A 69,308-nucleotide genomic window follows, 5' to 3' on the forward strand; every position below is an offset into this window, starting at 1 on the left:
TTCCCCCACAGAATCGCAAAACTTCCACCTCCACCTCCACCTTCACCAACATCCTATCCAACACCGGGGTGCTCAGAGTTCTGCGATTCTTCAAAGGTCTGACTGCAGGGGTTGCAAGTGCAGGTGCTGCAGGTGCTGCAGCTCTAGGTGCTGCAGTTGCTGGAGCTGCAGGTGCTGCATGATGTGTTCATGCTGGGAATTAATCACTTTAAGGCTTAATGCAAATGAAAACATTAAAGAACCTTTCAAATGTAATTCCTTTGGTCATGGTCTTGATTTTCTGAGGGTCTCTACACTCTAAAAATAACAGTTTTTAGAGTGTACTTGTTTTCATTGCTGTTGGATAGATTGTCAGTAGATGTATGTATTCTTCTATGACCACAGCATCATCAAGGAACTGTTCAGATAGTTGGCACCACACAGAGTTCAGGCCCAGAAGACAATTGCCATAGCAACCCCACAGCAGGAAAAAATAGAAATGACAAATGTGCCACATCACAGGAATAACTCAGGTGTGTTTCTGACCTGAGACTCTACCTGGAAACTCAGAGAGGAGAACAACATGAAAATGCTCAAAGGAACAAGTGGTTTTGTTGAATTTGTCGTCCTCCAGATATTTCTTTTTGATTTCTCGGATAACATATGCTTTGTTTATAAATGTTAATTTATTTTGCTTTACAATTTAGGGGTTGAATGAGAAAACTGAATGCAAATCATCACACCAACATTAAACGTCTCTCTTGCAATTTGACACAGTATAAAATTGATTGGGGAGTCCTCCAGTGATGCATCTTCATCTTGATCTTCATCACACCAGGGGAGAAAACATCTTATATAAAAACAATGCATGGGTTGTTTTATTCTTTGATTTCATTGTATTTATTTGCTGCTTCTGCTTAGTTTTTAGATTCTAGTGTTCTGTTTCATTGCTGCGTGCCGGGACTTCAATACTTATTTTTTTCTGCTTGACCTACTAGTATAAAAGCCCAGATCTCTAATAGCAATAGAAGGAAGCTAATAGAATGAGAGTAGTAGTGGTAGTAATAGTAGTAATAGTAATAGTAATAGTATTTGTAGGGTCTGTTTCACACCCCAGGGTTAGGGTCAATATTATCTGTATGCTTGATATCCAATCTGTTTGTGCATCATTCAGTCACTTGAGTGTTATGGAAGTTTTCTGGAAGCTGGTGAAAGGAGAACTCAGGCAGCAGCTGATGTCTTATGCAGAAGATTTTAATGTTGACCTGATGCATCAAGGAGACGAGAAGGTGGAACAATAGTTGAAGTTGGAGCCTCTCTGTGTGGGACGTCTGAGTTAGATATAAAGGTCCCTCAGCCTAAACACTACAATGTACTGTTGATTGGCCCTTTATCTATAACCTGACCTTGGTGCTGCTTAGAGAGAGAAGGGAGTATCTGTGGAACTAGACAGACCTTACTCTCCAAATGGTTTACAGATATAATGTGTAATATACATCATATACATATATATAGTGGCATATACAGTAATGTGTGAGGATGGTCAAGTACTGGTCCTGGAAACAGTTGATCACCTTTTGTTGCAGATGTTTGAATGATTCACCAGTTGTTGTATGTCACCAGAAGAGCAGGCAAACACACAGTAATTCTTTAAATCATTTTGAAATCATGACACACAAGGAATTGTTACAACACTTTTTTGTTTGTCTGCTTCATCATATTGCAAAACGTATGGCCTGCTGTCACATCCTCTGTGATTAGCTGACGGACACTATATAAGCCACTCGGAATATTGTTTCTGCACGTTAGCAAACTTCGCAGCACTGCTTGTTCACAACGACTGAAAGAACCCAGCATTCAGAAACGTAAGGATAATTAGAATGATTGATAATATATAAGATCTTTGCATTTCAAATGCAAAACTGATTTTGATCTTTTTAGATGCAGGCATTCGGAATGAAGGTTGTCGCTCTTGCTGTCATCATGATGCTGGTCTCCAGCTCTTTGGTAAGACACACTCTTTGTCTTTTAGGTGTTTAACTCTTTGATCGCAGCATTAATTCACCAAAATGTTTTTCTCTTGCTTTTAAAGGCCAAACCTGCCCATGTGATTGAAAAGCGCTCAAGTGAAGAGGTCAGTATTTAGTTTCTATACAATCATACAAAGGCAAGAACTTTATTTACTTGAACAGAGTAATAAATACAAATATATATTTGAATAAAATGTTTAATAGCTTCCTTTTTTCTTCTTTTTCATTTTTCCCCCACAGAATCGCAGAACTTCCACCTCCACCAACAACAACCTATCTATCGCTCAGCTTACTGAGCTGCTCAGACTTGTGCAGCTCCTCCGAAGTCTGGCTGCAGCTGCAGCACGATGATGTGTTCATGCTGGGAATGAATAACTTAATGGTTTAATACAAAAACATTAAAGAACATTTCAAATGTAATTCCTTTGGTCATGGTCTTGATTTTCTGAGGGTCTCTACACTCTAAAAATAACAGTTTTTAGAGTGTACTTGTTTTCATTGCTGTTGGATAGATTGTCAGTAGATGTATGTATTCTTCTATGACCACAGCGTCATCAAGGAACTGTTCAGATAGTTGGCACCACACAGAGTTCAGGCCCAGAAGACAATTGCCATAGCAACCCCACAGCAGGAAAAAATAGAAATAACAATGTGCCACATCACAGGAATAACTCAGGTGTGTTTCTGACCTGAGACTCTACCTGGAAACTCAGAGAGGAGAACAACATGAAAATGCTCAAAGGAACAAGTGGTTTTGTTGAATTTGTCGTCATCCAGACATTTCTTTTTGATTTCTCAGATCACATATGCTTTGTTTATAAATGTTAATTTATTTTGCTTTACAATTTAGGGGTTGAATGAGAAAACTGAATGCAAATCATTACACCAACATTAAACATCTCTCTTGCAATTTGACACAGTATAAAATTGATGATTTATTCCATCTTTCACTTTATGGATACTTTTGCAAAGTTGTTCTCTTGCTCTCTTTTTTTACATGTTGCTTTTTTCTTGCAACAACACTTTTTGGGGAGTCCTCCAGTGATGCATCTTCATCTTGATCTTCATCACGCCAGGGGAGAAAACATCTCAAAGGTCCAGTGTGTGAGATTTAGGTGAAAGGAAACTATTGGCAGTAATTTAATCTAGAATAATCCTCATGATGTTTTCACCAATTCATTTCATCTAAATTGTATGAATTGTAGGTTTCTTTACCACACAAAAGACCCTTTATATTTAAATTCTGTGTATTTACATCAAGGGGACCCTCTCTACTGAGGCCTCCATGTTTTTTACATTAGTCCAGACTGGACAAACTAAACACCTTTTGAGTTTTTATGACAACTGAAGGTTTCCACAGTTTCTTTTTCATGTTTGGAAGGAGAGGGTGAGGTGAGGAGTCTCAGCTGCAACATGCAATTTCAACACTAGATATCTCAAAATTCTACACACTGTACCTTTAAATTAAAAAAATGCATGGGTTGTTTTATTCTTTGATTTCATTGTATTTATTTGCTGCTTCTGCTTAGTTTTTAGATTCTAGTGTTCTGTTTCATTGCTGCGTGCCGGGAACTCAATACTTATTTTTTCCCACTTGACCTCCTTGTATAAAAGTAATAGAAACTGTGGAGCATCTCACTCAGACATTTGTGTTTACACATGCTTCACCTCCAGGAAAATACGAAGGCACTGCAGAGTCCAGTGCATGTCTGAAAGCAGCTATACAAACGTCTTTGGGTATCTCCCTTTATTACAATGTGAACCCAATCAAACATAAACAATTAACAAAGACATGAACCCTGGTTTGGACCATGGCTCTGTCTTTCTAATGAGAAAACACCCAGAAGAAACTGGTAGCCCAGATCTCTAATAGCAATAGAAGGAAGCCAATAGAATGAGAGTCATAGTGGTAGTTTTAGTAGTAATAGTATCATTATTATTATCATTATTAGTAGTAGTAGTAGTAGTAGTAGGGTCTGTTTCACACCCCAGGGTTAGGGTCAATATAATCTGTATGATTGATGTCCAATCTGTTTGTGCATCATTCAGTCACTTGAGTACTGGAAACAGTTGATCACCTTTTGTTGCAGATGTTTGAATGATTCACTAGTTGTTGTGTGTCACCAGAAGAGCAGGCAAACACAGTAATTCTTTAAATCATTTTGAAATCATGACACACAAGGATTTTTTTTATTTGTCTGTTTAATCACATTGCAAAACACATGTCCTGCTGTCACATCCTCTGTGATTGGCTGACGGACACTATATAAGCCACTCAGAATATTACTTCTGCACCGTCAGCAAACTTCGCAGCACTGCTTGTTCACAACGACTGAAAGAACCCAGCATTCAGAAATGTAAGGATAATTAGAATGATTGATAATAGATAAGATCTTTGCATTTCAAATGTCAAACTGATTTTGATCTTTTTAGATGAAGGTATTCGGAATGAAGGTTGTCGCTCTTGCTGTCATCATGATGCTGGTCTCCAGCTCTTTGGTAAGACACACTCTTTGTCTTTTAGGTGTTTAACTCTTTGATCGCAGCATTAATTCACCAAAATGTTTTTCTCTTGCTTTTAAAGGCCAAACCTGCCCATGTGATTGAAAAGCGCTCAAGCTCAAGCTCAAGTGAAGAGGTCAGTATTTAGTTTCTATACAATCATACAATGGCAAGAACTTTATTCACTTGAACAGAGTAATAAATACAAATTCATATTAGAATAAAATGTTTAAATAGCTTCCTTTTTTCTTCTTTTTATTTTTCCCCTGCAGAATTGCAAAACTTCCAGCTCCAGCTCCACCTCCACCTCCACCTCCACCAACAAAAACAACCTATCTAGCGCTGGGCTGCTCAAACTTCTGCAGGTCTTCAAAGGTGTGGCTACAGATGTTGCAAATGCAGGTGCTGCAGCTCTAGGTGCTGCAGTTGCTGGAGCTGCAGGTGCTGCATGATGTGTTCATGCCTGGAATGAATAACTTAATGGTTTAATACAAAAACATTAAAGAACATTTCAAATGTAATTCCTTTGGTCATGGTCTTGATTTTCTGAGGGTCTCTACACTCTAAAAATAACAGTTTTTAGAGTGTACTTGTTTTCATTGCTGTTGGATAGATTGTCAGTAGATGTATGTATTCTTCTATGACCACAGCATCATCAAGGAACTGTTCAGATAGTTGGCACCACACAGAGTTCAGGCCCAGAAGACAATTGCCATAGCAACCCCACAGCAGGAAAAAATAGAAATGACAAATGTGCCACATCACAGGAATAACTCAGGTGTGTTTCTGACCTGAGACTCTACCTGGAAACTCAGAGAGGAGAACAACATGAAAATGCTCAAAGGAACAAGTGGTTTTGTTGAATTTGTCGTCCTCCAGACATTTCTTTTTGATTTCTCAGATAACATATGCTTTGTTTATAATTGTTAATTTATTTTGCTTTACAATTTAGGGGTTGAATGAGAAAACTGAATGCAAATCATCACACAAACATTAAACATCTCTCTTGCAATTTGACACGGTATAACATACTTATTTTTTCCCACTTGACCTACTAGTATAAAAGTAATAAAAACTGTGGAGCATCTCACTCAGACATTTGTGTTTACACATGCTTCACCCCCAGGAAAATACGAAGGAACTGCAGAGTCCAGTGCATGTCTGAAAGCAGCTATACAAACGTCTTTGGGTATCTCCCTTTATTACAATGTGAACCCAATCAAATGTGAACAATTAACAAAGACATGAACCCTGCAGGACCATGGCTCTGTCTTTCTAATGAGAAAACACCCAGAACAAACTGGTAGCCCAGATCTCTAATAGCAATAGAAGGAAGCCAATAGAATGAGAGTCATAGTGGTAGTATCAGCAGTGACAGCGATAGATGTCAGAACAGCGGAATCGCTTTCCATCTTCCGCAAAAGACTCAAGACTCATTTGTTCAGACTTCACCTCAACCCTCAAAAAAATGTATGCACTTGTATGTTTTCGTATGATTAGCACTTCAGTCATAGCACTTATGAACTGTGGTGTCTGAAATGCCTTGTGTTGTTCTCGCTTTAAAGGAAGCTGATCTCTGGGTTTGAGGCCCATAGGTCCTGAGGAATTTGGAGAAAGCCTGAATGTATATGTTAGGGCATTAGATCACGGCTCAAACTGTTCCCTACATGTTACCAGGCAGATGAGGAGGTTTGGAGGAAAGCCAGATGTGTTTTCTTTAGGTTTACGACAACTCTCATATATAAACAGTGAGTTGAATCTGTTTGGCAGAAGAGATTCACATTGGCCCCAAATCTCTCTCCAGGCAGACTGCAGTGCTTGTATTGATGCTTAACTTTTTGTAATAAAGTTTTTATACAATCAAGACGGTGACAACAGAGATTTCTTCATCATCTTCACATCATCGCTACCCCAATATACAACAAGACTTGGCGTCACGAACTTAGGACGTGCTGTGACCTGCGGCGTTGCCGACAACTTCGGCACACCTACTCCCGCACCGAGCCGTTAAAGAATCTTTCACAAATAGCAGTTACGATCCTCAGATGAGGGCTTGACAATTGTTTCTATATTTTGTTTTACCCCATCGATGGTGATATGTTGTGGTTTCTCTCTTGTGACAGATGTACTTATTGTAAGTGGCCTCAGACAAAAGCGTCTGCTAAATGCCCTAAATGTAAATGTAAATGTAAAATGTAGTAGTAGTATTTGTAGGGTCTGTTTCATACCCCAGGGTTAGGGTCAATATCATCTGTATGCTGGATATCCAATCTGTGTCATGTCTCCTGTGTTTTTAGACATCTTTTATGAAAGAGAGTTTTCATTTCTATTATGGACTATGTTTTCTTATGTTTGGAATTGTGTTTTAAGTTTTGCTCTCCTGTGTCCCACTCTGTTTCTTTCTGTGTCCCTCTCTGTGTCCCTCTCTGTGTCCCTCTCCTGTGTCCCACTCTGTTTCTTTCTGTGTCCCTCGCTGTGTCCCTATCCTGTGTCCCTCTCTGTGTCCCTCTCCTGTGTACCTCTCTGTGTCCTTCTCCTGTGCTCCACTCTGTGTCCCTCACCTGTGTCCCACTCTGTGTCCCTCTCCTGTGTCCCACTCTGTGTCCCTCTCTCTCCTGTGTCCCTCTCCTGTGTTCCTCTGTGTTCATCTGTTTCCTGTTTTATTTTGTAGTCTCTGCTCCTTGTGTGTTTTCCCCCTGGACTTCCTGCCCTCGTCTGGCTCACCTGTCTGTCCTGTGCCACCTGTCTCTAGTTCCTCATTAGTTCAGTGTGTATTTAAGTCTTTGTGCTTCCCTGTGTCTTGGTCAGTTTGTTGTTGTGAGATGTCGTTTCCATGTCTATTTGTTGTTTCACCACTTGTCGCCGTTTCTACTCCCCCCAGTAAGTCTCTAGTGTTTTCTTGTGTCTCCCCTGTTTTTGCCTGAAAGCATTTTCAGTTCTTTGTTGATTTTTGGATTTTGTTATCGTACCCTGCGTTCCTCATTAAAGGACAGTCAGTTGAAACCTTTTGTTCTGCCTTTTTGGGTCCACCCACTCCCTTACCCGCTCCCCACAAAACGTAACAATCTGTTGGTGCATCATTCAGTCACTTGAGTGTTATGGAAGTTTTCTGGAAGCTGATGAAAGAGAACTCAGGCAGCAGCTGATGTCTTATGCAGAAGATTTTAATGTTGACTTGATGCATCAAGGAGACGAGAAGGTGGAACAAAATAAAAGCAGTAACAGAAAAACCAGAGCAGTTTCCCCCCCCAATTCTGAAGATGTCTCCCACAGCATCCCAATATATATCTTCCTCTACTTTCGTCACCCATTTAAACAGCACATCCATGAAAGGATAGAATTGCTGTCACTCTCTATGTTACATGCAGGTGTTTGCATCATATTGAGCAGTTAAGCCTAAAATATACATAACTAAATCACATTGTGTCCTAATGTCTTGCCACTGGTGTAATGCACAAACGAGTTGAAGTTGGAGCCTCTCTGTGTGGGGTGTCTGAGTTAGATATAAAGGTCCCTCAGCCTAAACACTACAATGTACTGTTGGTTGGCCCTTTATCTATAACCTGGCCTTGGTGCTGCTTAGAGAGAGAAGGGAGTATCTGTGGAACTAGACAGACCTTACTCTCCAAATGGTTTACAGATATAATGTGTAATATACATCATATACATATATATAGTGGCATATACAGTAATGTGTGAGGATGGTCAAGTACTGGTCCTGGAAAAAGTTGATCACCTTTTGTTGCAGCTGTTTGAATGATTCACTAGTTGTTGTGTGTCACCAGAAGAGCAGGCAAACACACAGTAATTCTTTAAATCATTTTCAAATGATGACACACGAGGAATTTTTTTTGTTTGTCTGCGTCATCACATTGCAAAACACATGTCCTGCTGTTGTATCATCTGTGATTGGCTATAAGCCGCTTAGAATATTGTTTGCATGTAAGCAAACTTCGCAGCATGTAAGCAAACTTCGCAGCATTCAGAAATGTAAGAATAATTATAATGAATGATAATAGATAAGATCTTTGCATTTCAAATGCAAAACTGATTTTGATCTTTTTAGATGCAGGCATTCGGAATGAAGGTTGTCGCTCTTGCTGTCATCATGATGCTGGTCTCCAGCTCTTTGGTAAGACACACTCTTTGTCTTTTAGGTGTTTAACTCTTTGATCGCAGCATTAATTCACCAAAATGTTTTTCTCTTGCTTTTAAAGGCCAAACCTGCCCATGTGATTGAAAAGCGCTCAAGTGAAGAGGTCAGTATTTAGTTTCTATACAATCATACAAAGGCAAGAACTTTATTTACTTGAACAGAGTAATAAATACATATATATATTAGAGTATAATGCTTAATAGCTTCCTTTTTTCTTCTTTTTTATTTTTCCCCCACAGAATCGCAGAACTTCCACCTCCACCAACAACAACCTATCTATCGCTCAGCTAACTGAGCTGCTCAGACTTGTGCAGCTCCTCCGAAGTCTGGCTGCAGCTGCAGCACGATGATGTGTTCATGCTGGGAATGAATAACTTAATGGTTTAATACAAAAACATTAAAGAACATTTCAAATGTAATTCCTTTGGTCATGGTCTTGATTTTCTGAGGGTCTCTACACTCTAAAAATAACAGTTTTTAGAGTGTACTTGTTTTCATTGCTGTTGGATAGATTGTCAGTAGATGTATGTATTCTTCTATGACCACAGCATCATCAAGGAACTGTTCAGATAGTTGGCACCACACAGAGTTCAGGCCCAGAAGACAATTGCCATAGCAACCCCACAGCAGGAAAAAATAGAAATGACAAATGTGCCACATCACAGGAATAACTCAGGTGTGTTTCTGACCTGAGACTCTACCTGGAAACTCAGAGAGGAGAACAACATGAAAATGCTCAAAGGAACAAGTGGTTTTGTTGAATTTGTCGTCCTCCAGACATTTCTTTTTGATTTCTCAGATCACATATGCTTTGTTTATAAATGTTAATTTATTTTGCTTTACAATTTAGGGGTTGAATTAGAAAACTGAATGCAAATCATCACACCAACATTAAACATCTCTCTTGCAATTTGACACAGTATAACATTGATTGGGGAGTCCTCCATTGATGCATCTTCATCTTAAATAAAAAAATGTTTGGGTTGTTTTATTGTTTGATTTCATCATATTTATTTGCTGCTTCTGCTTACTTTTTAGATTCTAGTGTTCTGTTTCATTGCTGCGTGCCGGGACTTCAATACTTATTTTTTCCCACTTGACCTACTTGTATAAAAGTCATAAAAACTGTGGAGCATCTCACTCAGACATTTGTGTTTACACATGCTTCACCCCCAGGAAAATACGGAGGAACTGCAGAGTCCAGTGCATGTCTGAAAGCAGCTATACAAACGTCTTTGGGTATCTCCCTTTATTACAATGTGAACCCAATCAAACATAAACAATTAACAAAGACATGAACCCTGGTTTGGACCATGGCTCTGTCTTTCTAATGAGAAAACACCCAGAAGAAACTGGTAGCCCAGATCTCTAATAGCAATAGAAGGAAGCCAATAGAATGAGAGTAGTAGTGGTAGTAATAGTAGTAATAGTAATAGTGATAGTAATAGTATTTGTAGGGTCTGTTTCATACCCCAGGGTTTGGGTCAATATTGTCTGTATGCTTGATATCCAATCTGTTTGTGCATCATTCAGTCACTTGAGTGTTATGGAAGTTTTCTGGAAGCTGGTGAAAGGAGAACTCAGGCAGCAGCTGATGTCTTATGCAGAAGATTTTAATATTGACCTGATGCAACAAGGAGACGAGAAGGTGGAACAATAGTTGAAGTTAGAGCCTCTCTGTGTGGGGCGTCTGAGTTAGATATAAAGGTCCCTCAGCCTAAACACTACAATGTACTGTTGATTGGCCCTTTATCTATAACCTGACCTTGGTGCTGCTTAGAGAGAGAAGGGAGTATCTGTGGAACTAGACAGACCTTACTCTCCAAATGGTTTACAGATATAATGTGTAATATACATCATATACATATATATAGTGGCATATACAGTAATGTGTGAGGATGGTCAAGTACTGGTCCTGGAAACAGTCGATCACCTTTTGTTGCAGCTGTTTGAATGATTCATTAGTTGTTGTATGTCACCGAAACAGCAGGCAAACACACAGTAATTCTTTAAATCATTTTCAAATGATGACACACGAGGAATTTTTTTGTCTGTTTAATCACATTGCAAAACACATGTCCTGCTGTAGCATCATCTGTGATTAGCTGACGGACACTATATAAGCCACTCAGAATATTACTTCTGCACCGTCAGCAAACTTCGCAGCACTGCTTGTTCACAACGACTGAAAGAACCCAGCATTCAGAAACGTAAGGATAATTAGAATGATTGATAATAGATAAGATCTTTGCATTTCAAATGCAAAACTGATTTTGATCTTTTTAGATGCAGGCATTCGGAATGAAGGTTGTCGCTCTTGCTGTCATCATGATGCTGGTCTCCAGCTCTTTGGTAAGACACACTCTTTGTCTTTTAGGTGTTTAACTCTTTGATCGCAGCATTAATTCACCAAAATGTTTTTCTCTTGCTTTAAAAGGCCAAACCTGCCCATGTGATTGAAAAGCGCTCAAGCTCAAGCTCAAGCTCAAGTGAAGAGGTCAGTATTTAGTTTCTATACAATCATACAAAGGCAAGAACTTTATTCACTTGAACAGAGTAATAAATACAAATACATATTAGAATAAAATGCTTAAATAGCTTTCTTTTTCCTTCTTTTTCATTTTTCCCCCACAGCATCGCAGAACTTCCATCTCCACCTCCACCAACAACAACTTATCTATCACTCAGCTTACTGAGCTGCTCAGACTTGTGCATGCTTACAGAGGTCTGGGTGCTGCAGGTGGTGCAGGTGGTGCAGGTGCTGCAGGTGCAGGTGGTGCATTTGGAGCTTTAGGTGGTGCACTCGGTGCCGGAGCTGGAGGTATTGCAGGTGCTCTAGGTGCTATAGGTGGTGCACTTGGTGCTGGAGCTGCAGGTGCTGCAGCTGCTTTAGGACGTTGATGTGTTCCAACTTAATGGTTGAATACAAATGAAAACAATAAAGAACATTTCAAATGTAATTCCTTTGGTCATGATCTTGATTTTCTGATTTTCATTGTTGCTTCTGCTTAGTTTTTAGATTATAGTGTTCTACATCATTTCTGCTTACTGGGACCTAAGTAGTAGTTTTGTTTCCTCTCATGTACCTCATGTTTTTGAATGACAAAAATTCTTCTTGAATCTTAAAACAATGACATCTTAATTCTGCGCGATCACTCCAAATAAAAAACACTATATATCATAAATATGATTTTATAGAGGTTACCCATCAATGACATGTCATCTTTCCACAGTTAAAATCACGTTTTGTGAGTCTCTGCTGAGCTTGGCTGTGCATCATGATTCATATGTCAAACATGTTGGGCCTCCTGCATTATTGAGGGCATGTCAGGGAAAGACACATCATAAAAGGTATTTCTAAGAACTGCTCGTCAGAGCTGTGCGGATCATATTTTCCTCTGATTCCTTTCTTCAGTCCCTGAGGGCACGGCTTTCATGTTTTATGTACAGTCTTTAGAGTCGCAGTGTAGTTGTTAGATACCGTGGTTTGGTTGCAGTTTTGTTCCAACAGAAAATCAAAAGTTGTTATAAATTTTTTCTATGGGACATTTTGCTTGTCGTACTTTATCTTGCACACAAATCTTCTTTGGTATGATTTTGACATAAATAATGGAAAGAAAGGGAAAGAACCACTCAGCACATTTAAGATGTAAACCAAAGTTTGTGTCCTCAGTCCTGTTAGTGGTCAGGTTCAAGGAACAAGAATGGCTTGGGTAAAGGAATAACTTTGACATTTTACTTTCTTTCTGAGAGATAATTGAGAAGATTGGAGAACAGATAACCTCGTCTAGTTCCTGCGAAGTGCAATCATATGTCAGTTTACAACACATTGACACTGGCGTCAGCCTTTAGCAACAAAATCTTGCGAATCTCATTGACTTTTCAAGTTGACATCTTCATTAGCCTCTAATTTGTTTTGCCTGTTGTGTGTTCAAAATCATCATCAACTTGCCCACTTGCTAATGGTGAATCATTCAATCTCCTACTGTGAGTTCAGTGCTTATCTGAAAGCAGCTCAAGAGATCTCACAAACCCTTCAAAAAAAACAAATGGTTGTTTTGCACATCTACGTTAATTTAAAGAAACAAAAGAACAATGAACATGACAACTATTGAACTTAGTAAGACCTTTGGACAGAGGTAGCTGCTTTCTATTTCTAGTCTTTGTGCTAATTTGCTTCATAAGGTGTGAGAGCATTCAGTATTATATATATATATATATATATATATATATATATATATATATATATATATATATATATATATATTTTTTTTTTTTTAAGAAGTGTGAACCCTCAAAACACAAAAAATACTTTAAGATAACATTGGCTTTGTTCTCTAAAATAACTGAACTGTCCCTCCTGCTTCCCCAGTGGTTGTCACACTTCACACCCATCAGTGGGAAGTAAAAAGCTTTTTAAATCTGTACATCAACAGATGAAAAAAATCTCAGGATGACACTTGCATCAGGTAATAAAATGTAATGACTGATGCCGTTGAGGACATAAATGAGGTCATTAGCATTAATTCACCAAAATGTTTTTCTCTTGCTTTAAAAGGCCAAACCTGCCCATGTGATTGAAAAGCGCTCAAGCTCAAGCTCAAGCTCAAGTGAAGAGGTCAGTATTTAGTTTCTATACAATCATACAAAGGCAAGAACTTTATTCACTTGAACAGAGTAATAAATACAAATACATATTAGAATAAAATGCTTAAATAGCTTTCTTTTTCCTTCTTTTTCATTTTTCCCCCACAGCATCGCAGAACTTCCATCTCCACCTCCACCAACAACAACTTATCTATCACTCAGCTTACTGAGCTGCTCAGACTTGTGCATGCTTACAGAGGTCTGGGTGCTGCAGGTGGTGCAGGTGGTGCAGGTGCTGCAGGTGCAGGTGGTGCATTTGGAGCTTTAGGTGGTGCACTCGGTGCCGGAGCTGGAGGTATTGCAGGTGCTCTAGGTGCTATAGGTGGTGCACTTGGTGCTGGAGCTGCAGGTGCTGCAGCTGCTTTAGGACGTTGATGTGTTCCAACTTAATGGTTGAATACAAATGAAAACAATAAAGAACATTTCAAATGTAATTCCTTTGGTCATGATCTTGATTTTCTGATTTTCATTGTTGCTTCTGCTTAGTTTTTAGATTATAGTGTTCTACATCATTTCTGCTTACTGGGACCTAAGTAGTAGTTTTGTTTCCTCTCATGTACCTCATGTTTTTGAATGACAAAAATTCTTCTTGAATCTTAAAACAATGACATCTTAATTCTGCGCGATCACTCCAAATAAAAAACACTATATATCATAAATATGATTTTATAGAGGTTACCCATCAATGACATGTCATCTTTCCACAGTTAAAATCACGTTTTGTGAGTCTCTGCTGAGCTTGGCTGTGCATCATGATTCATATGTCAAACATGTTGGGCCTCCTGCATTATTGAGGGCATGTCAGGGAAAGACACATCATAAAAGGTATTTCTAAGAACTGCTCGTCAGAGCTGTGCGGATCATATTTTCCTCTGATTCCTTTCTTCAGTCCCTGAGGGCACGGCTTTCATGTTTTATGTACAGTCTTTAGAGTCGCAGTGTAGTTGTTAGATACCGTGGTTTGGTTGCAGTTTTGTTCCAACAGAAAATCAAAAGTTGTTATAAATTTTTTCTATGGGACATTTTGCTTGTCGTACTTTATCTTGCACACAAATCTTCTTTGGTATGATTTTGACATAAATAATGGAAAGAAAGGGAAAGAACCACTCAGCACATTTAAGATGTAAACCAAAGTTTGTGTCCTCAGTCCTGTTAGTGGTCAGGTTCAAGGAACAAGAATGGCTTGGGTAAAGGAATAACTTTGACATTTTACTTTCTTTCTGAGAGATAATTGAGAAGATTGGAGAACAGATAACCTCGTCTAGTTCCTGCGAAGTGCAATCATATGTCAGTTTACAACACATTGACACTGGCGTCAGCCTTTAGCAACAAAATCTTGCGAATCTCATTGACTTTTCAAGTTGACATCTTCATTAGCCTCTAATTTGTTTTGCCTGTTGTGTGTTCAAAATCATCATCAACTTGCCCACTTGCTAATGGTGAATCATTCAATCTCCTACTGTGAGTTCAGTGCTTATCTGAAAGCAGCTCAAGAGATCTCACAAACCCTTCAAAAAAAACAAATGGTTGTTTTGCACATCTACGTTAATTTAAAGAAACAAAAGAACAATGAACATGACAACTATTGAACTTAGTAAGACCTTTGGACAGAGGTAGCTGCTTTCTATTTCTAGTCTTTGTGCTAATTTGCTTCATAAGGTGTGAGAGCATTCAGTATTATATATATATATATATATATATATATATATATATATATATATATATATATATATATATATATTTTTTTTTTTTTAAGAAGTGTGAACCCTCAAAACACAAAAAATACTTTAAGATAACATTGGCTTTGTTCTCTAAAATAACTGAACTGTCCCTCCTGCTTCCCCAGTGGTTGTCACACTTCACACCCATCAGTGGGAAGTAAAAAGCTTTTTAAATCTGTACATCAACAGATGAAAAAAATCTCAGGATGACACTTGCATCAGGTAATAAAATGTAATGACTGATGCCGTTGAGGACATAAATGAGGTCCACCTTGAGCAAACAAGATGATTACAGTATTTCGTAAAAAGATTGAGCAAGTATTGTTTTGCAGGTGGAAATACAGCCCCAGGGCGACTTATCACTGTTTCGCAACTATTGAGAACTAAATGACAACATTAGTGTTCCCAAACTTTTACAGGAAATATTTGAAATTCTCTTTTAAACATCTTCGTATCGTATCATGTCGAGGACTCAAATACAGACAAGTGTGAGTGGGCTGTGTTTTTCATTGAGCTCAGCATGTGTCCGAAAATACTTTAAGTCTGTCAGGATTACAAACAGGATGCAGACTTCAGTGTTACACAAACACAGTCAACTTTGGTAATGAAACTGTGTTCACGCCTATTTTGCTTTTGTCTGCAGAGGCTGCCATGAGACCGACCACATGTGAGGTGAAGTTACACACCTCTGCAGCGCCAGACCAGCGTGGGTACATGGAGGCTGTTTAAAAAGGCTGTTTAAAAGCTAATGGAGGGTGTGAAGGGAGAGTACACAGGCTCGATACCTAATTCATTAATAAGCTGTTGCTCGACAGCAGTGCAAAGGCGGCGCTAATTTTCATGGGATTTGAATTGCAGTTTGAAGTGCGAGATGCTTTTTCTGTTGATGATTTTCTACTTGATCAATTCCCCTGTTGCTGTAAGTACAAAACAATCAATACTCTTTTCAAGCTGGATAATTTATGAATGATCTTTTAAAAGATATTTGTATTTTTTGCAGAATTGTAGCAGTGAGTCTGATAGTGATGAGTTTAGAATGAATTCTCATCACTATAGCAGTGAGTCTGACAGTGATGAGGTAAGCATTGATATCATCTTATCATCTATAAACAGCTAATGAAATTATTACAAGCTTTTTTAGCAAGACCTTGTTTTCTCAATGATTTCTAAAAGTATTTTAACATATTTGTTTTGTCTTGCTACAGAGGGGAAATCACTTTCAGCTCATTCCACTTCCTCCCTGGCCTTCCTTACCTTTCTGGACTCTGTTTCCTGGTCTGTGGCCAAAGCCACCACCCACTCCCGTCCCACCTCCACCCCCAACCAAGACCACAACAACCCCCCAGACCACTGTTGTTGTTACCACTGAGAGTCCACGAGGAGACAATGGTTAAAAGTCATTATGGAATATAAAAATATATCATCATCATATCTTTGTTTGTTTTTGCATTTTCATACGATTTTGATTATTTGTGATTTCAAAGCCATGGTTGAATCAGATTTTATTGGCTTATACAGATATATACATTTACTTGTTGCATATTTTTACATTTCAGTATTTCCTCAGTAACTTCTCCACATTCTTATGTATCACTCTGTTAACTGGCTTCATGTTTATCACTTTTCACATTTTATAATCAGCACAATATCCTGTCGTGTAACATTTTCAACATATCATTCACGCTGCATATTCAAATATAAAGAATGCAGTGATATTTTGTGATTTGGAGGATATGTACACGAAGTAGAGACGTGTATTAAGTCAGGGTGTAATTATGAGTTTTGCAGGAGGTTGGCGTTGGAGACCTGTGGGCAGATGCTGACGACATGTTGCTGTAATATGCATTCAGTGGCTCACTCATCAGCATCCTTGGATCAAGAAAGATTAAGACAGGGATGAGTGCTGAGCCCATAATACCCAACTCTCAGCTTCATCATGGAGTCTGCCACACAGTGTTTTTCATCATGACTCAGCCTCTTGACCAATAGTTTCATTCACTGCACTCGACTCTTTGCCGCATTTATCCACCAAAACTTATGAACCACAACATTTGCATTCTCACTAAAATACACCTGTTTCTTAATATACAACTCAATCACAGTTTTTTCATGGGTTATGTTTTTGTTTTTGCATAACTAGCCTTTATGAATGTAATTTCATTTCTATGTTCTATGTTTGTAATGTCATTGCTATTGTATCACAAGAAAGAATGTATATATATATATATATATATTGTGTATTCCAATATATTCTGTATAAATACTGTACTGGTATGGGTCAGTCCTTTTTCTGAGTTATTTTAACATGTGTACACAGCTGTTACATTTGAATCTTTAATTGACTTCTGAGTAAAAATATCATTTAATAGGAAAAACCACAAATATTGTTATCTAATGCATTGTGGCCATGCAGCTCTGGACATATTTTAAGGGTCAGTGACTTGTTCTTTTCTATCCACCATATTTAAGCCTCCAGTTTTTACAGAGATTTAGATCCTTGACTCAAAAACAAAAGAAAACTAAAATATTTTTACATTATATAACGTTGGCCTGCCCATTTCTGCAATTTTGCTGACTTGCAGTCTCCTACTCATTGTGCAGCAGGAGAGAAATTCAAACATGCAGCGTTGTGACGAGGCCATAGGTTTGCCCCATTTTCTATGTTTCTACAAGTATAACATAAAACTAATATATAAAACAGAATAATGATGATAAACATGTAAATCACAAGCAAGTTTAATTGATTACTTTGTGTAATTCATCTTTTTCTGATAAGACAGATGCAATATTGTGATACTTTGGCTTCATTTCCAGATGGTGGGAGTGTCTCAACCATCTTTATATACAGTATACATTCACAGTAAGTCTGTGAATATGATACCTGACGAAGGTACTTGCTTTTCTTTAGTTTTCCTATTCCTCTTTTTTCTCAGTTAGGTTGCACATTACATACATTTGCTGTGACCATAATTACAACAGTGAGACTCCTGACACATCAGTCGCACCCACAGGTGATCTGAGCAACAGGAAAACCTCACGGCCTTGGTTTCTGTTTATTCACCCGTGTAGACGTTACAGCATTATAATTGGAGGAAAATAGACAGTTCAGGGCAGTCGGTGGCTTTTCTTTGGTTTCTCACTGCTTCATTCACACGAAAGGATTAAGTTGAATTTGTCTGTTATTTTTTCTGACGTGTGATTGGTTGTTTCGCTCGGTGAGAAGGGCATAAGTCGGTGTTCCCTCTGCCGCAGTTTCATTGATTTTACTATAAGTGCTCTCAGAGGACGTTTTCCTTATCTACTTTCATTGATCTTGTAAAATCAATTTCAAACCACATTGATTTTGTTTTGTTTGTGGAAATGACTGTGGAAAATACTGTGATGTTACTGTCATGTTTCACCATAATTGTGTCTGCAGTACCAGTGAGTGCACTCTGTACTTTAAACACAGTATTTGAGATGTTTTTTCTTTTCCATATTTTTGTTATCTGACTTTCTATAATATCTGCTGTGAAAATGTTTCTTCTGAGATTTTTCTTTTTGTATTTCCAGGTCTACTCTAATGTCCTTCCGTCGATACAGTCACGAGGAGGAGCTCGGCGACTTCAGCCTGTTGAAGTCACAAACCAGAAACCAGTGGCTCAGACCCAACCCCTCAGCGTGGAGCAACCGCAGCCTGGGGTTCCCCAGCAGCTGGTTCCTCAGGGTGGCCCCCAGCCCCTTCCCTCAATGCCTTATTACACCTGGTCTCCACAAGGGAACAGACTGATGATGATCCCCCTGCAGCTCAGCCTCCATGGGCCTCAGCTTGCCAACCAGCCCGCATTCCCGCAGGGGGTAGGACATTTTTTACAGCAAAATATATATGATTATTACATATAATATACTATTATTATAAATATTTAACATAACTATTTTAAACTTTATCATAATTTTCTTAAATAACTTATTCTGTTTTCTTGCTGTTTTCAGATTTTCCCCTCTTACGGATACTTCCCTATGTTTCAGCCACTGTACGGGAATCAGCTGGTAATGTATTATTAGGAAACACACCGTCTGCGCTGTGCCGTGCTATAGACCGTAAAACCAAAACAATATTTTTCAACCACAGCCCAGCCTGAAAGCTTTCAAGATGAGGTCGAGGTGGTGGTGATGACAGGGTTTTCTCCCCCCCCCCCCCCCCCCCCCCCCCCCCTTACATGTACTGTCAACATATAGGAAAACAGACACATCCTGAAACTCTTTCATAACAGACCATGATGTGGGAATGAAGACTTACAGACTGATTTATGACTCTGCGATGGGAACTTCTGATCCTGTTTTGTCTTGCATGTGATTTTCTTCCACAGTTGTTATTGCAGTTGGGCTCCTTTGTGTTTTAATGACTGGTGTTTAAAACACTCAAGACTTAATTTCAGTCTTTTCCTGATGCAGAAATATTGACAAAAACTGAAATAGGAGTAGAATGTTGTGTTTTTCTCCTTCAGCCGTCCTCCCCATATGGAGTCCCCGTCATTCCTCCACCACAAACTCCAGCAAATCCACCTCCGAGCGGTCAGGTCTTACCGGCACAGACTCCCTCTGAAGCTGCTCTTCCAGGAGAGGCACCTCAGCCAGTGCAGCAGCTGCAACAACAGGTGTCTACCATTGCTTCATAAACTGAATCTAACAGCACAGCTCATATGAAAATAGAGTTTCTTCTTGAAAATATGGTCAAACTTAAAGGAAAGGAGAAGTTGCATGATACTCAGGCTACTTTTCATCCACAGAATCCTCACATTGTCTACATGCTCCAACAACCCATGGTAAATACAAAATGATCTTTTTAAACTTGCATGTTAAAATAATTTATGATCTTATGTATTTCCCCAGTTTTCTTGCTGATGTTTTATTTGACGTGTTCTACCGTTCTTTATAGACCTCTCTACTTGGCACTCTCAGCTCAGAGGAGCTTGAGGTAGGGTAACACAGCCAAGATTTTTTATCATCGCTTCGGCTTGTTCAAACAATCTCGGTCGAACTCAATGATCCTATTGACGATCCAACTGTATCCTTCCCCTCTCCTCTGTTTCAGGTGGCAGCTAAAATGAGTCAGCTGGGTGTTTACATGCCCACCATGATCGCAAACCTGCCTGCAGGAGCTGTGCAGAGCCAGGCCGCTGCCGGGCTTTCAAACCTGGGACAGGCAGGTGTCCCACCAGCTGTGGTTACTGCCTCAGCCGGAGCCCCGCAAACACAGGGGCTGGTCGGCACTGGACCGCAGCCGAATGCCGAAGGTGGCCCTGTGGGTTTGCAGAGAGAAGCGAAGGAGGTGGCCACTGCCCCGACATCTGTTCAACCTGAAGTTCAGCCGACACTGGGAAACCAAGTCTGAATAACTCATAAAGATCAAAAACATTACTAATGAAAACTAACAGGGACGTTTCTCATCTTTAACCTCTGCATTGCACTAACTGTGATCCTTTTATTTTTTACTGTCATTGTTTGTTTGCTTTATAGTAAATATTATTTAATAAAAATGAACACAAATAGATTAAAGCTGAATGCGTTCCCCTTTTAAATCATGTGTATTCTTTCTTTTATTCCATGGCTCAGCAACAGAAACAATCAGCGAGTAACACTGACAATACATCAAGCGTATATGATGAACATGCTGAACACCGAGTCATAACATTAGAACAAGTGCAGAGCCCATTTTAATGATGCCTGTTTGGAATGGGCTGTTTGTTTGGCCTGTGGTGACGCTGGTTGCAGTGTTTCTTTCTGAAACTGTGCAGTGACCTGCAGTAATCGAGCGGTGACAAGTAAAGACCGACTGCTGCTGTTTATTCAGTAAAGCTCACATGAACCCTGCACTGGGGAATCAGTTGTTGTTGCCATTGTTGTGAATGCACTTGTTGTTCAGATTAAGATTCCTCTTTATGGTCCCACACACAGCATGCAACATGCAAACATGGGGAAATTTGACCTCTGTATTTAGCCCATCCGTGTGAACGGAGCACACACGGAACACAATCCACACAGTGACCACACACGGAATAGTGGGCAGCCATGAAGGCGCCCGGGGAGCAATTGGGGGATTCGGTGCCTTGCTCAAGGGCACCTCGGCAGTGCCCAGGAGGTGAACCAGTACCTCTCCAACTTCCGTCCCTGCTGGACTTGAACCGGCCACCCTCCGGTTCCCAAGCCAAGTCGCTATGGACTGTGCTCCCCAGTATGCATTGTTGTGATTGAAGGGCTCTGGTTTCCCTTTTATACAAAGTTTGTTAATATTGAACATATCCTGTGTCCAAATCCCACCAAAGTCAACTCTGCAATTCATTAGGTTCTTTAAAATACTCATGAAAAGTGTGAGGCTGACAAGTTGAATGCTACTCGAGATATGCCAGACATACAGACAGACAGGCGGACATTTCCAGTTATATTTGGAATACGTAGATTGATTGGGAGTCATGTTTTCTGGCCACCTGATGGATGTACTAATATTTACTGTCTTTTTCTTTGCTCTGTTTTGGTCTCTATCATCTCCTGAGGAAAGAGACTGGTTCCGTTAACTGCTCTTCTGCTATTTAATTGAAACAAGTAAACAGGTTGGGACATAAAACCAAGATAAAAGTGGAGAAAAGGCTCCACAGTGGTGGGTGGAACTTTTTAGTTGCTTCTTTGACTTGCACACGATTTTCTCGACAACATCCCGATTGTGTTTGTACAATGAGACACATTTAAAACAGCCCTACAGCAGTCGTCTCTAAAAACAAGGTATATTTGAAATTGTATTTATTAAATTCTAGTCGAAATGACTCCTACTTTTACTTTTCTCCCCAGTAACACTAGTGTTCAGGGAAGTGGACACAGCGGTGGTCCAGTCATCATTCTGAGACCCTTTCTCTCCGGTTAATGGAAAATGCAGCACTTAAGTGTCGCCACAGGCTCAGATACAGAGTGTATCTGAGCATCAAGCATCTATTGATTAACAGTTCAAATATTTGCCCATTAAAACTGTCTTAATTCAAAGGTATGAACTGGAATGAATAGGGTATGATGACAATAATTGCAATATTCACCATCATCAGCTACAGTACAGTATACTACCGGAGGTATACTCAAGGTGTAAAATGAGATGTGATGCTTTAGAGTTATATTTTACAGCTGTTCTGTTAAATATCGATTCCATGGGTAAAATTTCAGTGATATTGGTGAATAACCCTGTTGGCCTTTCTGAGTTTAAAAGATGTTGCAAGGAGCAGTTTCATAAAACACATCATCGAGGGAATAAATGCGATTTATGTGCATTTTTCGAGCCAGAAAATGGATTACAAGAATTCTCACTGAAAGTCAGCTGCCAATTTTGTAATCCTATCATCACCAATACCTGCCAATGGTTTGCTCATCCTCAGGTTTTCGGAGCAAATAAATAGGAGTAAATCTCTCAGCACTGATCACACCCCTCCGCAGCAATCATCCGGTGCTCGAGTGCTGCCAGGAAGGAAAGGTAACGTAGAGGAATAGTATCATGTCTAACGTTAAATATAAAGTGTTGCTGTGAATACAATGAAGTATAACTTGAAATAAAAACTTCTTTTTTGCAGCTTAATTCAAAATGAAATTCCTCCTCCTTGCTGCCTGCATCCTGGGGATGGCTTTATGTGGCCCTGTAAGGAAAACACTGTTTATTTCTAAATGTTTCAGGTCTAAAATATTTATACTTATCTCTCTCACACATACTAGTTTACAGCGCTACATGTTCACACAAGTCCAATGCAATGACTGACAGATAGATTGTCAAGGCCAATGTAGTGGCTGGTTTGAGTTTCCTTGTCATGCAGTTTTTTCTATTTCTATTAGATTTTCTATTATTTTGTCTGAGCACTGTCAATATTTCTTTCCCTATGTAATTTGCTGACTTAGTGACTCAAACGTAAAGAAATAAAGAGTTTGTAAGATTTATTTTCACACTGACCTTGAATCCACTGAAGCTGCAGCGTGTTCTCCTGTAAATCCTCTCCACAGCCACAGATGTTCATGGAGTTTGACATCCGTCACGCTCCGGCTCAGGTACAGAAAGACACATTTTCAAACATCACGGAATAGGCTCTGTGCACAGGTCTGCAATTATCTGGTCACCACTGATGGCAGAGTCTGTTAATGGCACTTTTACTTGAAGTTGGCTACTTGTGACCTTCTCTTGTGTGAACATTAAAATGTATGTTATATTTACAGGCAGCCCAGGCCATCCCTGCCGGAGCTCCACTTGGAACTCTGGATGTTGTATGTTGAAGTTACTTTTATTGTTTTAAACACAAGTATCAAGTCATATTTAAAAACACCAGGACTTAATACAAATAGTAAAAAAATATAAGAGTTGTATGCAGATTGTTTTGTTGATTATTGTGAATTGAATATGATGATGATGATGATTCAACAGTTATTGTGTATGTGCAAAAGTTTGTGCAGTATTCTATGCATAGCAACTATAATAAAGTCACATAAATCTGGTCTTTAGCCATGATCTAATCATGATCTAACCATGATCTAACAATGATCTTACCATGATCTAACCATGATCTAACAATGATCTAACCATGATCTAACCATGCATGCTCTCATTTCCAGCTGCTCCCTGTTGATGCCCAGAGACGCCTTGTTGGAGGACCGGTGAGTGAGTGTGGTTTATTTGCAGCTTTATTCAGAATTTAACGCAATGAAAACCTAACCTACCGCCAGAGTCAAAGACAATGTTTAGACTATCTGGGTTTGACAAAATGCACCTTTAGAGACCACATGCAAACCACAGAGTAAAGCTGAATTATATGTGAAGCATTACACTTTTAACCACACGTGTGATTTCACTGCAAGGTCCGTGGTTTCATCAAGCAAGAGATGCCTGAGCCAAACGGCAGAGGCACAAAAGACGTGGTGAGTGTCTGCAGGTTGTAGTTTCTACGACAGACAACTTGTGAGGTTTGATGACATCTCCTCCCATCTTTCTCGCCTCTTGATGTAGTACTACCCATTTGGATTTGACCTGACGGATCTTGCTGCTGCTGCCCCTGTCGCCCCCATCAACCCCATTTTATCTGCAGCTCCTGCAGCTGCTGCTGCCCCCGCTGCAAAGGCTGCACCCGTCCAACCCATCGCTGCTGCTCATGCTCCTGTGAGAATTTGTATCCATTTGCATTTTGAGCCATTTAGGTTTCTCGAAGCAGTAAGACTCTTTCGCAGTCGGCTGCAGGTCAATCATGTAAATGGTTTGATTGATTTGAAAGTACAATAACCTCAGCAGACTGCAGGCGGTAGAAAACTGAAGCAGGGTTGAGGACAACGGGTTCATGCAAGTGTTGCATCAGAGAAACAGACTTCACATTGTTTTGTGCTGAGAAGTTGAGACACATCGACTCCTCAGCAGACTGTCCTCACTCCTGATTGGCTCATCGGTAACCTCTGTTATTTCAGGCTGCCAAACCCAGCGGTGATGATGATGATGATGATGACGACGACTAGAAAAATTAGAGTCAGCAGGATGTGCATGTTTGTGCAAACACAGGTGCACATACACACAAAGCACACACCCACATACTCTGAGGACACATGGGGTTACTTTCCCTTATATTTCAGTCAATTCAGGTTAAAACCAATTTTAAAAAATATGTTTTTGTTTCTCTTTGCACTTCAGGTGACCAGTGGTTTAAGACCCCCAGTTATCCCAGCGACAGATGACCAGGAAACTGTTGTTTCTTAAAGTATAAAATAAAAAATGGTGCTTTTAATTTAGGGCAAGGTGGTGTTCATCTAATGAAAAGATGGTGCTGTGCTTTCTATGGAAGAAAAAGGAGAAAATATATTTTTTCTTGTGATCAATAAATAAAAAGGCCCTATACAAAGAAATCTGAGAGTGTTTTTATTTATCTCGGCCAGCTCCCTCTTCTCTGAGATAAGCTGTTGGAAATAGCAACATGCAACATTTTCCTCATTCACATCCTCTTCTGGTTGTTGAGCTCAAATAACTACTGTATGTACAGTGCATTCAGAAAGTAGTCAGGTCCATTCTCATTCATCCATTTATTTTCCATACCGCTCATCCAAGGGTCATGGGGCGCTGGTGCAAGTAGCAGACATTGGGTAAGAGACAGGTAGCCAGTGTATGGTAAGACCCAGACAAAACAGAGAAAACATCACGCTTCCTTTCACACCTACGAGCAATTTAGAGTCTCACATTATTGTAACCTGCATGTGTTTAGACTGTGGGAGGAAGCCAGAGAACTCAGCGAAAACCCACGCAGGCACAGGGAGACCACACAAACACCACACAGACAGAACCTCAGAGGACAAACACCAGACCTGTTTCCTGTTTTCCCTTTTTTCTATGTCGCAGCTTTATGCTAATGACAAATCAGAATGTGGATTGCTGTTGCAAAGATATACATTTTGATTAATTTCAGCATGAGGCTGCAGCATTACAAACATGAGAGAAAGCATGCCTATATTATTAGTTCACTTTAGAATCCTCATCTATCAGATCGCACTCTCACACTCCCTTCGTAATAAGCTAACTTTTAATTTCCGTGATGTTTTCCTCTGTAACACATCCAAAACAATTGATTATTCGAGCTCATACATGAACAAAGTTTTACTCTACTTTCAGTTTGTAAGAACGTGGAAATAAGTCTTTGATTGTGTGTTCTTCTCTCCTGCTGCTCTCATGACTTCGAAACACAATCAACATTCAAGCAATTCGAAAAACTTACGATATTACATCAATATAGCACATATGTGTGTAATAGACATAACATGGCATAGTGATGCACAAGTATGATGCAAGTGGTGGCAGAGTGAGGAGCAAACAGCGTGAAGGCGTGCTGTGCTTCAGACAGTGTAATCAAACAGAGTCTGCTATTACACAGAAAGTGGATTTGACCACTGGTCATTTAGTAAAGCTGAAGACTAGACACCTGCACCTACTCATTGAACAACATCACTCCCATAAACTGTGATTGGCTCTCCGGCGAGATGGCTCCGTATAAAAGGCCAAAGAAACATGCAGAAGATACGACAGGCATCACTTCCAACATCCATCAACCTCTCCTGTGCTCATTTATTTATTCTTTTTTTGCAAAAGGTAAGTTGAACATTAGTCCATGGATTGCTCCTCCAATAGGAAGCAGCCATCCAGTGTGACTTTGATTTGATTTTTATTAAATTGTAATGATGCATTTTATCTCTGAAGGACTTGGACGCTCTGCAAATATGAACCTGGCCATCATCTTCTTCTGTCTGGCTAGCACAGTCTCGGCTGCACCAGTAAGTTTGAAGAAGATAGAAAAAGTTCTGTTGGATTTCTCCATTATCATTAAATTGAATTTTCTGCCTCTCTTTTTATTTTCAGTCAGCTTTTCATTACCTGACTCATTACACAGGATCCAGACCCCAGTTACCACCCTCTCAGGTAATCATGTGTATACATTATGAGTAAGTCAGCATAAGTAAAATCTAAATCACATAAAGTACTGTTAAGCAAGCGAGAAGACTCCTGGTTCCAGTACTGGTGGGTGGGGGTCTTCCTGTGTGGGGTTAGCAGACTCTATACTGGCAGTAGGTGTGAATGTGAGCATCTGTATGTTGGCCCTGTGATGGACTCATGACCAGGTTGTACGCTGCGTCTCGCCATTTGTCAGCTGGAATTCCCTCAGCTGTGACCTGCAAAGGATAAGTGTTGTTATAATGGATGGATGGTTGAGAAAGGTCCAGTAGAGAAACAGACTCGACCAAGCAGAAAAGTATCTTAGTGGAATCAATTGTGTTTTGACCATTTTGATCATTTTACATCCATCCAGATGAAAAATCCCTTCGCAGGTGCTCAGCCTCTCCCACAAACTGGACTTCCTGGTGCTTACAGTGTGGAACTGGTATGATCCATTCCCTCCTACTCCATATACAGCCTTTAGTTTCACTTCAATATGTATTCTTTATTTATTGAAATATTTCTTCAGTGGTACAGTGTCTAACTATGTGTTTTTCTTGTGAAGATTTATCCCCACAGATTCCCTGGTGGTATAGGTGGCTCAAATGGAGGCCAGGTAAGAAAACACACCGTTTTCCTGAGCTACATCATTTTAAATAATGCAGTGAAACATCCAATGTTCACTACTTTTCAGTGATTGTTTTCCTTGTCATTTTACTTCAGCCCTACCATGGTTTCATCAAGTACTCCATCCCTCAGCCACCTGGCAGACAGAGTGTGGAAGTTGTAAGTTTTTTCCTTTTTTCATTCAGTATTATGATTGAAAAAAACTTTTCTTCTCATAGGAATATGTCTGGTACAATAAACAACAACTACATTTATTGATATGTTTCTGTTTTTGCAGTACTACCCCTATGACTTCTCTCAGCAGAGGGTAAACATTTCAAACTTTTGACATATTGGATTCTACATAATGTAAATATGAAATACTTTTACAGTACTAATTGAGTATTTTTGTTTCAGATAATTACAAACATCCCACCAATGACGAACGTCCCTCAGGTAAAAAAAAAAGAGAGAGAGAATTTATCAACTCATATCAACCATGATTCCCTTAACTGCTTTTTGTTTCGCTGTGGAAATTTTTTTATTCACCACCTGAATTTGTTTTTTTCCCACAGACTCTTCCCTTTGATTACCCTCCTCAAAATATTCCCAATATTCCCCAGCAAGGCTTGAATGTGAGAGAAAATTGTTTTTTAAATAGCTTTTAAAATTTTCGATTGATTAATTGCGAGTCTTCTCTTTACTTCCATTAAATAAAAATTGCTCTTCTTTTTTTCAGATTCCATCATTTGATGCCAACCCTCTGCCATCCCAGGATCCTCTGCAGCCTCTCCAGGACCAGCCCCCACAAACAAGTCAGGTAATTATCAATCAATATATCACAATGCATTTTACTCAAAGCTGTATTGGCATTTAATGTGTAAACGGAAAATGTCACATTAAATTGAATGTATAGGAAATAAAGGATTTGCTTAAAATTTCTCATTTATCTTTTGCAGATGCCAGCAAAGGCGTGAAGTTGATGACAGAAATGAAAAGGAAGCACGACTCTTCCTTCCACCTTCACATCCAGACATGACCTTTAACCTGATTAGGACTGAATATCTGTTTTATATATTCTTACTTGAGTTAACATAAAAATGCTGAGATGATCATAAAATAGCTCTTTACTAAGAAAACTGTTTCAATAGTGAATCACATTATGATATGATCATCTGCATAGAATGAAACAGTTCTGAGGAATGATCTGCTTCACCTTGTAGTTGTCAAGATTAACAATAACTTATTGTAGACTTGTGTAAACCTTCAGCAGCCATCATCCTCTGTCCACTGTCAACTGCAGGATTATTTTTCACAAGTATTGTGGAAATGAGGCACTTTAAAATGCTGCATTTTCACTCTATTCAAGAATTATGCTGCATGTGTTTAGCAACAAGCTTTTCTTCTGTGTAATTTTCTTTAAGAAATAAAGTCAAATTTTCCAAGCATTTTTTGGTTCTGTTGTTCTAATGTGTTGTTCACATTATTTTTCCTGGAAAGACTTGCTGGATGTACATTATGTTTTGAGGTTATATCTCATGAAGCCATCCAGCCCAAAAAGGTTATCATCCATACCCTTGGATAGTATGGTATTATTTTAGTGTTAAATAAGATCCCTTTTATTGTTAGAAAAAAAATAATTTGATGAAGAGGCTACATGAAAATCCTTTGTCACATTGGAAGGTTTTAGTAGAAAATAAACTTGAGTATCATCAAAATGAAAAATAATCCATCCATCCATCCTTTTTCTTCCACTTATCCCAGGTCAGGTTGTGGTGGCAGCAGGCTAAGTTTGGTGTTTCAGAAATCCCTCTCCCTTTCTATTCTCTCGTCTAGTTTCTCCTCAGGCATCCAAATGTGTTTCCAGGCCAGACAGGATATGTGATCCTTCCAGTGAGTCTTGGGTCTACCTTGGAGACTCCTCCAGTTGGGTGTGCCCAGAAAAACCTCCAACTCTTTACAACAGTCTGGTATTACAGCTGCTGATGATGCACCAACCCATCTATCCTTCACCCACTCTGAACAAGAACCCAAGATACTTAAACTTCTTTACTTGGGTCAGCTACTAACCTTCAACCCAGAGACTGCGATTCATCATTTTGTGGCAGTCACAGACTGGTGAACCCAACTGATCCACGACATCCGTAAAAAGCATTAGGAATAACTTGTGATCATGAAATCTGTATATTTGGATAAAATGAAAACAATTGAGGGTCTCTGGTCGACACCACACCACAGGTCAGAGAGCAAGGGGAGAAGAGGGACTATAGAACAAAAATAACTTTTACTGTCAGATACATTATTGGAGTGAAAACCACAGGTCTCGTCTCGTATATAAGATTTAAAGAGTTGGAGCCCAGCATATAAAATGCAGGTGTAGCTTATCATAAATAAAACACAGTATGCATATGTTACCACAGTGATTGTGTACATTTCCCTACGGTGTCTTTAAAAAGTAAATACCATGAAGGAAAACTGTCTTTTCTAATCTTGACTCCCCTGGGGAAGAAAGCCTGTCACGACATGACTTAACCGTCATCTCTTCAAAGAGAATATAACAGAAGCACAGGCGCCTTCCTGTCACGCTATGTCTCCTCTTCAGAAGTTGTCTCCTCTGGAACTTTAGATCACATACATTCATAACTTCTATCACTCACAGCAGAGGACATGTTGACAGCAGGTTTAAAAGCCTTAATTAGCAGCCATGACAGCAGGGATGGTATTGTATTCGCCCTGAGTCTGAATGTGTGTGTGTGTGTTTGTGTGTTTGTGTGTGTGTGTGTGTGTGTGTGTGTGTGTGTGTGTGTTTGTGTTTGTGTGTGTGTGTGTGTTGCCTCTTTAGGATCTTTTCAAGCATTAAAGCGATAGTTCACTCAAAAATGAAAAATTACTCATTTTCTACTCACCACTTTGCTGATGGAGGGGTGGGTGAAGTGTTTCAGTCCACAAAACACTTCAGAAGTTTCAGTGTCAAACAGGGTTTTAGTCAAATTCAATCAGTTGAAGTAAATGGTGATCAATTCTTCCAACATCAAAAACAACTGAAAAATACATGCCTCCTTACTCCTCTAGGTGTCATCCAAGTGTCCGTAAACCCTGACACTCAAATTTGACTTGGGATTATTTAATTCACACGATGTTTTTAGCCTAAATGTCTACTGTGAGCCACATGTGAATACAGTCATTTGGGCTAAAAACATGATGTAAATGTTTTGAGTCCAATTTCAATGTCGGGACACCACAGGAGCAGTATGGAGGCATCTTATGTTTTTTTCTATTGCTTTTTTACGTCTGAAGAATCGATCACCATTTACTTCCATTGTTTTGGATTTGACTGTAACTCTGTTTACCCCTTAAACTCACACATTAACTACACTAGATAATGAGTGCATTTGCATTTTCGGGTGAACTATCCCTTTAACATAAACGTCATGAGGAGCATCAGTCCTCATGAGGCACAAAGCTGCATCCAAGATAACACATTCTAAGGTCCTGGTTAAAGTTAGGGGTAAGGTTTTTCACAATGAATTACACAATGAATGGAAAGAATCATCATGGTGTGTTCAGTAGTGGGAATTATCACAGATTTACCACAGAGGAGGTTTCAGTACATTTGCAATCATAAAGTGTTTGGTCCAACCGAGGGCACAGCAAGAAGCAGGGTAAGAAATATAGGGAAATTGCTTTGCTTGAGAAGCAGGGTTTATTTTCAATTTGCCAAAAGGATTCCTGTTGGTGCTGACAATAATTGGTTTAATATCTAACATTTTTCAGGCAGTAGAAAAAAGCGATATCATTGTGTGCCAAGATAAGTAGAAGTTCCATTAAAGAAATTGTTATCTCAGTGAAAGTCATTAGATCAGCAGGTTTGAGGCAAGACTGCCTAGAATACAGTTTTGCAGATTACAGAGTAAGTCTGATTGTCTTACTTAGAATCACAAAACAAACCTACAATGTTCCAAATTGCTGTGATGAGCGACCACACCAGCTAAAGCAAACAAGGATCAGTTCAGGTCAGACACCACAAAAAAGATACTTCCCATTGACAATGTGTGTTTGTGTTTCAACCACACACACACCTACTGTAAATTTCAGTGTTGAGGTAATTACAAATGCTGCTTGGCCGTTTAAATGGCCTGCTATTTCAAATACTCAAATGCAGTGTTAAGATTAGACATTTTATTTTAGTCAAGTATCAAGTGAAATCAAGTATTATAAGTACAAGTAACATCAGCAGGAAAAGTGTACTGTCACTGATTTATATATGATATTGTTGTAAGCAGGATTATTTCGAGCGAGTGAAGGCAGTACTAGTTTTATATACAGTTAGATTTAATGTTGTAGTTCTGAGTCGTAGGGTCATTCAAAGGCAATGCACAAGGTATTCATCATACTGGTAGTTTTTACCATAGACTGTGTATAAAGATTGATTACATGACAGCTCTCCAAAAGTGAAATCAACTTGATCGCTAACTAGTGGCTGGCTGTAGTATAGCTTATAAACCCTGCCTCCTCCATGTTAATGACTAGGATATGGAGCTCACTTAAAAGTCATTAAACATTCAATACAAATATGGTTTCTGTTATTTTCAGATATCAGATGTATATATATATATATATATATATATATATATATATATATATACACACACCTTGATATTATCAAGTCAAACTAAGTGGTGCTTCTCAGTCACTGTCATTACTGCTTATGTCAGCTTCGAGCCATCTTGTGTGTGTTTTTTTAAGTTTGGTTCCAGGGCAATAAAAGACAGGGGTATGTGTGCTAAGCAGACTTGCATACTGTGTAATTAACTATAAGAGGGGCCTTAACCTTGCATGCCTTTTCCAGTTTTGAAGTGTAAGGAGATTTCTTCCAATACACAGGTCTGTGTGTTTCACTAGACGTGATTGGCTGTCACAGTGTCACTGTTCCAGTATATAAATGGCTTCCATGTTGCGAAGATGAAGTAGATTACCTTCCATTCCTGAGAAGACACATTTTCAACTGCTGTTTGCACCAGGAAGAAAAGGTAATGTATTGTCAAGAAGATATTTCAGAATTGTAGTTAGAAACTTTGTCCTGGATATATCAGAAGCTCTCATAGTAATACTGTTGTCCCTTAATTTTACCTTTTTTTATGATCTTATTATTTAATAAATTAATATTCTTATTGCGTCTTTCATTATTTTTAGTTTTTTCAAATATATATAATTACTTTGATATGTCATATTATATGTTTTTGTCTAGACTGATTCATGATGAAGCTGCTGGTGTTAATGTTGTGCCTGCTGGCCACTAGCTTGGCAGCCCCTGTAAGTCTTTCCTCCTTTCTATTTGCTGACTGATCAATTTTTCAATATTTAACCTACACACAACACTGAAAACAAAAACACTTTTCTGTTAGATTATCACACAACACTGTTTTCTCTCCACCCCCTCTGAATCCACAGGTTCCAGGGAGTGAAAGCAATGAGGTAAGAGATCATCTAACTTCGTTTCTGAAATGTTTTGTGTGCGTCTGTCTGCAACGGCATGTCATGCCATGTTTTTGTCATGTCATCGAATGCACAGTGTGATGGGTGTCTGACAGAGAGCAAATAATTGGCTTAATTGCACGAGCATGTCTGGAGACGTCTGGTATTTCTTCAGCAGGTTGCAGCGCATGCTAATGAGGCCCTCAGGTGGATGGAGATGTACAGGCTGTACCAGCAGCAGGTAGAAGGGATTCACCAGTATCACTAAAAGAAAAAGAAAAATGAAAATAAAGAAAAGATAGAAGTTTAAAATAAAATAAAACATCTGCTTTTCAATCTAGTTAGTTTGGCATTAATCATGAATGTGTATTTTCCAGGGAGTAGTTGGAAACCCCTTCCTTCCTGCTGCTGATGCTCCTGTAAGTTTATTAATGTTATTAGACTCAGGAATAAAGACTCATGTCATAAAGTTTGACACAAACGTAGCTCTGTCATAGTCACTGAAGTGCGTGTGTCATGTATTGTTTAGGCTGATCCAGCAGTGGCAGCAGTGGTGAGCACAACACTACTTTACACTACAGTAGCCAATCTGTCACAATTCAATAGGAGCTAAATGAGTTTTATTGATGCAGGCTGATGCTGCACCACCTCCGCCGGCTGACGTTGCCCCCGCAGCTCCTGTGGCTGCTGAAGAGGCATCAGAGGAGGAGACAGAGGTGAGCAGACACCTTTATATTGTGAGGCAGAGGTTTAACTCTGCGTGCTGTAGGGCTGTGGGTAAAGTAGACGCATGGACACAGCTTTGTTTGTGCAACTATGTTTGATGTGTGAATCCAATAACATGGGACACCTGAAAGTAGCACTTAACATTAATAATGGCTCTGTTATAATCAAATGTCTCAATAAATAATGATAATATCCATAATACCAGGACCCTGAAACTGATGGGAATTGATTTGACTGTTTATACCTGTACTTGCTTTCTTGTTAATTATATTTTTCCTTTAAAAAGAGAGCTGATTAAGTTGAAACTTAATGAAGCAAAATTATCTTAAATCTTCTCTGGGGAAACAAAAGTTTTCATGCTCTTTTCACTTTTAAAGTTGAACCGTCCTGCACTTTGATCAAAATTGGAAAACAATGAGGAGAAGGGTTTGAGGTTGAATTGGATCAGCGTTCAATATATTCTGACCATTACTCTCCAATGTAAAGCCGGACCCTTTTTTTCCTTTAATGGAAGTAGTGGGACATTTTTCGTTTGACCTCTCTGACCTCTGGTAAAACTCTGTGCCAACCGTTTTCATACAGAGACTCTGTGATCTCCGAACAAAAGCTTCGAGGTGTCACTTGAGTAGTTTTCTCACACTTTTCAAAGCTCACATTTGTGCTCACAGGCCGTGGAATGCTTTTCCCATCCAAATGTCTTTTGGCTGGGATTTGCTCCAGCCCCCCTATGAAAGGATGAGTGGCACATAATGGATGGATGGATGGTTATCCAAACGTTTTTGGTCTGTAAATAGACAAAACTATGTGGACTATGTATCAACTCTAAGTCATTTCCTTTCTATTTCTCATGCTCAGGAAGGAGACCCTGCTCCCAAAGCCGCAGCACCGGCTGCTGCTGCTGCCCCTCTGAACTCTGACGAGGAAGAGGAGGCTGAAGAGGTGGAGGCAGCTGAAGCTGAGCCAGCTGTAGTGGAAGCAGCACCAGCAGAGCCAGAAGCAGCAGACCCTGCAGCTGCTGCTGAACCAGCTGTGGTTGATGTCCCTGTAGAGGCTGCACCGGTTGATGCTGCTGCTGTTGATGCTGCTGCTGTTGATGCTGCTGCTGTTGATGCTGCTGCTGTTGATGCTGCTGCTGTTGATGCTGCTGCTGTTGATGCTGCTGCCGTTGATGCTGCAGCTGTGGATGTGCCTCCAGTCGACGTGGCCCCTGTTGACGTGGCCCCAGCAGCCCCTGAGGTGGCTGCAGATGTGGCCTCTCCTGCTGCAGCCGACGTCCCTGCTGCTGCTGACGCTGGTGCCGCTGATGCCGGCGCTGCCCCGCTGGCAGCTTAGGCTGCCACAGCTGGAATGGCAGCAGATCTTGCTGCAGTGTCGCTATTTTCCCCTCATCACCAGCCTAAGTGCTCTTCTTTTAGCTGCTAAGACAGAAGATGACAGGCAGCAGTTGGTGCTGTAGGTGCACCAACACAGCAGGGAAAAGCTGTGGCATGCTGAAAGAGACTGAAAAGAAAATATATACCTAGCATACAGTGCATGCTCTTTGTGAGGCAAAACAAGTGTTTCAACTTCAGAATTTGACAATTAAAGATTGTCTTTGTAGTTTTTTCTGTCTTTTATTAAAATACATTTTGCAATACTGTGCTTCAGTCGTGATTAATTAGATGTTGAAACATTTATATGAGTATCATTCAGCTGCAGCATCTTCGGTTTAACTCAACCATAAAAATTGTCTCTCACCATATTTCTTATGTCTCTCTGTAGTCGACTGTCTTTTTTTATTTGTTGGGGTCATGTAAGGAGAGCACAGGCATCACTATACATTTCAATATAATACCAGGACACTGACACTGAAGCAGTATGATTCACCCGCAGCTATGCTCAGTTCAAGTATAAGCTGTAAAATGAGTTTTCACAAAACTACAAACACCACATCAGCCAACAGGGAGAGCCACAGAAGCACAGGATGTGAGTCGCGCCCCAGGGGGAGAAGGATCTCCTGTTAGCAAGCTTCAACGCTCGACACTGACAAAGGGTCAGATTCAATCTCACCTCTCGTGATTCTTATTCATATGAAAGGAACCAGTGCAGCTGATCTGAAATCTGTAACACTCTGCACCATCTAATAGGATCAGGGCTGGATATGGCTGAGAGTGCTGAGTGAGCAGGAGATGCTAGTGTGTGTGTGTCTGTGTGTGTGTGTGTGTGTGTGTGTGTGTGTGTGTGTGAGTGAGAGAGAGAGAGCAGATCAAATCCTCTGCGGTTCCACTCTCTGCTGGTCAGGAAAATTAGAGCGTGTTGCAGTTTAAAAAAGAAAAAGTGACCACTAAATGGTTTCCAGTGTTGTGGATCCTCACCACCAAGTTTATTGAGATTGGTCCAAACTACAGTTGACAGTTTATCTCCTTCTGTAGTGGACAAATAAAGCTGGATGAGTGACTTTGCTTCACCTCTTCTCAGCCAACCCTTAATCCACAAATCCTTATCAGGGTCACTGAGACGCTATGACACAGTCAGACTCAATGCTTATAGGCGTCTGGCAACATATTGATGTTATTTTAATTAGCATCTGATAATTGATGCTATAAATCTTCTGCTGCTGTGAGAGGCCAGTTTCCAGATCCTAAAACAAAACTACAGGAGGTGCAAAGAGAAATGGACATTACGTCATATTAACAAGGAAAAGGTAAGTTCACTCATAGGGAACGGAATTTATTCAAGGAATTTTTGTAGCCGCACGTGTTTATAATACAGTTAGTCTCAACTGATTTGTTGAACTTAACCTGTCACGATGTCTGGCTACTTTCACACAGCTGTCTTTAACTCACACACAGACCCAGATGTGTCAAACAAACTATTTTACAATATTTAAGAAGTTCTACAGAGGAGAATATTACAGCAGATGTGACATGCACAAAGATCTATGAGCTGAAAGGCTGGACAGATGTGGAGTTATAAACAAATCTATACATTTTGTTGATTTTATTTTGTGCCTCTGTAATATCACACTGCAGATGTATTTCAGCACAGCACAGTTTTAAAGAAAGGTATTTTCACCTTTTGCTCTAATCAGCAAAGACATTTGATGCTCTACAATTGTATGAGAAGTACTACACATAGTACCCACATAGATTAAGCTGTATAGATGATTGATGGATAGATAGATAGATGGATGGATGGATGGATGGACAATATACTGACTTCGACCCCTCGACCCTTCACTAATGCTCCACCTTTGCTTTGTCTTCATCAGATCTGCTGCCATGACCACCTCAGCCACCCATCACCACCTCACCGTGCCTCCTCACCTTGCAAAGAAAATCACCTCTAACAGCAAAGAGGACGAGCTGTAAGTAAAACCTTGTGTCACCCTCATTCAAACAGAGGACGCACGGTTCATACAATAAAGTAGGACTGGTCATTGATTAACTCTCTGTCTTTGTTCCAGACGTGCGCTTCAATCAAACCCTCATTGTCGGCTCAATGTGAACAACAGTAACAACAGTGAGGAGTAAGTACAATAATGAGTCAAACAGTGATAAGTGAAACCCTGGTTTTTATTTGACGTTGTTTTAAAGTTAATTCAGTGACTTTAATTAATGTGATAATTGTTCCTGTTCCAGGGAGAAAAAGACAAAAAAGGAAAAAGGATAAGGAGAATAAAGAGTAATTATGTCATGATGAACAACCTTTAGCAGAGTGAAGAATGTTTAATGTCCCGTTTTTCTCGTTACAGTAAGAAGGATAATGAGGAAAAGGAAAAAGAAGAAGAGCAGGGGGAAGACAAAGAGGAGGAAAAGGAAAAAGAAGAAGAAAAGGGGGAAGACAACAAGGAGGAAAATGAAAAAGAAGAAGAGCAGGGGGAAAAGAAAGAGGAGGAAAAGGAAAAAGAAACGGACAAGGACAAAGAAAAAGAAAAAGAAAAAGAAAAGGAAAAGGAAAAGGAAAAGGAAAAGGACAAAGACAAAGACAAAGACAAGGACAAAGATAAGTAAGTACATCATTTAAAACAACTTTCTACTCCTGCATGCTCTCAACTATTTAATTCACTCTGTCTTTTACTTTTTAGACCCAAAGAATTGTTTGTCATTAATCCTGCTGGGAATCTATATTACAACTGGCTGTTCATCATCACACTACCAGTCATGTACAACTGGACCACGATCATAGCCAGGTAACATCTTAGAATCAGTCATTCCAGTTAAATAATTTCCCTGAGGTTAAATGTTCATATTTCCTCATGGAGTATTATTCATGTCCTATCCAATGGGAGGCTGATACATATCATGTGATTTTAGCAGTGAGCTGACTTATAAGATTGTCTTCACATCAACTGTAGCAGTAGTGGCCAAACAGGACAAAATGGAGTCGGTGCTCAACATTATTAATTCAACCAAACACACTGCTGATGGCCTTCTCCTCTCCAGGGCTAGCTTTGAGGAGCTGCAGGACAACTTCATCCTTTACTGGATTGTTTTGGATTACGCCTCCGACGTGGTCTACCTGGCTGATATGCTTGTCAGGACCAGAACAGGTAAAACATAAAACTGACACAAATCCACAGTTCTTGGACTGCATGTGTGAAATTGCACTCTAAAGTTCATCAGAGATAAATATGAGCCCTGGAATTTAGAGTAATTTAATAAAAGTACCTCTTTGTGTTACTATCACTGCAGTTCAGCGAGAAAACACTATCCAGGAAAACACACAGGTGTGTATGGTACTAAAAAAGACTGTAACTCTGCTGAAGCCAGATGTATTTTGCACAGTTCATGGTTCACACAAGGACCATGAATTGTGTCCCACATTGCTTATACTGCACTTATATAAATGCATTGCATTAACACTTTATGGTGAGCGTGCCCAACAATTGAATCCCAGTTCCATGCGTGGGACACAAAACACAGCCGGCTTCGAGCCAACGTTCCAGGCTTGCTATCAATGCTATGCTAAAAAGAAGTAGACAGGAAATACAATTCTCAGCCAGATGAGAAAACACCAGGTTCACTAGTTGTCTCTCGAGAACTTCTTTAAGCACGATGTGATTGGCTGGTGCTTCCACTGTTGCATGAAGAGATGACCTGACAACAGAGCCCAAATGCAACACATCACGTTACCGCATTCAAAGTGAATGAGCAGCGATATATATATTAGTGTATAGTTAACTGATATATATCAGGTATAAAGTTATACACTGAAACTGATCGTTTCACAGCAAGTTTGCACAAAGAAGCATTCAGATCTGTTTTGATGTAGTGTTGTAATACAATGTACTCTAAATATGCAAACCAAACATTTGAGCATTTTAACGTTTTCTTTGACAGAAATATTTCCCATCCTGGATTTATCATATCACTGCATTTTTACATTTGAATTACAATGAGACACTGATCATCAGAAAATAAAGACTGATTACAGCTCCGACTAATTTGACCAAAATGTGAACAAATATAAAACTAAATTATATGAGTGCTGACATTCTTTACTGTGAGATACCTCAATCATCACTCACGCAGCATGAGTTTGAAAGGGTGATTATCGGTGTGCAATCAGGGGGTGATTGCAGCAGTACAAGGGAATACTTTTGGTGCAAACTTTTATTTTCTCTGGAACTTTTACTCGTATAAAACTTATGTTGTGTATATGTTCTTGCATCTCTTCACATGCAGGTTACCTGGAACAAGGTCTGCTGGTGAAAGATGAGAAGCTGCTGCGGGATCGCTACATCAGCAGCTTCCAGTTTCGCCTTGATGTTGTCTCCATGCTGCCCACCGACATCTTCTATTTCATCCTGGGCCTCAACTACCCAGAGATCCGCATCAACAAGCTGCTGAGAATCGGACGCCTGATGGAGTTCTTCGCGAGGACAGAGACCAAAACCAATTACCCCAACATCTTCCGCATCGGAAACTTGATCATGTACATCCTCATTATTATCCACTGGAATGCCTGTTTCTACTTCTCCTTCTCCAAGTCTATTGGTTTTGGGGCCGACGACTGGGTATACCCAGCTCTGGATGATCCAGAGGAGCCTGCATTTGGACTGCCCATGAGGAAGTATTCGTTCAGCCTCTACTGGTCCACACTGACCCTGACCACCATCGGAGAAACACCACCACCAGCTCTGGACTCAGAGTTTTTCTTCCATGTGGCTGACTTTTTAGTTGGAGTCTTGATTTTCGCCACAATTGTAGGAAACATCGCCACCATGATCTCCAACATGAATGCTGCCCAAGCCCAGTTTCAGGCCCGAATCGACAACATCAAGCAATATATGCAGGTAATGGCCCTCTTCAATCCATTTAAATTTTGAAACAGAATCATGTTAATTGTGTTTTTAAATGTGCTTTCTTTTCATCTAAAGGTTCGAAAAGTCAGCAAGGAGCTTGAGTTGCGAGTCATCAAGTGGTTTGACTATCTGTGGAACAACGGTAAGGCACAGGATGAAAGAGAGGTGCTGCGGTACCTTCCAGACAAACTCAAGGCTGAAATTGCCATCCAGGTCCACATGGAGACGCTCAAAAAAGTTCGGATTTTTGCGGACTGCGAGGCTGGCCTGTTGATCGAGCTGGTGCTCAAGCTACGGCCTCAAGTCTTCAGCCCTGGAGACTATATCTGCAAGAAAGGCGACATCGGGCGCGAGATGTATATCATCAAAGATGGGAAACTGGCAGTCGTTGCAGACGATGGTGTCACACAGTTTGTTGTCTTGGGAAGTGGCAGCTATTTCGGTGAGATCAGCATTCTCAATATCAAAGGCAGCAAAGCAGGGAACAGGCGGACAGCCAACATCCGCAGCATCGGATACTCAGACCTCTTCTGCTTGTCCAAGGACGACTTGATGGAGTCTCTGACCGAGTATCCGGACGCTAAAGGCATGCTGGAAGAGAAAGGCCGGCAGATCCTAATGAAAGACGGTCTGATCGAGCTGGACCCCGCTAACATTTTGCCTGAGGTGCAAGAGCTGGAGGAGAAGGTCAACAGATTGTATAACACTATGGATTTGATGCAGAGCAAGCTAAAGAAGATTCTGGGAAATTACAAAAGCGCCGACAAAGCCCTGAGATACCGCATCACAGACCTGGAGCGCCTGACAGGAGAGGAGGTAGAGGATGAGGATGACGAGGAAGAGGAGGTAAGAAAAGACGAGAAAGCGGTGGAAGGGGAGACGAAGGAAGAGGAAAAAGAAGAAGGGGAGAAAAGGGAAGATGAAGAAAAAGGTGAAGAGGAAAAGAAAGATGTGGAAAAAACAGAGGAAGCTAAAGATGAAGATGGAAAGGGTGACGAGGCAGAAGAAGAGGGATAAAGCCACTACAGCAGATAAATAATTACTCTTCATTAAAAAATTCTATGTAGCCACAAAATTTGATTTCCTGTGAGGGAATCTTTCTTACTGAACTTGCTATCTGAGACTGATCATTAAAACTAACTCTAGAGATGGGACTTAAAGGCTTTTCCATTCTTTACATATGTATATTGTGAAATTAAAGTATTGCCAATGACAATACTGACAATCACTTCAAATAAAGTTTTTGCGTCATTTGTCCTTTATGTTGATTGGTTGTTTACTAGATTTGCTCAGCTGTGTGCTGACAAACCTACTGCTGTTCCTAGCCCTGCAGTAATCACTGCTGGCCACACGGGGATAGTAAAGGATTTGCAACACATGACACACAGTTGGTCTGCAGGTGTGTTACGAGTCATGGAAGCCTGGGAAGAACTTCAGATCCTCTGCAGCTGCTGCACACACTGAACATAACTGATCAATAATCAGGCCCGAAGAAGTGAACATATAGCATTAAAGCAAAATCAGACATAACATAACATAGAATAGCACATACCTCCATTAACGATCCATTTTTTATCTAAATAAATGCATTATTTTCGGGGAAAATGTTGAAAAACCCTTTACCTCAGCATCACAATACACAGAACAATTAAGTGGAGGGAGATCGCCTAGAAAAGTCGAACAGCTCTTCACAGTATCACTTCACATTTCAATCTGTCTTCACGCCAATCTCACCGCTGCGCCGCTGATGACTGTATCAGAGAGAAACAGAAAGGCTGTTTCTGTGGCTTAAGGGATTTTCTCATGAGAACCTTAGAAGTGAGTGAAGGGAAACAAAAACCCAACATTCATTCATTCATTAGCCGACCGAAAACAAAAACATACGGGAGATCACAGGATTGTCTGGTTTCCACTAAACTGAGAGAATAAATCTCAAACCAAAGGGAAGAGTTTCTATTTATTTCTTCCATTCAAACATGTGCGTGTTTCAGAAATCTCAGAAATCATCCTCGAGTACGTTGGACAAATAAATCACTGCCACACTCCACCTGCACAAAACGTCACATGCTTTTATCCTCTCAGCCGCCATGCACGCAACAATTGCTCATCTTTTGTGTTGCTTTGGCCACTGATAACCAAGTGGCACCAGCAGGTCCACGTTCACCAGCTCTCATTCATTCATTGAGGAATTGATGGGGAAAGCAACCGATTCGTGACAACTTTCTGTCATTTTCTGAATTAACAGTGACAGTGTGGCACATTCTGCAAGTATGTAAATGTCTTAATTAATGAAGAGTATGAGAGCAGATCGTGTGTTTTGTTGCAGTGCATTCAAAGCAACGAACAGTAACAGAAATAAACATCAGAGCAGCTGGAAGAAAAGAAAATGTGGCATTTTGTTGCTTGACAAATAACCTTTTCTGTTAATCAACACTTTTCTCTGACAGTAGTTTTATTTAGATCAAATTAGTTGCTGTTGAGATCGACTGTGGGAGAAATGACACAATGTGACGTCCACATTTCCTCCACTATGTTTACGTTCTATTTTCTCTGGCATATTTACATTCATACAGATGTCAGTAAAAGTAAAAGTTCATTATCTAATAAAATTATAAGAATACAATCAAAGCCAGGGATCTGTGACACAATCTTACAAATTTGGGGTCAACACTAATGTTCTATATGATGTTCAATATCACTCTTTTAATTATGCTGTGCTGTACATCCAACTAAGATGTAATATCAAATATCAAATGCATTATTATCGTGGACATTTTTTATTAATATTATTTGCAACATTATGTTTATTATCATGTGCAAGTATTGATTCTCATTGATCATTACCAAAACTACTTTCTCTATCCCTGTTTTAGACAAATGTTTTTAGTTTTTTTTATAACTTATCTTACTTATAAGCTATTCTTATACTTTTCTTATACTGTCTTAATTTTATTGTAACTTTGAAGCAAGATTTGGCAAAATAATGTCCTTAATGATTAATAAACATCTTATCTCATTCTATCTTATTTCAAACCCAATTATCAAAAACAGCTGTGAATATGGATCCACGAGCAATGTTTGGTCCAAGTTTGCTCACACAAGTTCATTTAGCAATGATTATATTCTTCTATTTGGGAAAATGATCCTCACTCAATGTCTATTTACTGGCATTTCGTGATGCTTTCATCCTCATCTTACAATGGATTTTACTCACAGTGTCTGTTACATCTAAACTACACATATAGTAATGTACATATGATATCAAATGTCATTACATTTAATTACAAAATGATTTAGAATTGTAGAGTTGGCTTCTATTTTCCGTTTTCCTCTGCACCAGACTTGATCCTTTAAACCCTTTGCATTCCTCTGGACCGACACAGAACAGCACACCCTGCTCTGTATAAATATTAATGTCACACACTCCGTGTTGTGATGTCTTCACAGACCGGGCACAAGGGAGTGATGGAGCACACGTTGCTTATCCCAGGGAAACGCTGCCTATAAGGCTGATTTCCCAAAGGAGACGTGTCTCTGTGGGATCAGAGCCTGAGGGGCTCACCCGTATTCAGCAGCATTAGCAGAACAATCACCCACACTGGAGTAAAAGGGTCATTTATTACATTAACTACTGGTAATGACATGAAGCAGAAGTGAAACTACTTCCACCTATAGCCTTCAACTTCATGATGAAGCTAGGCTGTAATTGTTGTAAATAATGGATGCTGCAGTTTTTTTGGGAAATTACTACACAAGAATAATATTTATAACATTTAACATTTATTACTTCTTCCACCACTGTTCATCTCTGAGGGCATCAAGTTATTTTAAAACATCCGAAAACTACAGCCATTACCTTTAAGCTTCACTCCAGTCCCTCGTTTAATGGAGCAATATTGACACAAACTGCCAATACCCTGCTGAGCCTGCTCCCCTCAGGCCTCTCAGGTCATCAAACACTAATGTGACATGTGGGGAACACAAGTATAAATGTGGTGATAGTCATGGTGTCACAGTGTGAAAGTGCAGCACATGTCAGTGCAGGAGAGGCACTGAGTTGTAGAAATGCTGCGTGAACAAAGGGAAAGAACATTTCTCGCAGATGATTATAAAAATATTTTAAATCTATAATTATCTTCACAAAGGAGGTTGTGTTCTCATCTGCATTGTTTTGCTTGGTATTTGACAGGATTACGCAAAAACTACTGGATAGATTATCATTAAACTTGGTGGAAGGATGCAGTGTGGGTCAGAGAAGAAATTCTACTTTGGTGCAGATCAGGGTGTTAGGGGTTTTTAATTGTTAGAAATAATTCATGGCTCTTGATGAAAAAAATAAGACACATTTACTGATAAATGTGCAATTTTGTTCAGATCCAACCAAAACTCTGGATCTAGTGAATCTAAGGCAGCTGTTGGGCCTTGGCAGAGGTATGTATTCAAAGAGATGCCATTGTAGTCATCAATAAGATCATTATTATTATTATCAGGATTTCTCTACAGGCTCTTAATGAAGATTTCTCTGTAGGGTTGTTTTGCATGCACATTGAGGAGCTGGACTTTTAGAGAAAAGCTCTTCCATCTGCAAGTCAAATATGTCACTGCTTATGTGAAGTAAGGCTTTATTGATAAAACTGTGCGATTCTGAATCTGTGTCAACATGTTGCACGAACATGACCTCTCATATCCTCTAATTGATTAGTGTGTGAGAGCCTGTTGTTGGTCAGTAGCCCCACATGCTTTGCAAACTAAAAGCAGAGTGAAGTGCGGCTCTTACATGATGATCCTTTTCTCAGGAATGTGATGTTCACCTGTTAATGACTGAGGTAAAGACTAATTAGGAAATAATTGAGGAGCGATGCTCTTTCATTAGCAAAGATATTGCTGTCCCTGGTTATATTTTGAATTGATTAGAGAAAATAGCCCAGAGCCCTGAAACACAAACAGAGGCAGCTGTGAAAAGAGCTGGCGACGAACGTGGCAACTGAAGCTATGTAACTGCTGCCCTGGTATTTCTTTTACAAGATATAGAAAGAGACAAGCATTCATATCATGTTTTGCAACATGCACATGACAAAGCTGCAGTCAGACAATGAGCTCACAGCTCAGAGGGTCAATTAAAGAACAGATCGGGGTCACAGCTGGACTCTGTGGAAAAAATAAATAAATATATATATATATATATATAGTTTGTAGTCTGTCAATAAAGATCATAAAATTCCAATTCCTAATCATTATATACTGAATAAGCTTTTCAAAATTAATTCATACTTGACTTGTTGAATATGTATTAGACTATAAATATATTTCCACAGTGTTCCTCAGAGAGCAGAGGTTAATATTCCTATCAGAGCACCTCAATCGATTCCAGGGAGCTAAATAACTCAGGAGCTACAAAACATGGAACGTACAAAATGACTAAAAAGACCTAAAAATGTGGTCTTTAATTTTTCTAATCTTGTTATAAACAACAAAGCAGGCTTTTCAAATAAATTACTCATTTGTGATTGGTTTATATTCAACTCCCCAATGCTACAAATGTACATCTGCAATCCTAAATGTGCATTCGGGTGGATATAATTTACCACGAGTTAATCATTTACAAGATAAAAGCCTGGCTTCCACTTCTGTTTAATAAAAGTTGCTCAGATCGTACAGTGCACGCCTGGAGAGGCCCTCAGGCTTTTTAATAGTGATCAAAGACTTGTGTGAAAGCCACAGAGATGATTTCCATGCTCTCTGTCAGTGCTTACCTCTATATAAACGGCACCTTATAGATTCTGCTTTTTTCTATAGCAGTTTCTTTTCATTTTTCTGTGAATGTAGGAACTCTCCTATGGAGAAATATAGTTTTAGTAATGGTGACATGTTTTCTCACAGGGAAAACATCATGTTGACATAAAATCAGTACTCATATTTATATGAATATCCATGAATTCACATCAATGAATGAATGAATTTATATGCCCTATTTTCATACAGCACACACTGTCTTATTATTAAATTGCCTCTCTGTGAGACTTTTGGCAGCATTTACATATCACATATAACAGATATGAATTTCAATCTGTATCAACATGCAGGACAATCAAGTAGAAGAAAAACTCATGTGATTTACACGGGCTGGACCGAACACGTGAAATCCTTTTGTTTTACACTACAATTAATCTTTATTTCTCCTCCACATTACATACAAAGTCACCTCCATGTGTTTTGCATGACCAAATGTATATCAAAATCGTATTCAAACACATACAAAGGCAATTAAAGTAAGAAAAAAGATATATGGGCAGCAGGCACTATAGCAATATACCTTTCAAAGATATATTTAACAATTCTTCATTAAAATGTCAAGACCTATGTTATATATTTTGTTGACTTGTGCACTTACACCATCAAAATGTTTCTGACAATGTTCAAACCCAGAGAAATCCACAGTTTTATTCAGGGTAACAGGACGGTGCATTTTCATCGGCTTTTCAATGAGTCTTATCAGCTTTACCTGTAGATCTGACCGTCTCTGTTAAAACATCTGGGGCAAATGACGTCCAACAAAGGAATAACACACAGTTAGACAGTCAGCTGGTTTTTCCTTCCACTGTTTGCAGTGGGCCGTAATTACTGCCTCAGATAATAAACTAGTATTATTGTCTACAGACTGAATTTGCTTGGTTACCTGTTGCAGCTTTTGTGTGTCTCTGTAAACATTAAATAACTTGTGAGAAATGGGGTGACTTTCCTCTGCAGTGACAACATGGCCCCGCTGTGTTGCACCAGTGTGAAGGATCTGCATGACACCACAGTGCAGTCACATACTGAAGCCTGGTGCAGTGCAGTGAGGCAAGGCAAGAGCACATTTCAACAACAAGGCAATTCAAAGAGCTTGAGGACATCAAGCTGAACTCTCAGATTTAAACGTATGTAGCATTGAACATGTTTTCATTCAAACTCCCTTTAAGTTTAGTGTGCTGATGGAAAACCAGTTGAAAATATTTTGGGGAAAATCCACTTGACTGTAAACTGGAGTCTTTCTATATCAACTAGGAATGCCTGAAAATGTTCACTGGATTAATTGGATTTGATCATCCATGGAAGAAGACACACACATGTAACCCATGTAGAGGTTACCATAGCACTAAAGGCTATAGAGCAGATGAAGGAGGTTTATCGGATGTGAACAGTTGAAGGACTGGAGGGGACCTCAGCCTGTTAGCTGTGTATGTTGGTGTGACAGAAAAGGCGAGAGCCACAACCACCCGAGCACATTGGCTCAGCATTGAACATTTATTTTCTCTCTAATAAAGAAAAAGGATGATCCAAGACAAGAAGAGAAGCATAAAGGCGGTAACGGATTTACCTGAAGATCAGGAGTCCAAATTTTACAGCAGTGGAGAATTCAACAAGTGGAGGTGACACTGAACTGGATAAAATATTTTAAGTGTAACATCTGTCTGCGTGAGTTATTTGCTGACAAGTCCATGAATGTCTTTGGAAACCTCATGACAGGGAGGCTAATGTACAAAGACTTGAAAGACTGAAGTACCTCTCTCATGAGAAAAACATAAAAGGATGCAGAGACATGTAAACGGCGAAGGCCGAACCAAAATGAGACATTCTGGTCTACAGAGGCTTTCCATGATCGACGTCACAAGCATGTCCTGCCCTTATTGCTGTTACCTAGTAACAGAGCTGAAGTTGGACATGATGAGAAAGTTGTAATGGCCCTTGGTTTTTTAACATGTGTATACCTTTACGTTACGTGAAATGTGATACTCAAGCGTTGGACATCTCGTTGCTTGCTGGCCCCGTTACCTCTTTTAAATACAGTTTGTCACGCTGGGATAGGTTGGGCCGGGAAGGATCCACCCGTTGGAGCCTTTGTTAATCAGAGATGAAAGGAAGCATTTGTCAGTCAACCTTTGAAAAGGGAGAGCTGAGCCGCTGAGACGCAATCGATCTGCAGTCTCTGAAGGATGTGACCACTGAATTGACACAGCCTCCCCTAAAAATATATATGAGGTACAAAACTTTATGAAACGTTCCACATTGACATGCAGGCCTATACAAGCCAGGTAATAACTGCATGTACAAAAATGTTGTTTAATTATAAGGATGATAAATTGTACAGCATATTGGAGTCAGCAACATATAGTAATTCTGCATAATTGGAATTGCACAGACACATTTTCTGCAATATTCCAATATCCTGTTTGTGACATGCTGCAGATCATCTGAGGGGTCAGGGAAGAGAAAGGTATATACAAGGTATATGTGCACTAAAAGGATTATATCATACAGAGAGAGAGAGAGAGAGCTTGGCCCATCTGTTATTCATGAAGTTTAAAACAGCAGCTACAACTATCAATCAATCTCTTTCACCATTTGTGCCACTTGTGCGTCACTGAGTGCGCACTGCGCCCTGCCCGCTGCTGCTGCTGCTGGAGGAGAGGCTGTGCGCTCACACACATTCAACAGGCACTGAGGGACACTTAAGGTTTTCACTGTCACTGCGTTTCACTTGTGTTACTTTGGGACGTTTGGAGACGACACTGCTGGAACCTCTGTGGGGAGATGTCTGCTTTTCGAGAGTGGTGATGCTTTGCGCGCTATGGTGCCTGGTACGCAAACCCTATTGCACTACACACAGCTCCGCGCCCCATTAGGTAGATCAGAGTAATACAAGCATTCAGAGGAGAGGAGAGGATGGCGGCTCCACACAACGGATCCAACATCAACATCACCATCACTAACCCGTACGTGCAGCCCCCGTGGCGCGTCGCGCTCTGGTCCATCGCCTACAGCGTGGTGCTGGCGGTGGCGGTGTTCGGGAACCTGATCGTGATTTGGATCATCCTGGCGCACAAACGCATGAGGACGGTGACCAACTACTTTCTGCTCAACTTGGCGTTTTCGGACGCGTCCATGGCCGCGTTCAACACTTTGATAAACTTCATCTACGCGGCGCACGGGGAGTGGTACTTTGGAGAGGCGTACTGCAAATTCCACAACTTCTTCCCCGTCACGTCCGTGTTCGCCAGCATCTACTCCATGACCGCGATATCTGTGGACAGGTGAGATGGAGGCACAGTATTTCATGAATGACTGATGCTCTCTCTCTCTCTCTCTCTCTCTCTCTAATCTCTCTATAAAGTATCATAGTCCACAGTAATTAATCAATCAACCCTTTTAAATTTGTGCAACACATTTCATACAGTGGTATAGACTTAAAGGTCCAGTGTGTAAGATCTAGGTGAAAGGGAACTATTGGCAGAAATGTATAGAAAAATTCTCATGATGTTTTTACTAGTTCGTTTCATTTAAATTGTATGATTTGTAGTTTCCTTTACCCCAGAAAAGGCCCTTTATATTTAAATACTTTATATTTAAATATTTTATATTTACATCGAGGGGGTCCTGCCATGTTTTTTACATCAGTCCAGACTGGACAAACTAAACACCTTTTGAGTTTTTATGACAATTAAAGGCTACCACAGGTTCTTTTTCATGTTTGGAAGGAGAGAGTCAGGTGAGGGGTGTTCAGCTGCAACATGCAATTTCAACACTAAATATCACAAAGTTCTACACACTGTACCTTTAACGTGCTTTGCATTAAAAAAACATTCAACACCAGATAGAAAATACATATGAATGCTCAACACCAATAGAATAAGCCACATCTACAGGACATAAATGCAATATAAAGTGAGAATGATACGATTTAAATATATTTATCATATATTAAGATGTAAAGGATTTGATGTGTGTCTCAATATAAGATAATGAGGTATATATGGAAGTGCATCTCCAGCCAAGGGAGTAGAATATACCCATATGTCCAGTGCACCATCAAATCATCCAATCAGCAATGAAATATCCCGAGCACAGGCTGCACAGAATACATTTAAAGCTACACAGGATGTAAAAATATCCTCTTCACCCAAACGCTTTCATCTCGAGTGTTTCATGCATGATTGTTTGACATCTCGTTTCCCATTATTCCACTTGACTATGCTGCCTTTGACCAGCAGTTGTGGTGAATCTCGTGCTTATAACAAGAAAAACAACTCAGATTCATGTTAAGTCTCATTTGATGACACGATGCTCTCCACGCTGCAATGAGCTGCACAATCTCATTAATTGATATACTCATTTGTGCCCTCATGCTTCAAAACAGAAGAGCTTATGCATTTGGGTCTCAATTGGTTCAATTGAAATTCTTCAATTATATATTCTTCAATTCTTTTTTATATAGTGTATGATCGTGACCCCACATCATTTAATCAGAGTTATGCTCCCTGCTGATTTAAGCAAACATTTATTTCAGTCCCCATGTGGTTGAGTGGATAATTACTTGTTTGTGCTGTGAATTATTATAGGGGGAAGGCGGCTGCATAGCAGGGTGACTGCTCTCTCTCACTCCGTGGGGTCTTAGCCAAACATTTATTTTTATGTTTCACAGCCACTCAATCACAGACTGTGGCCGTTGTTTCCAGTGCAGAGACCGAGCATGTGTGTGTGTGTGCGTTTGTGTGTGTGCTAACACCCAGGAGAAGATCACCCTTCCATGCTGTCATGCTCCCTGACTCTCTTCCTTTCTGTCACATGCACTCATCTTATTCATCTCTTTTTGCTTTCCCAGACTCTTTCTCTCTCTCCTTCTTTCCTTGTTCCCTCCATCCCTCTCTCTGTTCTCTCCCCCTGAAGTTTTCCAGTAAATGTGGCGATGCAGTCATCACTATCAGCCGAGCCATCAGACGTCATAATGTTTGAATAAAGGGATTAGACTGATGAAGGAAGCGGCCACAGGCTCAGTGTAATAAAAACAAAGATCACGTAGAAGCTGTAGACACACAGATACAGTGTGTGTGTGTGTGTGTGTAGCTTGTGTGCAAGTGTCACGGTGTGTAATATTGTGAGAGGTGTTTTCCTCCTCCGGTACTTCTCCTTGACACACAAAGGGAACAGTGTGTTTCCTCAGGCCTGGCTCATTTTGGCTCCTACACAGCAACTTCTATGCGTTTGTGTTTTTGGTTTGCTGTGTCATTTCCATTCTGTCAAGTGTGTGCTGAAAAACAGAACATCACCGTGAACTACGTGATGCAGATCATGCTTTTCGTAACCCCAGTGTGCTGCTGTCTCCGCTCTGATGTCTTGAAATGTCATGGGGCCACAGTTCGCGATCATCTGTGAATGTCCTTCCTGCTAAATCCCTGTGCCATTTTCTTTGGGCACTGCAGCAAAAGATAAACTCAGGTTTCAGAGCATTTGTGTATGTGTGTTTTTGTGTGTGTGAAAGGTAACTAGTGAAGCCTTAAAGCTTTTCATGGTATCGCACCTTGTGACTTTTTCATTTGTCACACTGCCAGGTTTTTTTCTTGCTCTGATGATGAATGTGTAGAATGAAGTCACATCCGTACACCCTGACACTCTCTTTGCTTCAGTCACTGTCTGGAGTCACTAATTAGGGCCACAACCAGTAAAACATCAAATGTGAACATTTCATATGCATTTTTTTTGTTTATATTGACACCGGTGTTGGTCGGTTAAGGACAGAGCAGCCAAAGGCCACAGTCACACATATGTGAATGTGAAGCAATTATCCTGGGTCACAGTTCACCAAAGTGAACCTCCACAGAAAGCCATCCTTCGACATCGACATGACCACAGGAAGCAGATGTTTTATTCGCCTCCTTGCTTGTGCTGATTGAGAGTGAACTGGAGGTGAACGTTCACCTCTGAAACATTAAGGACATACAAGCACAGGATTACTTTTCAAAATATGAGATTTATTTCATCCCCCAAAAAACGGTGGAACGAACATCAGGCAAATTAAATCCAAAACTAGGCCCATTGAAACAGGTCAACCAAACAGAACTCTTCTCAAATATACTGTGAAGAATCCAACGACACTCACGAGGAGACAAAGGGCTACAAGCTGGCTGGTCAAACCATTTGAAAATGATATGTCTCACAAAGAAACACCATCATCCCCCTTGCTGATGCAGCACTTAGTCTGGTCCATTTACCAGGCCTCTGTATTTAACCAGGCTCCGCCCTCAGTCACAGCTTTTGGCCAAACCAGGAAGAAGGACAGATGGAGCAGACACACGGTAACTCAACAACAATGAAAAACAAATTAATACAACTAATAAGGACCAAACGGTGTAAACTTAATGTGTGCGCCTCTTGTAGAATACAATGCAGTGTCAAAAATGTAGCAATCAATGAGAGGCGTTACCAAGTATGTTCATGTTTGTCTTGAACATGATCAGCTTGAGGGAATGTCTTCAAATTTGGTATAATCTTTAATTTGAACTCAATGATGAACTGATTAAACTTTGATGCCTGGAGGTCAAAGGTTATGATCAAGTGAGCTCACTTTCCTGTGAATGTGATATTTCAGGACTGCCAGTAGGAAATTTAATTCAATCTGGCACAATTCACTTTGACTCAGGTCCTTTATATGAATCTGGAAACAAAAAATTGAAAATGTAGAAGGAAACTACACTGGTCGGCAAAGGCCCTAATTTGTGATCTAATTTGCTCTGCTCCTGCGCAAACTGTGTGCTTGCACTCAGATATTTTGTTGGCCCTTAAAATCAAATTAGAGTAATCAATAATTAATTATTCAAGTACATTTCAAGTAAAGCTCATCCACAACAAGAGGGGAGTCATTTCTTTTGTCAACACTAAACCTGGCATTCTATTGGTTGGGGAATTTTGACAGACTTGTCGCAAAAAAATTGTGCAGAGAGAAAAGAGAAAATCTAGGCACAAGAAGGGGCTATTTGAGTGAGTGCAGGGCTTTAGGTGACAGTCACAGAATTATGAAATATGAATGTGACATTGATAAGTCCTTCTGTTACAGCTGAAGACCATGCTTTTGAATAAAGATGGGGGGGGGGCTTTAAGCTTTCCAAAAAGTTTCGAAATCAATCTGTTCAGTAATTTGTATTTAACCTTTCAGACAGAAAGGGATGAAAACATAACCTCTTTGTTGAAGGTAACAAACCCAAACAATCTGCATGGCTAGATGCCTCTATTGTTAAGTGTTGTTAAGTATTTTTGTGACACTGTTAAGCGAGGGTGGCAGAACATTAAACATCTCCCTCTCATCTCAGGACACTTGACATTTAGTTATGTGCATAATATTTGGCTACTTGCCTTGAGTCTTCTCTGCCAGTTGAACACCAGGCAGTGATACATTGTGTGTTTACTTGGTAATGTCACACCACAGTAACACGGTTTCCAAACAGTACGTTGTAGGAGAGCATCCCTGTGCAGCTGAAGTCATGACAGACTCCCAGATGGAACAAAAACATGACACGATTTATTATTCTGTTGCTGTAATGTCTCTATCAACGAGCCCCCTGGATGCTGACGATGCGCATGTGTGTGTGTGTGTTTTACTGGCGTTGCGCTCTGGTTATTGTTCATTGGTTATGTGTCCAGTAGATCAGCCACTGTTGTGCAAAGCTCAAATAACTGTGATTCCACCTATGGACTCCTCTGATTTAAATTTGATAGGCCAGTGCCTCTGACAGGCTGGCACCTATAAGGGCCAGCGTGACTCTCAGAATAAAAGCCAACCAATTAGTGAATAGACGGTCTGATCTTTGTTGTTGTCCCTCAGAGGGTTCCAGTCACTGAGGTGACAGGATAAGGTCCAGTCTTTGTTTTCAGCCATTGAAAGGCATGTAGCGTCCTCACATGGGTTCAGGATCAGAGCCGGTATGATCTACTGTCATCACTGTCTCTTTGAAATGAGTTATCCACCAGATTTATCCAACACCCCAGTGTAATTGGAATTTTACAGACATTGTTGCAGAAAATTAAGAATGACACTGACAATTACAAGTGGCATTGTCTGCATCTGTTATTTATTTGTAGATCAGAAAATTATAATTAGTCACCGAACAGCAGGATTTCTTCAGAGAAATCTGAGATGAGGCAAGAAGATTCTAATGATTATACAGAAATATTTTTTCAATCAGTTGCAGAAGATTTTGCTTTTTAATTTTAATTTATTTTGAAATTCTGTTTATTGGTCCATCCTTTTACTAGTTTTATGCTTTTATCCTGAATTTCGTGCTAATAAAAAACTAGCTCTGCAGTTTTTGCTTAATCCTGCTAACAAACACAACAACCAATAAACAACTAAGCAAAGGGACAGTGGTGAAAACATAACCTCTTAGTGGAGGTAATACAACAATAAAATACAGAAATCAACACACTTTACAAATCCACAGGGGCTTGAACACATTTGTTACTTATTTCTTAGATTACTTAATTATCCCACAATCATGCCCACACACACACACAATGGGTGTGTGCAGTCCATGGACTCGAGCAGGAAACCGTCCATTCTGATGTGCCTCTTTTCAAACCACTAGTCCACCGCTGTTCCTATGTTTTTAAAGAGGACATTGTGTATAGGTCGCTAGAAAAAGTGTGCAATGGTTGCGATGTTCTTGAGTCAGGGGAGTTTTTTTTAACCTCCCGACCTCTGACCTGCAGGTACATGGCCATCATCCACCCTCTGAAGCCTCGTCTCTCAGCCAAAGCCACCACAGGAGTCATCGTCTGCATCTGGAGTCTGGCCGTGGTCCTCGCCTTCCCTCTCTGCTACTTCTCCAGAGTCCGAGCTCTGCCTCGCAGGACGCTCTGCTACGTGGCCTGGCCCCACATGGCTGACGACCCCTTCATGTGAGGATTTTTTAATTAACACAGGAAACCTTTCAGTTTGCTTTGATACCAGCATTCCACTTTCATGAACTACCACAGCTTCTGTTCCAACATCTCTTGTTTAATTGCTCCATGTAGGTTAATTAGAATTTAATTACTGTTTCAGAGATACAATCTACATTTCAGTGCCAACAATGAGTTGGAAAGAAATGTACTTTTTTTATATATTTCCACTTAAAGGAAATCGTGTGTGACTCACAATAACAATTCACACTCTGTACTTTGCTGTTACTCTCATTTATAATAGAGGTGAATATGACTTGTATACAATGGAAAATTCACAGATGATATTTTTTCCCAGTGACCTTGAGTTCATGTTTTTCTAACTCATCCCCATACATTGTGTCGTGTGGTGCAGCATCATCCTCCTCATCCTTGGTAACAATGTGTGCTCAAAACAGAAGATCAAATCTGTGTAAGGAAATATCATAGTGTAAATATTTCCTAAACACTGACTCTCCTCTTCCTCCTTCTTCTTCCCAGGTATCACATCATAGTGACAGTTCTGGTCTACCTGCTGCCTTTAGTGGTGATGGGCATCACTTACACCATCGTGGGGGTGACGCTGTGGGGAGGGGAGATCCCAGGAGACTCGTGTGATAACTATCATGGTCAGCTTCGGGCTAAAAGGAAGGTAAGAGCACTCCAGGTGGAAATAGAAATCCATACCTTTGAGGATGCAGATGTGACTCAGGGCAGTCCAATTACTAACTGTGAACATGTGGGTCTTTGAACGCCAAAGGTCAAACAACAGGGGAATCGTTTTCTACCCGTGAGCAGCTACACGTAATTATCAGCTCACTTAATCTTCCCATGATCCGAGAAATTTTAAGGAAGATGATGCTGATGTGCCACTGATTGACCTTTGAAGTAAAAAAAAGATCTTTGGGTGGATTTAATGTCCTTGATCAAAAGCGTCTGTCAGCATGGAACAATTTCCCAGTTTACCTTTAGGATTTCAGCCTCTGTCTCTGTTAATGGTAATTTGTTTGTCGAACGTGAGACGCGCTGCACCAAGAACATTTCAGCAGAGGAAACCTTGATTCCACTCAACCTTTGAGGTTGTCACTTGTCTTCAGTCAGCTGCTTGTCCATGCGTCCCGACAGGCTGGAGCTCTGAAAACCAACCGTGTCTTGAGGCGTTGTTTGTCGAAACATCTGAACCCACGGCCTTTATGTCTCAGGAGTCTGGAACTTATTCAAGACAATGTGTTCTGGCACTGTGATGAATGGATAAATGAGAGAAACACACTTTTTGTAGCAGATTGAAAATACAAAAAAAAGACAATAATGATAAATAAATCATGGCAAATAATTCAGCATCACTGGCAAATAAAAATCTAATCCAGGTTCAGGTAATCAAAACAGATGTTTTATTTGATGTGGGATCTCTATAGCTGCTTTCAGACATTCACTGGACTCTGCAGTTCCTCCATATTTTCTCCAGAGGAGGTGCATGTGTGAACGCAAATGTCCGAGTGAGATACTTCACAGTTTTTGTGGACTTTCTCTGCCTGGCCTCCTAGTTTTAAGTCTGTAGAAAGTCCGGAGAAGTCAATGTGTGAACACAGCGGAGGGATCCCCCCGCTGGATTCACCGTGAGCGAGTGCTTCTAACATGTGGTGATGAGAGCTGACGATGGTGTTGGGGTGATGTAAACATGATAATGTGATCCCCTCAGCGGAGTTAATGTGTCACTTCCTTCCTCTGACTGCTGCACCCGGCTGCTGCACCTCTCACCTGAATAACGCTGAGGATTTGCTGCTGTTGTGAATGCGTCTGTGCAGAGAACCTCCCGCTGTGTTGTGCATGTGTGAAAGGCAAAGTCAGGGGAAACTCTGAAAACAGCTGTACTGTACTGTATATTTTTGGAAATATTATTGACTGTCTTATGTTAGAAACATCAGCAGCTCCATACTGTTTGTCTTTCATACTCCTACAACCCTATTAGATGATACTTTCACTGACTCTTTCCATCGTTATCCAAATGTGTTAATTCAAAATAATAATTGACTGTTAATTATCTATTAATCACTAATACTTGACATTTTCAACATATTTTAGTACTGTAACTTCTTTCATTGCACAGTTATACACTGTTATGTTAAGGTGTTACAGCCTTTGGTAGCTGGTTATTTATGGCACTGTCTTCATCTAAAAAAACAACCGCATAAGATACTAGCATACTATTGCAACCCATATTTACATTCTATTTCAATCAAAGGACTCTTATAGATATAGATATATATATATAAGGTTGGAATCGTGCACATAGCTTTGGAGGCATGCACAAGAAATCTTCTCTTAGATTAATTTATCTTTTATTGCAACCTCAAGCAGCCATTGTAATTTTTTAGGGAACAAGATGAAATATTTTTGATTTTATTTTAATTATACCTCCACCAATGAAGTTATCACCCCTGTCCATTTGTTTGTTGGTTGGTTGATAATATATATTTTTTTCATGCATTTTCATCCATGAATAATTCATGCATCAGAATGAAAAAAAACCATACGGAGGGGACTGATATCTACGAGAGTGGTTTAGTTTATTGAACCGAATTACATTTTCTAGTTTTTTAAATGAGCTGCACATCTACTCAGTCATACCACCTCTTGCATCCCCAGAAGCGACTGCTCTCGTACATCTCCCCCTGTTTGGTAAACTATGTGATGAATGAACTTAGCAATAAACACCAGACTGATACAACATACTGTTTATAAACCCCATAAACCATTCAAAAGCCACAACATCACCATAATAAGAAAAAATAACCAAATGTCAAATGCTTAATGAAGTCAATACCAAAGAAACAATTGAAAGAACACTTGTCTGATTTAAACAAGTGAGAAAGTGAAGCATTTTTCAATAAACAGATTGTATCCGGAGTCTCTGTATACAACCAGTGAGGGGTCAAAAACTACAAGGAAGTTTTCTACATCACTAAAAATCATAAAAATATGAGCAGTCAGACACAAGCAAAGACCTCAGACAGAACTCTGCTTTGACATCATGTCCATTTCACTACATATCTTCTTTGGAAAAAATACTAATCTCATCATGTAACTTTGTGAGTGCTCCACAATTGCAGAATGCTCCAGAGTAGCCTGAACGCAGGGTCCACGTTTCTTTCTCTTGTCTCTGCTTGCGCTCACCCTGTCCTGAGCATCAGTATCAGCTTCACATGCCTCGGGTCATTATTTCTGAGTCTTCCAGCCGGAAAATGAATCTTTGGGGAGGTGGGATCCACAGATCAATAGGTGAATATGTGTGTGTTTGTGTGCTGCTCTTTGTGCACAGGAGAACCCAGGTTGTTGTGCTTTTTGTTTTCAGTGTTATATTCTATATTTTAGTGCCTATATATAAAAAGTAGTTTACATTTTGTGTATATGTGTGTTTGAGTGTGTTGTGTTCTGGTTGCATCATGCAGTGTCTTTGTCCTGGGGATGAATGTCATGCAGGTGGAGAGTTGAGTGCTCGCATGCTCTGGTCAGAACAGGTTACAGAAAAGAGCACAGCCCAGGGCAACACTACCAAGCATCATGGGAGTAGCTGGTTCAAAACCTAATGTTTTAACTGTATCCCAGAAATACTGGGATACAAAATACTAAATAAATACAAAAGTTAAAATCAGTGGGGGGAGGTAGTAGGAAATCAACTTGACAGCCTCCACAGGAGTCAAAAGAACTGTGACAGACATATCACAGAATATATTTCTATTAGTTTTTTTTCTCAATTTATGAAATAAATAATTTGTGTCTCTTATTTGTTTTCAGTTCACTGCACAAAAACTCAGCTGCCAAAACAAAACAGTGGAGGATAAACTGCAGTGATTTTTTGCAGGTCAGATGGAACCGATCTGCTTCTATTTTAATCAATACAGCTGTTTACCAAGGCTGCGTAACGACGCACATTATACAGACGTATGTCCCCATTGATACGACCTTTGTTTGTGCTCCAAGTCTATTTCCCTACATGCTGATGTGAGTAACAGTATTTCTCTTTGAGTGCTTCTAAAGACTGAACTACAACTCAGTACTGCACCTGAACTCAGACAGAGTACTGGTGCTCTGTGAACATGCTCCTCACATGTGAGTTTTCTTGTTTTGACATAAAAATCATCAGATATCAACAGATATTCTGCACCTTAGGATGTCTCATTGTGGCGTGTTAACATGCTATTATATATCTTAGCTTGCCTTCACTGGCTGTGTCAGTTTTGTTCTTGTTTATAAATCATCACTGTTAACCTATTACAATCAGCCACGGTTTGACCAAACTGTCCTCTTGTTTCAACAATATCAATATTGATCAATTCAATAATATAAATAATTACATTTTTAGGTGACGACATGTTCTTAGGTTAGAGTTTAGGTTTGGGTTAGCGTTAGGCAAGTCGTAACTACGATTACGGTTAGAATAGGTCTCCAGTAAGTTAATCGTGTGTGCGTGCGTGCGTGTGTGTGTGCGTGCGTGTGCGTGTGTGGATTGGGATGGATTATCTCTGCAAAATCAAATTTTTACAGAAATTAGGTGTTGAGCCTGTGTGTGTGTGTGTGTCCTGCCAACCTCCAGCAATAATGTCTCTGCTCTAATCCCAACTGGACAGATGTCAATAGAGGTGTCTGCGAGACAAGCTTAGATTTGCACAGGCAGGAGCTCGGCCTTCTGCCATAATGGAAATCACAACTGAAACGGTTTTAAGGGTCAGTCAAAGTGCCACTCTATGATAGAATAGAAATTGATTTCCTTTGAGAGTAAATGGTGTCCTTATAGTGTGACCACAGTCGCGTTACCTCCACTGCTCTTCTGTGCAAAGCAAAACATTTTCAATCCCTGACGAAGGTTGGATCTTCCTTTCTTTCTTAAAACGGCACATAACCACTGACTCAAAGGAGCAAAGAATCGCTGTATATATCCACACCAATGACAATTAGGGCCCCCCAGGTCTCTTTTGCCAAGGGCCCCCAAATTATCTTGAAACCCCTGTCTCTACCAAAAGATCCCAGCTTGCAGAAGAGTGCTTATTAGTTTTTTGTATGGTAAAGTTTAGGCACTCTCTGCACTTTGTTTTGGTTCTGTTTTTTTTTTTTTTGTCTTTATTATGTCAAATGATGAATTGTTGATAGAACTCATCGGGGCTCGGAGCTAACTAATGAGAAGTCATTTATGGGATTAATGGAGGAACATAAATCTAGTGCCGGGGCACCCCCAAGACTGTTCTGGTTTTAAAATCAAACTCAATATCCATTTTGTATACGACAAAAAGCTCATTAGCATGTGAGTTTCATTACGGTTCTTTCAAAAGCCAATAAGCGTTGAGCTAATAGGTTTTCCTCATCCACTTCCATTTGTTTCCCACTGCTCACTTTGATTTATATGTAAAACACAGTGTTGATTGACTTTTTTCTGCCAGATACAGTGAGTTAGTACAAAGTGTTTTCTGCGGCTTGTTTGTGTTTCAGAGATGTTCTATCACAGCCTTCGCTCATCCGCTTGCCTGCTGCCATCCTGTTATATTTTGAAATAACTACCTTAGGCTTAAAAAACCATCTTGTTAAAATAAATGGAATTTACTCAGACTAACTCATTCATGTTCGGCATGTGGTAGATTCTCAACACGGAGCAGCTGTCGGGATTTAGAGACTCATTCTTTGCATTCAAGGATTCAAAATCCTTGCTCTAAAAAGAAGTAAAACCTTACTAGTCTTTTGAAAAAAAAGAAAAAAACAGACAGAAAAGTTCTCTGCATTTTATCACGCAGAGTTAAAGCTGAACAGAATCCTCTCCTGCTGGGGAGTTAAATGACTTTGACTGATGACTCGTGGTTTGGTTCAAATTCTTTGAATGTTCTGTTTTGTCTCCAAATAATGTTAGCTGGAGTGATTTAAAGGAGTTGTTTTGAATGTAAAGGAATTGGCTTTTTTTCTGTCCTGCTTTGACGGGGGACAGCGTCTCATTGCTATGTGTAAATAACACCCGAACAGCGTCTCAAATGCTCAGTAATCAATATATATATTCACATATCTTGTTTATTTCCTTGGTCAGCTAATATGGACAAGTGTTGTAGAATATATCCAGCATAATAAAAATGTTTGGTGTCTAGATGTAGACCCACTCATACAGCAGGGAGTGGGGAGCTATAATATAAATAACACATGAGAGTGATGTTCATTGTCTCATCGAACTCTTAAGGTGAGAAGTATATTTTTGTTTCCTACTCCTTTTCACTATTTTCTTAAGTTAAGTGTCGTTTAGTGGTTGGTTAGCCCCATACATAGTTCTTCTTCCTCTTTTCCTCAATTTACCAAATATCCCTCAGAATAAATTACCAAGAAACCCAGTTCTGCAGCTTTCTCAATGATTCTTACATTTACCAATGTCGTTTTTGTAATTTATTCTCATTAATCAGGAAAAAAAATCCACGCACACTCGAGAGCACGATGAGCACTGACGTGTTTGTGCAAATGAATTGGGTGTTGCCTTTTTTTTCACTTCTGCAGACAGAAGACGACATTATAGGTTTTTTAATCATTAATAATAATTCTTAATTATTGTGTTATTTTTAACAAAGCATCATATTTGTAAATCAATACACACTGCAATGGTACTCTAAGACACACATACATGAATACATGATTATGATTATTTATATAATCATCACTTAAGATTTAGTTTAGTGATGATTAATTAATTAATGTCCCACTGGCTCTCACAGGTTTGTATTATTTATGCAGTTTTATCTCTTGAAAACAATGAAAATGTTCATGTTTTGTTCCATCTGAAAACATTCCCGAGCTTGTATGGTCAGACCATTATGAGATCAGTGATCAGTGCATTTTAAAACCCAGTTTCATTTAAACAGATAAAGGGAATTAGGCTTCACACAACATTTGTGGCCTGATACTCTCCTCATTAGACAACATTCCCACAGCCTCACATTCCACATCATAAAACGTCTCATTAGCTCCATTAATAATCTCTGTTTACTTGCATATTGTCATTCATGTGAGTTTTTTATACTAGATGCATGACATTTTCTTTATTCATTAAAAATGTGTGTTCTGACATTCTTCTTATCCTCTAAGATGAAAAAAATGGCTGGAGTTTTTTTTACATTTCAATATCACTTCAGATTTCATCATAGTCGTAGAGATGGTAAAATCATGTTTATATAAAACTCTAATGAGCTCATCTACGAGGAAGAGACTGTGGATTAGATGTTTTCATCACACCCTAAACCTTTACGCTTATGTATTTGATTTTATAGTAAAATACTTGAGGAATGCTACATGTATTTTTTCCTGCCGATGAATAATTTATCATATTTAAGGTGCTGCTAGCTTGGTTTGAAGATCTCAAAGAAATACAATACATGCCTACTTTTTTTTTTCCTCTACTGGACTGTTTAAAACACATGGAATTAGTTCACTACTTTTATAATGGGATGTAAAGTACATACATGTCAAAACAATAGGTTTCCTGTGCGGACTGTGGTAAAGCCGACACGTACTTCGAATGTTTGAGAATCCAGCCTCATACAAAATATCGTGTATATATCTTAAATTAAATGGATTGTATTGAGTTCTCTGGTAGATCAAATGTGAACAGTTAAAACAAGACACAAGAGCTAATGTGGTTTCTACCCTCAGGTTATTTAGTTTAGTGAAGAACTTGATTCCTCCAAATGATGGACAACGTATGAAAAAGTGAATAAACAAGAAACATGACTTTAGCTTCAGTCTGTCCCGTGAATTATCCAACACCAATTACCTGTGTGGTCTGTTTCCCAGAGCTCCACTGTCCAAAACATGTCTGAAATCATTTACATGTTGAAGTAGATGACATTTCATTATCATGACAACATGCACCATTATGCTACATAAACACCTGCTAGAACATCTGTGTGTTTAAACAGTCTGCAATGTAGTTTTCTAAAACTATAGTGATCAAATATTTTATTGTATTCTTTTTTTTTTAAATGAAAGTATTTAATTTTTACCCAGGCAAGTTAGAAAGGTATTGACAGTTGGAATAACATATTGTCAGTTTTGTTGAATAGCTGGAATAGAAGATATAAGCTATTCTCGTGATAAAAATATAACAAAATCTGTTGATTACCACTTGACATTACAATTGTTTGCATGCAGGGATTTGGACGGGTACTTTTGAATCCCAGTCCACAGACTTGCAGATTTAAAAATCAGGTTTCACTGTTACAGAGCCAGAGTCTGATTTGACTGACATATCATTCTGAATAAGTGCATCAGACCCTTCACATTCCTTTTTGAGCATTCTCCTCCTGAATGCTGTAATAGTCTGTTGGAGCTGTAAAAGTGTACGTCACCTGCGACAGAAACATTTACACTGCACTCACACCAATTTTTAGCGTTTACGGCATTCACTTACTCAATTGAGCCACTTTCAAACCCCCATCATGTCTTTAGAGAAACAGCCTTCCTGCGTAATCTAACAGAGAAAATACTGGCTGAGAGCTTCAGCACTGTTTAGCAGCCACCTAGCAAAGTATACAGCGTGGTACATGTAATGTGGTAAACGTCAGGATTTCTGTTTATATTTCAGCAAGGACGCATTGATGTCTGTTTTGTCTCTGGGAGAATAACCCTCCAGTCTCTGAGGAGTCACACAGTTTAATAGATGGTGTTCCCAGCTACCACCCAGAGAGAAGCCACAGCGGTTTATTCAGTTCACGTCCGATTAAAAAAACGGACTGTTTCACTGAAAGATTGATCAGTTGTACAAAAACTGCAAAATAAATCCTAATAAAAGCAGTGTTCATGGTTGATTTTAGTAATATTGTTTCTGTTGTTCTTCAATGTGTTTTATATGGTAAAGTTTTCATATGTCATCCGGGCCAAACCTAGAAGTAGAACTTAACAATTTACGTTCTGGAGACTTCCTATTGTCTCCATAAGGAAGAAAAGTCAAAAGAACATGAGTAAAACTGGAACACACACACATATTCATCCAGATACAGGTGCAACTAAAATACTGTAATTCAGGAAATCACTGACATTACATGCACCACATTCCCTGAGACAGTGACAGAGGGTAGTCAGTGATTTGGTTTTCCCATAAAGGTTTTACCAGCTTACACACTGACATCCCTCACTCCGTTTCCATGGACACCGCTCGTCTCCTAACTCGTTCTCTCTCTCACTGTCTTGCAGGTGGTGAAGATGATGATCATTGTGGTGGTGACCTTTGCCCTCTGCTGGTTGCCCTATCATGTCTACTTCATCGTGACGGGTCTCAACAAGCGTCTGAGCAAGTGGAAGAACATCCAGCAGGTTTACCTGTCGGTGCTGTGGCTGGCGATGAGCTCCACCATGTACAACCCCATCATCTACTGCTGCCTCAACAGCAGGTGGGTCCCGACCGGGTTGAGTTGACAAACTTATAAAAGCAAAGGGTTACAGACAGTAGGACAGCTCCACTTCAACACTGTTACTGACTGAAAAATCAAAAGTTGAATTACTTCTATTATCAAATAAGTTTTAACATAAGACTTATTTGTATTTTTTTGTATTTTGAACAAGTAGAAAACAATAAAAAATAGCCTGAATGTTTCTTGAAACAGACGTGGCTACAATAGCATGTCTGTAATTAGCAAATAGGATCCTGACAATCCTTCAACTGGGAACAATAAAAGCCCACGTTTGAGCAAACAACAAGATGCCACAGCTGATGAGAGACGAGAGTCGGCTATCTGTATGTGCTTTTATTTTTGCCAATATGCATCAATATGAAAAAATAATATACAGAATAAACACAGAAAAGATGTCAATTTATTCTATGCAAGAAAATTATGTTTTTACTTTCTTAATTCAGGTCATGTGTTTTTATTCAGCGTTATTTAGAATAAAGGTTTAAACTGTAAAATATCAAGCCTCAATTACATTTCTTTGTCATAAGGGTTTGATGATGACATCTTTGGAATCATTGCATTTGAAAATATATTCTACCCCCTAATATCCGTATCCGCCTTTAGCCCCATCCATATCGTTAAGGCTGTAGTTTCTATTTTTGTTCAGAGCTCATCATTATCTTCTAATAGTAAAGAGAAACCCTCCATGGTGCTTTTAAGTCAAGCATGAACAAAAATCAGAATAAATGAGATGGCAAAGGAAAACCAATCAGGTTTTGTAGGTAAATAATGTTTCATTATGTTGTTTTGTTGCAGTCACTCCATGTGTCCCTCTGATTTTCACTCATGTACTAAATAAATACTTTATTTGTGTCCTCCATTCTCTTTTGATCCATTAGACCAAATGTGTTGTCTTTTAAATGGTGAAATGCTTTTGAAAAATGTAGAGAAGTTGTATTTAAGAATGCTTTTGGATATGCAGTATAACTGAATGGCTGTGACCTTACTTCTCTCAATCATGTGGGATGTTTAATGGAAAATAACTTCAATACAGTTAACCTCCAGTTAACTGTGGAGTACTCTCACTGTAAATACTGCACCCCCACACCCATTGACCTCTTTTCATCAGTGCAAACCATTCAGATGTACATTGTAACAGTGTTTTCCCAGCTTAAGCTCATCTGATTGCAATCTCTTATAGGGCACAGTACAGTATTCGGTGTATTATGCCTCTAAGAAAAGAAACCTTGCAACATTTGCCTCCCTCCAGGTTTCGAGCGGGCTTCAAGCGAGCGTTTCGTTGGTGCCCCTTCATCAAGGTGTCCAGCTACGATGAGCTGGAACTGCGCTCGACCCGGCTGCACCCGACACGCCAGAGCAGCATGTACACGCTGTCGCGAATGGATACCACCATGGTGGTTGTTTACGACCCCGCTGAAGGTGACGCCGGCCCCGGTGGTGGCTCTGGGCGGAAGCACTCTCTGTCCACGAGGAAGAGGAGCTACATCACGTCTCGCCACACAGAGATCATCGGAGGGAACAGCGACAGTGGGAAAACACAAAATGGAGGTCCTCCAGGCGCCCAACCCGAGGAGTTCTCTTGAGGAGCTTGTCCATAGACGTGACATTGCACACACACACACACACACACACACACACACACACACGTGCATTTACAAAATATACATATGTACAATCATACATTGTACATACAAACAGTGCATGTGGTTATTGCTTAGCATTTTATCAAGGTTGACGTGATTATTTTAACATGCAGCAAATTAGTATATGGATATGAAGATTATTGATTCATGGTTTATACAATATACACTCATGCATGGATTACAGAACAGGCCCAGGGGTCTCAGGGCTTGTGGTTCTTAAAGCCTCTGTTTTAAGTGACTTTGACTAAGCTGTTTTCAGACACTCCAGAAAATGTTCAGCAATTGGGCCCAGACTTCTCTGGCTATTCCCTTTTACATAAGAAGAAAGCATAAAGGAGTCAGGACATGACGTATATATTCTGCTGTGGAAATCCCCCCGTTTTTGGTTTGCAGCACACAAACAGCAAATCTTGCACTCATGTCTTTGCAAGTTGATATCTTCGTCATTTCCTACGTGTACGGCTCCTCTTTCTCTGCCTGAGATATTTGTGTTATTATTATTATTTTGTTTTGGTGATGTTTTTCTTGCATCCATTGTATGTTACAAATGTCATCAACACGCCTGCGCACTCGCTTGCTGGAAATGTTCAAGGCAATTTCCTGTTGTATTCTCACATGGGTACACTCTCTGGAGTTGTTACTTGGGGGCCGGGGAGAAACTCTGGAAAATGTCATTAGAAACTGATTCAAACAATTGCGTTGTCACATGCAGCCCCTTTGGACAATTCCAGGAGGAAATCCGGTGTTTGATGCATGTCTGAAAGCAGCTCTACTTTCATTATCTTTTCATTTTCACCCATCATCCTTTAATATTAAAAATCTCCTTATATGTGCGTAACCCATTATCTATTTTACCCTGTTTAATCACCTTTCCCCGACATTGTACAGTTGTACAGTATGTTGAATATAGTCAAATTAACTTGAAATAAGTAAAGCCATTTAAATACGTATGGAAAATCAGAATTGCTCCACTTTATGTAAATATACTATAATATAGTCTATAGTAATATAATATTTTGTATGAATGATATCTGCAGAGAGGTGAGCAGGTCAACAAACCAGAGACGAAGACACAATGAATGCTAGTGACTGGGATTAGTGTGTGTGCGGGGGTGGTGGTGTTCTGAGGTGGGATTAGGGCTCGCTCCATGTCTGTGCCCACAGGTCGTCTCATTATCTGTCCACACTCAGGAGCAGCCTTAACAACACACTCGACTTTGAACAGGGTATTTCAGGTGCTTTCCCTTTAAGCTACATATTCAAGTATTCCTCTTATCCCATCAGGGCTTTTTCTGTCTTAATAAATTCATCATTTAGCTTTGATTGCAATTAGTATTTTAATGTAGTCAGCGCACTTCAATCACAAGATTTCGTCGATAGATGATGACATTAATTTGTTCTGCTTTGACTCTATACATGCTGGAATGTAAAAGGGCATAATCTGAAACGACATGTACGTCACAGCGATTGTAATTATGTAAGTGCACAATTGTTTTCATTTCCACCTGTAAGTACTCACTCATTATTTCATTCAGAGGATGCACTCTGCGTCTGGTTCACCCTGAGAAGTTTTGCACCATACACCATGTTGCTGTCTGAGTTTCTCTGAATGTATTGAAATAGGGTTTGGCTTTTGGTTACGTAACTGTAGGAAAGAACGTTTTTCCTGAAAAACTGGTGACGAGCCAGAGGCGAAATCCAATGTACATTTGTAGCATGAAGGAACCGGTTGCTGGAGAATTAGATGATTGAAAAGCAAATTAACCAACTAGTGGAGCAGTGTCCATCAATTTTGACATTTCATCTAAGTGAAGGATAAAAAATAAAGGTACCTGTGCAGTGAAATGTTCTTAATGTTTGTTCTAGTGTTTTGTAATGTACTTTTAAATACAATACATGAGTACACGAGTAGGACATTGTTGGCTACTGTTGTTGGCTTTAGTTTTCATAGTGCTGTTAATCCTGGGTTGTATCAGCTCCTTGTGTGACTGCACATCCTGGGTCTTATTTTGCACCCAGTGCAAAACTGAGCCAAGCATAATGAAAGTGACCTTGCTAGTTTCAGACTGACACAGTGGAATAGTCACATCCATGTTGTTTCGATAGAGAATCACCTCTGAGCGTCCATGAGCACGTGCTCATTAGTTAGGTGTTGGTGACCAACCAAACTTTAGTCGGACGTCAGTGGCACAGTATTGCAAGGGCATTTATTTAATTTTCCACATATTAAAGATTTAAATATGTGCATACACGTGTGTACAAAATTAAACTTCTTGCAGAGAAGTGTTTTTTCTTACCATCAGGTTATTGCATAATAGCTGTCCACCAATGTGCAAGCAAACCTGGGAGCGATGGCACTCTGAGTGATTTATTCAAGTTTTCAAAAAACACACCTATGATTAAATAAAAGACAAAATAGAACTTTTTGGAGCCACATGCCTGGTACAGTCTGGACATGACTGACATACAATGGGCTTTAGACTATTTGGATCCATTGTTGAAATTGAGGCCTATGTGCCGAAAAAAGACCCAAGCAATAATGCAGCCTGTGTCCAGCTGGGTTTACAATACAACCGTGGAAAAAATGTGACAGGAAGGATTTTATAGATTGTAGCTAAAATCTGACGCAGCAACACAGACATGACCAATAACAAGGGTGAAAAAAATGTATCATGTTTGTGAGATCTCTTTTTTTTCAATGCTGGGAAATAATATATTAACTTTCGTGACCTTATCAAAAGATTCTGTGATATGTTTTTTAAACTAATGTGGTTGCCAGTAGCAGTAAAAGCTAAATAGTTTTGATAGTTAGTGATAGGATCTTATTATACATTTTGATTAACAAATGACTTTCATTTTGTCATGTCATTAAAAAAAAAAATTCAAGCTTGAATCTTATCCACCAAAAATCAAAATCATAGAGATTTAAAATGTTTTAGTTCTTTCCAACTTTTGTTTGAAGACTTCATGAAAGTATTTACTAAAGAATGTGAAGACAAAAACGTTGTTGTGCATTATAGTGTCATGTAATTTAAACTGTAGACTTATTTTTACTGAAGTTGGTTCAATATTTTGTATGTGTTGATGTGTTCAAGTGTACAAGTTTTGTCTGAATGTACAGAACAGTGTGTGCCTCACTTTTTCAAGTGATGACTATGAAATATTCTTTGCTTTTTCTTTCAAGGGTAATTCGTTGATTTCAACCTGAGCCTTCACTGCATATTTTTGACCTCAGGTTGAAAATAACCTGAATTGTCCTTCAAACAAACTGCTAAAATGAAAATTATTTTGGTACTTTCAATAAATCCTTAAAATTCTATATCACACATTTCTAACTGTAAGAAGGTTTTCATAGCTCTGCCGTGGTGAGTACTGATGTATTCTGCTAAATGTTGCTTTATTGCAGCAGTCGATCCTGTGTCATGAGTGTTTACAGAGGACATTATGTGCTTATGATCTTTTGATTAAATGTAGCTGTGGCTTGTAGCAGTGAAATTTCAATAAGGAAAAAAATACTGAGCAAAAGTGTTTAGTTTTGTGCTATTTGTCTGAGACAGTGAAAACTTAATGTAACAATCCCCAACTTTTTTATTGTTCAATTGTATAGAAGCAAACTGCCGTCATTTTACTGCTATTACCTCTATCACAATTCATAATGTCTGAGCATTTTGATGAGCATTTTTTGTTATTGTGATGTACTTCCATACTAACCTCTGCACTGTTGTTAAAAGATTTACAGTTTCCTTAACAGGAAGCTTTACAAAAGGTAACCCACAGTATGCTAATGTTGGAATGGATGTGACAAGCAGTAGAAAGGGTGTTAGCAGCATGTTACTGAAAAAAACAGAATGCAGAGATTTTAATGGAAGAGATTCAGGGATTAAAGAGCCCACAATATTTCATGTTTCAAATCTTTCATTCATA

The 69,308-nt window shown here is 39.6% G+C and overlaps 7 protein-coding genes and 2 long non-coding RNA genes across 11 annotated transcripts; all 9 read left to right on the top strand.

Moving 5' to 3' along the window:
* Positions 1–1,731: 1,731 nt before the first annotated feature.
* Positions 1,732–2,429, top strand: LOC138411280 (uncharacterized). Its single transcript, XR_011243931.1, has 4 exons — positions 1,732–1,844; positions 1,921–1,986; positions 2,072–2,113; positions 2,250–2,429. It is a non-coding gene; the product is annotated as an uncharacterized lncRNA (long non-coding RNA).
* A 4,818-nt stretch (positions 2,430–7,247) lies between these two features.
* Positions 7,248–9,086, top strand: LOC138411235 (uncharacterized). Its single transcript, XR_011243891.1, has 4 exons — positions 7,248–7,391; positions 8,578–8,643; positions 8,729–8,770; positions 8,907–9,086. It is a non-coding gene; the product is annotated as an uncharacterized lncRNA (long non-coding RNA).
* A 1,663-nt stretch (positions 9,087–10,749) lies between these two features.
* Positions 10,750–11,986, top strand: LOC138411300 (aspartate, glycine, lysine and serine-rich protein-like). Its single transcript, XM_069530923.1, has 4 exons — positions 10,750–10,877; positions 10,954–11,019; positions 11,105–11,164; positions 11,302–11,986. Exons 2-4 carry the CDS (start codon positions 10,954–10,956, stop codon positions 11,566–11,568), a joined length of 393 nt encoding a protein of 130 aa, XP_069387024.1. The 5' UTR covers positions 10,750–10,877; the 3' UTR covers positions 11,569–11,986.
* Positions 11,987–15,488: 3,502 nt separating this feature from the next.
* LOC109637794 (basic salivary proline-rich protein 1-like) lies at positions 15,489–20,596 on the top strand. Its single transcript, XM_069530276.1, has 9 exons — positions 15,489–15,954; positions 16,036–16,113; positions 16,241–18,458; positions 18,588–18,872; positions 19,008–19,064; positions 19,523–19,672; positions 19,805–19,840; positions 19,954–19,992; positions 20,110–20,596. The coding sequence occupies exons 3-9, from the start codon at positions 18,396–18,398 to the stop codon at positions 20,407–20,409; spliced, it is 930 nt and encodes a 309-aa protein (XP_069386377.1). The 5' UTR covers positions 15,489–15,954; positions 16,036–16,113; positions 16,241–18,395; the 3' UTR covers positions 20,410–20,596.
* A 1,788-nt stretch (positions 20,597–22,384) lies between these two features.
* On the top strand, positions 22,385–24,902 carry scpp7 (secretory calcium-binding phosphoprotein 7). Its single transcript, XM_069530633.1, has 9 exons — positions 22,385–22,527; positions 22,625–22,689; positions 23,046–23,090; positions 23,256–23,303; positions 23,649–23,690; positions 23,892–23,951; positions 24,040–24,189; positions 24,489–24,579; positions 24,709–24,902. The coding sequence occupies exons 2-8, from the start codon at positions 22,636–22,638 to the stop codon at positions 24,534–24,536; spliced, it is 447 nt and encodes a 148-aa protein (XP_069386734.1). The 5' UTR covers positions 22,385–22,527; positions 22,625–22,635; the 3' UTR covers positions 24,537–24,579; positions 24,709–24,902.
* A 1,106-nt stretch (positions 24,903–26,008) lies between these two features.
* scpp5 (secretory calcium-binding phosphoprotein 5) lies at positions 26,009–28,541 on the top strand. The gene is made up of 11 exons (XM_069530546.1): positions 26,009–26,151; positions 26,260–26,333; positions 26,419–26,478; positions 26,867–26,938; positions 27,059–27,109; positions 27,217–27,279; positions 27,398–27,427; positions 27,517–27,555; positions 27,675–27,734; positions 27,839–27,919; positions 28,059–28,541. The coding sequence occupies exons 1-11, from the start codon at positions 26,043–26,045 to the stop codon at positions 28,074–28,076; spliced, it is 657 nt and encodes a 218-aa protein (XP_069386647.1). The 5' UTR covers positions 26,009–26,042; the 3' UTR covers positions 28,077–28,541.
* A 3,500-nt stretch (positions 28,542–32,041) lies between these two features.
* enam (enamelin) lies at positions 32,042–34,936 on the top strand. Of its 3 annotated transcripts, none has more exons than XM_069530815.1 (8): positions 32,042–32,129; positions 32,348–32,412; positions 32,551–32,574; positions 32,753–32,815; positions 32,952–32,993; positions 33,104–33,127; positions 33,207–33,290; positions 34,156–34,936. In XM_069530815.1, the coding sequence occupies exons 2-8, from the start codon at positions 32,356–32,358 to the stop codon at positions 34,630–34,632; spliced, it is 771 nt and encodes a 256-aa protein (XP_069386916.1). In that variant the 5' UTR covers positions 32,042–32,129; positions 32,348–32,355; the 3' UTR covers positions 34,633–34,936. The 3 variants fall into 3 exon arrangements, with proteins under 3 accessions (XP_069386916.1, XP_069386915.1, XP_069386917.1); XM_069530814.1 differs by having other exon boundaries at positions 32,045–32,129; positions 32,750–32,815; XM_069530816.1 differs by lacking the exons at positions 32,753–32,815; positions 32,952–32,993 and having other exon boundaries at positions 32,046–32,129.
* Positions 34,937–35,563: 627 nt separating this feature from the next.
* On the top strand, positions 35,564–40,843 carry cnga1a (cyclic nucleotide gated channel subunit alpha 1a). Its single transcript, XM_020100313.2, has 8 exons — positions 35,564–35,983; positions 36,551–36,646; positions 36,746–36,808; positions 37,034–37,288; positions 37,367–37,471; positions 37,725–37,831; positions 38,967–39,577; positions 39,662–40,843. Exons 2-8 carry the CDS (start codon positions 36,561–36,563, stop codon positions 40,601–40,603), a joined length of 2,169 nt encoding a protein of 722 aa, XP_019955872.2. The 5' UTR covers positions 35,564–35,983; positions 36,551–36,560; the 3' UTR covers positions 40,604–40,843.
* A 7,149-nt stretch (positions 40,844–47,992) lies between these two features.
* Positions 47,993–67,648, top strand: tacr3a (tachykinin receptor 3a). Its single transcript, XM_020100294.2, has 5 exons — positions 47,993–48,657; positions 54,104–54,292; positions 54,815–54,965; positions 63,524–63,720; positions 64,991–67,648. The coding sequence occupies exons 1-5, from the start codon at positions 48,290–48,292 to the stop codon at positions 65,322–65,324; spliced, it is 1,239 nt and encodes a 412-aa protein (XP_019955853.1). The 5' UTR covers positions 47,993–48,289; the 3' UTR covers positions 65,325–67,648.
* The last annotated feature ends 1,660 nt before the right edge of the window (positions 67,649–69,308 follow it).

The sequence above is a fragment of the Paralichthys olivaceus genome, chromosome 8 (genome assembly GCF_024713975.1).
Source record: "Paralichthys olivaceus isolate ysfri-2021 chromosome 8, ASM2471397v2, whole genome shotgun sequence".
Lineage (NCBI taxonomy): Eukaryota > Metazoa > Chordata > Actinopteri > Pleuronectiformes > Paralichthyidae > Paralichthys > Paralichthys olivaceus.

What these genes read in the sequence shown, in the direction of transcription:
- LOC138411300 (XM_069530923.1), top strand. Translation starts at nt 10,954, where the DNA reads ATGCAGGCATTCGGAATGAAGGTTGTCGCTCTTGCTGTCATCATGATG. An exon ending in TGCTGGTCTCCAGCTCTTTG is followed by an intron (nt 11,020 to 11,104) that starts GTAAGACACACT and finishes TTGCTTTAAAAG; the next exon opens with GCCAAACCTGCCCATGTGAT. An exon ending in GCTCAAGCTCAAGTGAAGAG is followed by an intron (nt 11,165 to 11,301) that starts GTCAGTATTTAG and finishes TTTCCCCCACAG; the next exon opens with CATCGCAGAACTTCCATCTC.
- LOC109637794 (XM_069530276.1), top strand. Translation starts at nt 18,396, where the DNA reads ATGACTGTGGAAAATACTGTGATGTTACTGTCATGTTTCACCATAATT. An exon ending in AGCCCGCATTCCCGCAGGGG is followed by an intron (nt 18,873 to 19,007) that starts GTAGGACATTTT and finishes TGCTGTTTTCAG; the next exon opens with ATTTTCCCCTCTTACGGATA. An exon ending in TGCAGCAGCTGCAACAACAG is followed by an intron (nt 19,673 to 19,804) that starts GTGTCTACCATT and finishes TTTCATCCACAG; the next exon opens with AATCCTCACATTGTCTACAT.
- scpp7 (XM_069530633.1), top strand. Translation starts at nt 22,636, where the DNA reads ATGAAATTCCTCCTCCTTGCTGCCTGCATCCTGGGGATGGCTTTATGT. An exon ending in CACTTGGAACTCTGGATGTT is followed by an intron (nt 23,304 to 23,648) that starts GTATGTTGAAGT and finishes TCTCATTTCCAG; the next exon opens with CTGCTCCCTGTTGATGCCCA. An exon ending in TCGCTGCTGCTCATGCTCCT is followed by an intron (nt 24,190 to 24,488) that starts GTGAGAATTTGT and finishes CTGTTATTTCAG; the next exon opens with GCTGCCAAACCCAGCGGTGA.
- scpp5 (XM_069530546.1), top strand. Translation starts at nt 26,043, where the DNA reads ATGGCTCCGTATAAAAGGCCAAAGAAACATGCAGAAGATACGACAGGC. An exon ending in GTGCTTACAGTGTGGAACTG is followed by an intron (nt 26,939 to 27,058) that starts GTATGATCCATT and finishes TTTCTTGTGAAG; the next exon opens with ATTTATCCCCACAGATTCCC. An exon ending in CAATGACGAACGTCCCTCAG is followed by an intron (nt 27,556 to 27,674) that starts GTAAAAAAAAAA and finishes TTTTTCCCACAG; the next exon opens with ACTCTTCCCTTTGATTACCC.
- enam (XM_069530814.1), top strand. Translation starts at nt 32,356, where the DNA reads ATGATGAAGCTGCTGGTGTTAATGTTGTGCCTGCTGGCCACTAGCTTG. An exon ending in ACAGGCTGTACCAGCAGCAG is followed by an intron (nt 32,816 to 32,951) that starts GTAGAAGGGATT and finishes TGTATTTTCCAG; the next exon opens with GGAGTAGTTGGAAACCCCTT. An exon ending in ATCCAGCAGTGGCAGCAGTG is followed by an intron (nt 33,128 to 33,206) that starts GTGAGCACAACA and finishes TTATTGATGCAG; the next exon opens with GCTGATGCTGCACCACCTCC.
- cnga1a (XM_020100313.2), top strand. Translation starts at nt 36,561, where the DNA reads ATGACCACCTCAGCCACCCATCACCACCTCACCGTGCCTCCTCACCTT. An exon ending in AAAGACAAGGACAAAGATAA is followed by an intron (nt 37,289 to 37,366) that starts GTAAGTACATCA and finishes TTTACTTTTTAG; the next exon opens with ACCCAAAGAATTGTTTGTCA. An exon ending in ACATCAAGCAATATATGCAG is followed by an intron (nt 39,578 to 39,661) that starts GTAATGGCCCTC and finishes TTTCATCTAAAG; the next exon opens with GTTCGAAAAGTCAGCAAGGA.
- tacr3a (XM_020100294.2), top strand. Translation starts at nt 48,290, where the DNA reads ATGGCGGCTCCACACAACGGATCCAACATCAACATCACCATCACTAAC. An exon ending in ACCGCGATATCTGTGGACAG is followed by an intron (nt 48,658 to 54,103) that starts GTGAGATGGAGG and finishes TCTGACCTGCAG; the next exon opens with GTACATGGCCATCATCCACC. An exon ending in AGCTTCGGGCTAAAAGGAAG is followed by an intron (nt 54,966 to 63,523) that starts GTAAGAGCACTC and finishes ACTGTCTTGCAG; the next exon opens with GTGGTGAAGATGATGATCAT.